Here is a 72089-nt window from a genome sequence, read left to right on the forward strand (position 1 = left end):
CTTAGGCGATACGGGGTCGCAGCTAAGTTCCCGAGTGTGGAGCGTGTCTGTACTCGGAGTAGTTTTAACTTAGGCGATACAGAGTCGCAGCTAAGCCTCCGCGTGTGGAGCATGTCCGCACTCGAAATTGTTTTTAACTTAGGCGATACGGAGTCGCAGCTAAGCCCTCGAGTGTGGAGCATGTCCGCACTCGGAGTTGTTTTTAACTTAGGCGATACGGAGTCGCAGCTAAGTCCCCAAGTGTGGAGCGTGTCCGCACTCGGAGTTGTTTTTAATTTAGGCGATACGGAGTCGCAGCTAAGTCCCCGAGTGTGGAGCATGTCCACACTCGGAGTTGTTTTTAACTTAGGCGATACGGAGTCGCAGCTAAGCCCCCGAGTGTGGAGCATGTCCGCACTCGGAGTTGTTTTTAACTTAGGCGATATGGAGTCGCAGCTAAGTCCCCGAGTGTGGAGCATGTCCGCATTCGGAGTTGCATTTTAACTTAGGCGATACGGTGTCGCAGTTAAGCTCCCGAGTGTGGAGCATGTCCGCACTCAGAGTTGTTTTTAACTTAGGCGATAGGGAGTCGCAGCTAAGCCCCCGAGTGTGGAGCATGTCCGCACTCGGAGTTGCTTTTAACTTAGGCGATACGGAGTCCCAGCTAAGCCCCCGAGTGTGGAGCATGTCCGCACTCGGAGTTATTTTTAACTTAGGCGATACGGAGTCGCAGCTAAGTCCCCGAGTGTGGAGCATGTCCGCACACGGAGTTTCTTTTTAACTTAGGTGATACGGAGTCGCAGCTAAGCTGAGCGGTGGCGCGTAGGGCAGCCGAATGATGAAGACGTGCCACATGGAGTGGCGATGCGCATGGCATCCGAGTGAGGTAGACGATTCTGGCTGAGTGGCAACACGCGGGGCGGCCAAGTGATGTATGTCGAGGAGGCATCCGACCCACCGACGATACGCGGGGCGGCCGTGTCCACTACGTCATTGAAAGGGCTTCCGAACACGTGAAAACGCATGAATGATCGTTGCGGCGATTGAGCCTGAGCAGCGACGAGGATGGCACACGGATGCGTCGAGTAACCTGTGTATGAAAAATAGCACAAGCCAGCATAAAAAATTATCAAAGTAATATGATCTTTTCTAAAATAGTTTGTGTAAATTGCACCCATAGACACCCGCTGGGTGTGCCACGTGATTGCTGGTTCGAAACCAGCAAGAGGCTAAAAGAGTGAAGGATCCGGCTGAACTCGTTTGAGTACTGGACCCAAACGAAGCGGAATTGAAGTGTTCCCACATAAAAATAAACAACCAAGTGCAGAGGTACAGTCGGTGGCGTGGCCTCCGAGTGAACGTCATGTGCGACTTCCTCGACACTCGGTAATTGAGAAATGATTATTTAATAGAATGTAGTCTGTGAAAAAATGACTTAGCTGCCTAACGACGCGCGGGGCGGTCGAGCGAAGTAGACACGTCCGGCTGAGCATGGCATGCAGGGTGGCCGAGTGATGACGACGCGTCCGACTGAGGGGCGGCGCACGGGGCGGCCCTGTGTTGACGACGTATCCGACTGAGGGACGGCGCGCGGGGCGGCCCAGTGTTGAAGACCCGTCCGACTGAGGGGCGGCGCACGGGGCGGCCCAGTGTTGACGACGTGTCCGACTGAGGGACGGCGCGCGGGGCGACCGATTGATGACGACGCGTCCGACTGAGCGACGGCCCGTAGAGCAGCCGAGTGATGACGACGCGTCCGATCGAGTGATGACGCCCGGGGCAGCTGATTGATTCCGTCGTGTACGATTGTATGGCGACGCGCGGGGCGGCCGAATGATGAAGACTCATCCTACGGACTGGCGACATGCGGGACGGCCGAATGATGAAGACGCATCCTGCTGAGGGGCGGCGCACGGGGCGGCCCAGTGTTGAAGACCCGTCCGACTGAGCGACGACGCACGGGGTGGTCGAGTGTTGACGACGTGTCCGACTGAGGGACGGCGTGCGGGGCGACCGATTGATGACGACGCGTCCGACTGAGCGACGGCCCGTGGAGCAGCCGAGTGATGACGACGCGTCCGATTGAGTGATGATGCCCGGGGCAGCCAATTGATTCCGTCGTGTCCGATTGTATGGCGACGCGCGGGGCGGCCGAATGATGAAGACTCATCCTACGGAGTGGCGACATGCGGGACGGCCGAATGATGAATACGCATCCTGCGGAGTGGCGATGCGTGCGGCGGTCGATTGATGTAGACGCATTCTGTAGAGTGGCGACACGCGGGGCAGCCGACTCGCTGCATGTTAGTAGTAACCATAGCTACGAATATTTTTTAATGGACTAAGTGTCCTGTATAGTTGCTAATTTGCAATGAATAAAAACCACCAATGAATATGCATGCATGCATGCATGCATGCACGATTTGCCGTTGATGGAAACAGTGTGGCAGCTTTTTTGGCCGCACTAATTAGGAAACCGATGTCATAAATCCTCACCTGATGAGCCGGTTAATGAGGCCATTACCTTATGCAAACCGTCAGCCCATCCCATGAAGGACTATGAAGACCACGTTCTTCTGTTTCCGTTTTTCCTGCATGCAGTTAATCTAATCAAGGAACAGGCCCACGTAACGCAAGCACTTACGAAGCATTGGATGGCCATCGGTTGCAGCCTTGCAAGTCGAGGCTGATTCGTAGGTCGTCGTTGCTGTGCGCCTTGGTCACAGAGACCTCGCCGGTGGACGGCGTTGAAGGAAGAAGTGTTGCGCGCCCGCACCGCACGGAGCCCGCACTTCCACCGCATAGGTCGCCCTCGAGTGGCCGATAACACAAGGCTCGTGTCGACGACGAGGTGAACGGTGGCGGCGGTCGTGCGTGGGGGCTCAACGTGGTTGGAGACGACGATGAGGCGAAAGGCACTGGCGACCGTGCGCGACGACGATGAGACAAACGGCACCGACGGTCGTGCGCGACGACGATGAGGAGGACGACACCGGTGGCCACGCGTGGTGACGATGAGGCGGAAGGCTCCTACGGCCACCCATGGCGACGATGAGGCGGACGGCGCCGTTGGCCGCGCATGGGGGATGCACGACGACATCGCAGATGAAGTGCAGTGTGCAGCGTCGAGGTCGGAGACGACGGTGAGGCAGACGACACCGACGGCCGCGTGCGGAGGAGCAGTCGGTTTCCTGAAGGTCTGTGGTGCTCCTTGTATGTGCTTGGATAGATGTCTGTTTTCCTTCTGCTTGCGATGCTTTGCTCGTCTTGGAGATGAACAATACAGACAAATGTGTTAAACCATGAAGATGAAACTGAATAGAGGGCACCAGCGGAATCGATCCGCCGCTGGTGGCTGAAGAAATAACCATATGCATCATGGCTCGATAGACGCCATGCCCCACGGTGGGCGCCAACTGTCGTGGTAACGATTCCGACAATAGAAAGGGGGTAGGATAACGGAGCATGATCTATCAAGATGCACATGGGTGACACGGTGGTTTTAGCGAGTTCGGGCCTCTCACAGTGGAGATAACAACCCTACGTCTCGTGCTCCGGAGAGGCTTTGTTTTATCTCTCATGGACATGAGTTACATGGTATAGAGAGAGCCAGAGCTCCAGGGAAGGAATGAGCCCGCAGGGGGAGAAGAAGAAGAAAATGTCCCTAGCTATGTGGAGGGGGTGGCTTATATAGAGTGCGCCACCTCCTCACCTCTTATGTTACAAGATGGGGCATTGATGCCATAATGTCAGCCCACTACGGATGTCTTGCCGACTGTTGGTATTTGCATGACCGAGTGAGTCATTTGGCCGAGTGGTTGACTGTCATCCGAGTGGATGGAATGTACTTGTGTGAATGGATCCGTACCGATTGGATTAGATGTTGTCACGGTCCACTAGGAATTTCCCTTGTAGTCCTTAAACTAATAATGAGGTGCCCTTGGGTAGGACGTATTGGTCAGACTTATGACCCTACCCTAGGGCTATATCCCCGTCAGAAGAAAAACCTCGAAATGATTTTTTCCCGAACGGAAGAAGTCCAGGGGGCTTTTGGGCCAAGCCAGGTGGGCTCCAGGGAGCCCACAAGCCCCCACTCCGCCACCAGGGGGAGGCGGCGGTGGGCAGGCTTGTGGCCTCCCTGGCCGCCCACTGACCTAGGTCTTTGGCCTATAAATTCCCAAATATTCCGCAAAAAATCAGGGGAGCCTCGAAAATACTTTTTCGCCGCCGCAAGCTTCCGTTTCCGCGAGATCTCATCTGGAGACCCTTCTCGGCACCCTGCCGAAGGGGCTTTGGAGTTGGAGGGCTTCTTCATCATCATCATCTCCCCTCCAATGACTCGTGAGTAGTTCACTTTAGACCTACGGGTCCGTAGTTAGTAGCTAGATGGCTTCTTCTCTCTCTTGGATCTTCAATACAAAGTTCTCCATGATCTTCATGGAGATCTATCCGATGTAATCTTCTTTGGCGGTGTTTTTGTCGAGATCCGATGAATTGTGGACTTGTGATCAGATTATCTATGATATATATTTGAGTCTTTGCTGATTTCTTATATGCATGATTTGATATCCTTGTAAGTCTCTCTGAGCCTTGGGTTTTGTTTGGCCAACTAGATCTATGATTCTTGCAATGGGAGTAGTACTTGGTTTTGGGTTCTGCCATGTGGTGACCTTTCCTAGTGATAGTAGGGGCAGCAAGGCACACATCAAGCAGTTGCCATCAAGGGTAAAAAGATGGGGGTTTTATCATTGGTTTGAGATTATCCCTCTACATCATGTCATCTTGCTTAAGGCGTTACTGTGTTCTTATGGACTTAATACACTAGATGCATGCTGGATAGCGGTCTACGTGTGGAGTAATAGTAGTAGATGCAGAAAGTATCGGTCTACTTGTTTCAGACGTGATGCCTATAGAAATAATCATTGCATAGATATCGTCACGACTCTGCACAGTTCTATCAATTGCTCGACAGTAATTTGTTCACCCACCGTCTACTTTCTTTCATGAGAGAAGCCACTAGTAAACACTATGGCCCCCGGGTCTATTCACGTCCATCATTTACAAATCCGCTTTTACTTTGCTTTGTTACTTTGTTGCTTTCAATTCTCACTTGGCAAACAATCTATAAGGGATTGACAACCCCTTCATAGAGTTGGGTGCAAGCTTTTGTGTTTGTGCAGGATTTTGAGATACTCCTCCGCCGGATTGATACCTTGGTTCTCAAACTGAGGGAAATACTTACCTCTGCTGTGCTACATCATCCTCTCTGCTTCGAGGGAACACAAACGCAGAATGATTCCTGGTGTCGTCAACGTGCCCATTTCTGGCGCCACTGGAAGGTCTTTTGTGCAGTATCATAACGGACATCAGAGCCATACTGTTGACTCCTACGGAGCTATCATGAATTTGGTAGGCTCACCCCCGCTCATGGTTAATGGAACTACCTTGACCTTGGAACACGTGATGCAAAGGCTTGACGCTATTGAAAACAAAATTGCCACAGTTGAACTTATTGAGGGTTTGGATAGAAAGATCCACAATCAAATTACTTGGTACGGATCCAAAGTGGGAAATGTTTTGAAAAATTTAAGGGAGAAGGAACCTATAGTTAATGATTCCTCTAGAATTGGCAAACTAGAAGATGTCATAACCCACTTGGGTTCTGCTTTTGCCGCTGTGCAAAATACTCCAAATCTCACTCTCAAAAAGACCGTCAAGTCTGTTTTTGTTCCTAAAGCTAGTGGTGAGTCATGCAATAAAGATGAAGATCTTAAGATGATAAATGATCACGCTACTTATGGTTTGAGCACCAAGGATCACTATACGTGATTCCATCACCTTATACCTAGCTAAGGGCGTTAAACAATAGCGCTTGTTGGGAGGCAACCCAACGAATCTATCATTTTTCTTTATGTTTTGTGTTTTCCACACTTTCATAATTCTGTTATGATTGTGTTTTTTGTGTTTCTTTTTGCGTTTGTGCCAAGCAAAACCGTTATGATTAGTCTTGGGGATGATCCTTTGGTCATGCTGGAAAAGACAGAAACTTTCTGCTCACAAAAAAAATTCATTTTTTTGTAAGAGCTATTGAGTTGATTCTTTTTGCTGCTGATTGCTACGCAAATTCTTCAGACTGTCGTAATTGTTCAGAATTTCGGAAGTAACATAAGTATACGAAGTATACATATTGCTACAGACTGGTCTGCTGTTAACAGATTCTATTTTTGTTGAGTTGGTTGCATATTTTGATGAAACTATGGATAGTATCGGGGGGTATTAGCCATGAAAATTGAAAATACAGTAACCCAACATCAACATAAGTAGAATTTAAGTTTGCTACAGTACCTAAGGAAGTGGTGGTTTGCTTTCTTATACTAATGTTATCACGAGTTTCTGTTTAAGTTTCGTGTTGTTAAGTTTTCAAGTTTTGGGTGAAGTTCTTATGGACAAAAAGATAAAGGATGGCAAGAGATCAAGCTTGGGAATGCCCAAGGCACCCCAAGTTGATTCAAGGATGCCGTAAAATCCTAAGCTTGGGGATGCCCCGGGAAGGCATCCCCTCTTTCGTCTTCAATCCATCGGTAAAGTTACTTGGGGCTATATTTTTATTCACCACATGTTATGTGTTTTGCTTGGAGCGTCTTGTATCGTAGGTGTCTTTTATTTTTGTTGTGTCACAATCATCCTTGCTACACACCTAGAGAGAGAGAGACATGCACTCACCGTGATTTTGTCGAGCTTCACTTATATCCTTTGGTTAGACAATTCAGCTCACATGTGCTTCACTTATATCTTTTGAGCTAGTTGATTTTGCTCTATGTGCTTCACTTATATCTTTTAGAGCACGGCGGTGCATGGCTTGGTAGTTGATCTATGCTATGAAAGTAGTCTCAAAAGGGGTAGTTATCCAAAGGGATACGAAAACTTCCACCTTCATGTGCATTGAATAGTTAGAGAAGTTTGATTCATTTCAACTAGTTTTGAGTTGTAGTTATGGTAATATTGAAGTTATATTAGTAAGGTGTTGTGGATCTAGAAATACTTGTGTTGAAGTTAGTGATTCTCGTAGCACTCACGTATGGTGAACCGCTATGTGAGAAAGTCTGAGCATGATTAGTCTATTGATTGTCATCCTTTGTGTGGCAGTCGGGATCGCGCGATGGTTTATACCTACCAACCCTTCCCCTAGGAGTATGTGTTGAATGCTTTGTTTCAATTACTACTAAAACTTTTGCAACAAGTATATGAGTTCTTCATGACTAATGTTGAGTCCATGGTTTGGATGCACTTTCACCTTCCATCATCACTATCTTCTTTAGTGTCGTGCAATTTTCGCCGGTGCACAAAACCCACCATTAGCCTCCCTCAAAACAGCCACCATACTTACATACTATGGCTTTTTCAAGGCCATTCCGAGATATATTGCCATGCAACTACCACCATGACATGTGCCACCACTTATACATTGCCATTGCATGATCGTAAGATAGCTAGCATGATGTTTCCATTTATGTCTATGCCATGCTAGATCATTGTCACGGTACACTACCGAAGGCAATCCACATAGAGTCATCATTGCTCTAACTTTTGAGTTGTAAGTGTGATGATCATCATTGTTGGAGCATTGTCCCATGTGAGGAAATAAAAGAGGCCAAATATGCCCACCGAAATAAAAAATAAAAAATAAAGAGGCCAAAGAGCCCACAAAAAAATGAGAGAAAAAGAGAGAAGGTACAATGCTACCACCTTTCCACACTTGTGCATATTAAGCACCATGATCTTCATGATTGAGAGTCTCTCGTTTTGTCACCACCATATAGCTAGTGGAAAATTTTCATTATATAACTTGGCTTGTATATTCCAATGGTAGGCTTCCTCAAAATTGCCTTAGGTCTTCGTGAGCAAGCAATTTGGATGCACACCCATTAGTTTTCTGTAAGAGCTTTCACATACTATTAGCTCTAGTGCATCATTTGTATGGCAATCCCTACTCATTCACATTGATATCTATTGATGAGCATCTCCATAGCTCATTGATATGCCTAGTCAATGTGACCATCTTCTCCTTGTTTGTCTTGCAACCTCCACCACACTCCACACCACTTATAGTGCTAAAACCATGGCTCACGCTCATGTATTGCGTGAGAGTTGAAAAAGTTTGAGAAAGTAAAGGTGTGAAAACAATTACTTGGCCAATACCAGGGTTGTGCATGATTTAAATTCGATGTGCAATGATGATAGAGCATAGCCGGACTATATGATTTTGTAGGGATAACTTTCTTTTGGCCTTGTTATTTTGAAAGTTCATGATTACCTTGCTAGTTTGCTTGAATTATTATTGTCTCCACGTCAACAGAAAACTATTGTTTTGAATCTAATGGATCTGAACATTCACGTCACATAAGAGGAGTTACAAAGGACATCTATGTTAGGCAGCATGAAAGCATCAAAAATTCATTCTTTATCACTTCCCTACTCGAGGACGAGCAGGAGTTAAGCTTGGGGATTCTTGATACGTCTCAAATGTATCTATAATTTTTGATGGTTTCACGCTGTTATCTTGTCAACTTTGGATGTTTTGTTTACCTTTTATATCTTTTTTGGGACTAACTTATTAATTCAGTCCCAAGTGCCAGTTCCTGTTTTTTCTGTGTTTTTGACTCTTTTCCGATTTAATTTTGGAACGGAGTTCAAACGGAATAAAATCCCCGAAATAAATTTTTCCAGAACGGAAGAAGATCGGGAGGCTTGAGGGCCAAGGCAGTGGGCCCTAAGGGGGCCCACAAGCCCTGTTGCCGCGACCAGGGGGAGGCCGCGGCAACCAAGCTTGTGGCCCCCGTGGCGCTCCCCTGCCCTAGGTCTTTGGCCTATAAATTCCCTAAAAGTCCAGAAAAAATGAGGGCATACATGAAAACACTTTTCTGCTGCCGCAAGCTTCCGTTTCCGCGAGATCTCATCTGGAGACCCTTCCCGGTGCCCTGCCGGAGGGGACTTTGGAGTTGGAGGGCTTCTACATCAACATCATCGCCTCTCCAATGACTCGTGAGTAGTCCACTTCACACCTACGGGTCCGTAGTTAGTAGCTAGATGGCTTCTTCTCTCTCTTGGATCTTCAATACAAAGTTCTCCATGATCTTCGTGGAGATCTATCCGATGTAATCCTCTTTGGCGGTGTGTTTGTCGAGATCCGATGAATTGTGGATTTGTGATCAGATTATCTATGAATTATATTTGAGTCTTTGCTGATTTCTTATATGCATGATTTGATATCCTTGTAAGTCTCTCCGAGACTTGGGTTTTGTTTGGCCAACTAGATCTATGATTCTTGCAATGGGAGAAGTGCTTCGTTTTGGGTTCATACCGTGTGGTGACCTTTCCCAGTGACAGAAGGGGCAGCAAGGCACGCATCGTGTTCTTGCCATCAAGGGTAACAAGATGGGCTTTTATCATAGATATGAGATTGTCCATCTACATCATGTCATCTTGCTTAAGGCGTTACTTTGTTCTTTTGGACTTAATACACTAGATGCATGCTGGATAGCGGTCGACGTGCGGAGTAATAGTAGTAGATGCAGAAAGTATCGATCTACTTGTTTTGGACGTGATGCCTATAGATATAATAATTGCCTTAGATAACATCGCGACTTTGCACGGTTCTATCAATTGCTCGACGGTAATTCGTTCACCCACCGTCTACTTGCTTTCATGAGAGAAGCCACTAGTGAACACTACGGCCCCCGGGTCTATTCGTAACTATCGTTTCCACTTTCACTTTTACTTTGCTTGTTTACTTTGTTGCTTTCAGTTCTCACTTTGCAAACAATCTATAAGGGATTGACAACCCCTTCATAGCGTTGGGTGCAAGCTCTTTGTGTTTGCGCAGGTACTTGTGACTTGACAAGATCTTCCATTGGTTCGATACGTTGGTTCTCAAGACTGAGGAAAATACTTACCGCCGCTGTGCTACATCACCCTTTCCTCTTCAAGGGAACACCAATACAAGGCTCCATGGCCGCGGGGAGATTCTTTGCATATTTGCCAAGGAAGTCCCTAAAGGCGTAGCCGTAGCAGCACGATTCCTGGCGCCGTACCAGGGAAGGTCTGTTGTCGCAGTAGCACCTTCTACCTCAGTGCACCCAATGCCAGTTTCTGTGTGGTGATGTCTTTTTTACAGGGGATTTTACCCAAATTTCCGGAGCCCCAAAAATCCAGAGAAAAATATATAAAAATCAGCGTAACGAAAGCTTCTAGATCACCGAAGATGGACCAGAGGGGAGCCAGGGGCTGCCCAAGCGACCACCCGGCGCGGCCTGGCCCCTAGCCGCGCCCACAGGCCGCCTGGGTGGGACCCACCTCTTCTGATGCCCTCCTTTGGCCTATATTTACTCCTCCGAGAGGAAACCCTTCCATCACATCCAGAATCGTGAATTTCTCCATCGTTTCGCCGCCTCCATGCTTCCGAGATCGGGAGCGTCAGGAGACCTCTTCCCGGCACCCTGCCTGAGGGAGGATTGACCTCCGGGAGCTTCTCCACCGCCATGGATTCTTCTCGGATGTGTCGTGAGTAGTCCTCCTTGGACCATAAGTCCATGACCAGTAGCTATGTGATGTCTTCTCTCCAATCTTGTGCTTCCATGATTAGCCCTTGTGAGTTGCCCTACATGATCAAGGCATCTATGTAATTTTCCTGCTATTGCTATGCTCGATTTGTTGGGATCCGATGGATTGTGAGATTATGTTCAGATTGTTATGAGTTATATATTTGATTATCCTTTTATATTTTGTTCTTTAGTGATTCATATATGTTCTCTGTTGCTTTGTATTATTTTGGCCGAGTAGTAGATTGTAACTCCAAGAGGGAGCGTTATGCATGATTGTGGGTTCATGCCCCCTGATGTCTAGCTTGAGTGATAGAAACATGAGACTAGGGGATGTTTTGTTGCCCCCAGGGAGAAAACAACGGTGCTTGTGACCACGGTTGCAAGTATTATTTACCTTACGCATAGTTCGTTAATGCAGTTGTCCGTTGCTTTGAGTTTACACTTTGGGTGGGGCTCGCAACTTAATACCAGTGAGATGTTCGGATAGATATCTCAAGGTGGATGATTAGTAAGTAGATGATGATGAATAAATGGTGTACTTGTCTTGGCGTACTTCCCGTTACTTTTGAGCCTCTAACTTTCAAGTAGCATAATTAGCATTGCGGTGCGTTCATAATTCTGTCAATTGCACAGTTGTAATTTGTTTACCCAAGCATAGTTGTTTATCGTCTTTTGGGAGAGAGACATCACTAGTGAACATCATGTAACTCTGGTCCATATCACCACCATTGCTTACACCTCCATCATTTACTGCTTTCATTTACTTTTCCGTTGCAATCAATATCACTTTTCCCGCTCGTGTTTTGATCCTTTGCAAACTACAAGGCCGGAGAGATTGACAACCTCTCTGTACTCATTGGGAGCAAAGTTATTTGTGTGTGTAGGTCCACGTCTTCTGCTTGCGCCAGGGCAGGGGACACCTACTTGTTGATCCTCGGAATCCTCCTGGTTTGATAAACCTTACAATCTCCGTGTAAGGGAAAACTTGTTGTTGACTACATCTCCACCTTCCACTTGTGGTAACCAACAAGGAGCGATAAGTATATTCATCAACTCTTCATCACTTATACGCCCCCATATGATCCATAGCATCATAAAAAAAAGCAAACTATGCAGGCAAAACAGAATCTGTTTAAAACAGAACAGTCTGTAGCAATCTATAAAGATCCCATACTTCTGTAACTCTAAAAAAATTCAAAAATTAGGACAACATGGACAATTTGTACATAAATACTGTGTAAAATTTCAAGAATTTAGCATGCTCCAGCAGAGAATTAAAAATTCTGCACCGGGGACGAAAGTTTTTGTTTTTGCACAACATCAATCATACTCATCAAATAAGTTATCTCAAAGGCTTTACTTGGCACATACACTAATTAAAACATAAAAACATAATCATTAAATAGGAAATAATCATCTAAACACGAAATAATAGAAACTAAAAAGAAAAAATTAAGATAACTATTGGGTTGCCTCCCAACAAGTGTTATTGTTTCATGCCCCTAGCTAGGCATAATGCATAGTTTCAAGTTTTGTCATCTTTGACACTCAACCCATAAGTGGCTCTCATGGATGATTCAAAAGGTGGTTAATTATATTTCTAGGTAAGTGTTCCATCTATTTCTTTAATGGGAATTGGAACCTTATGTCTCCGTCCTTCATGTCAATAATTGCACCTATAGTTCGTAAGAATGGCATTCCAAGTATTATGGGACAAGAAGGATTGCAATCAATATCAAGCACAATGAAATATACAGGCACATAATTTTTATTTGCAATAATAAGCACATCATTAATTCTACCTAAAAGTTTCTTGATGGTAGAATCCGCAAGATGCAAGTTTAGGGAACACGCTTCAATATTGGTGAGACCAAGCACATCACATAAAGTTCTTGGTGTGGTTGAAACACTAGCACCAAGATCACACAAAGCATTGCATTCATATTTATTTATCTTTATTTTTATAGTAGGTTCCCACTCATCATGCAATTTTCTAGGAATAGAAATTTCAAGTTTAAGTTTCTCATCATAAGCTTTCATCATAGCTTCTACTATATGTTTGGTAAAAGCTTTGTTTTGTTCATAAGCATTGGGTGAGCTAATAATGGATTGCAGCAAGGAAATACATTCTACTATGTAGCATTTATCATAATTAAAGTCCTTATAATCCAAGATTGTGGGCACATCACTAGCTAAAGTTTTGACATCTCCAAACCCGCTTTTTCAATTTTAGCATCAAAATTATCACCCTCCAAGCAAACATGACACTACTCAACTAGAGTTGAGTTATCTCCAGTCCCTTTATCATTTATATTCAGAGAGGTAAACAAGGATTCAATACGAGAAACACCAATCATTTTAATATCTTCATCATTATTCGCAATAGGGAAAGATTCTGGTTTAGCGGCCATCCTATTTACTAGAGTAGTTTGCTTGTCAGAATTTTTTCCTAGTAATTCTTGAGTGTGAGAAAATTGTGATTGGAGATTAGATACTTCCTTATTTAATTCATCAACTTGCTTACTAATAGCATTTAGCAAAGTTGAATTTCTTTAATTTCAGAATTAAAGAATTTATTGTGCTCATATTGTGAAGTCATAAAAGTTTTCATAGAATTTTCTATTTCGACCATCCTTTGGTAGTAAGAGATATAGTAGAACCTATCTTGAGACATGGTGACCGAGCAAGCAAAGTAACGAGCAAGACAAGTAAACTAGCAAGCGATGAAGTAAACTAGCAACAAGCAAAGGTAAATATTTCTGTATTTTTAATTTTTATGTGAAAAAAATAAATATAACAACAAATAAAAAGAAGAACAAGTGAATGAAAATTTGTGAGAAGCTACTTGATAGTTGGTGATGGTATTCCCGACAACAGCGCCAGAAATCCTTCCTGATGACTGTAATCTATGTTGGGTTTTCCGTGAAGAGGAACGGGTTATCGCAGCACAATGAGGGTAAGTATTCCCCTCAGTTATGAAACCAAGGTCTATAGAATAGGAATACCAGTCCTCAACTGTCTTCAGCGACTGCACACAAAGAAACAAACAACTTGCACCCAACACGAGCAAGAGGGTTGTCAAGCAAGAGGGTTGTCAATCATCAACTGTCAATCTACTTGATAGGTGTGTAGATAATTGTTGATAATTGTAAATTGCAAAATAAAATAAAACACAAATAATGGCAGCAAGGTAATAGTAGTGTTTGTAAGTATATAAGTGAATAGACCCGGGGCCCGTAGTGTTCCCTAGTGGCATCTCTCATGGCAAAGGCATATGGTGGGTAAACATATTACTGTTGGGCAGTTGATAGAACAGCAAATAATTATGCGATTTTCATGCCAATGATCATGTGTATATAGGCATCACGTCCATTACCAAATAGGCCGACTCCTGCCTGCACCTATTACTATTACTCCACTTCTAGAGCGCTTCTATGCTTGCCTCTCTATGTATTAAGTAAAAAACCGAGTAACGCTTGGAGAATAATGACATGATGTAGACAAAGTAAACTCAATTAATATGAATAAACCCCATCATTTTATCCTTAGTAGCAGAAACACAAAGACGCATCTTGTCCCCTTCTGTCACTGGGATATAGAAATTCGCCAGGTTTAACCTACTACAACACACCACTCCCACTAAAGAAATATTAATCTATTTGGACACACTATCTCAATAGATCGGAGAGCATTACGAAGCTATGATGATCATGCAACTAAGAAAAATAATAATCAAAGGTGTCTTAAATAATTTTCATGAATAATCTGAACATAAACCCACAATTCAATGGATCCCAACAAACACACCATACATAGTGATTACGGATAGATCAAAGCGAAGATGTGATGAACATGGTATTGAATATCATAAGAGAGAGAGAGATTGCCATCTAGGTACTTCCCACGGACCCATAGGTCTGTGGTGAACTACTCACACATCATGGTGAGAGCAGCAAGGTTGATGTAGAGGCCCTCTGTGATTGATATCCACTCCGGCAGATCGCCTGAACGGAGGTTTAGATGGCCTCCCGTTGGAACAAAGACTTGCGGCAAGGGAAAAAGTGTTTCAGGAGTGCTCTTAGGGTTTTCGGAATATTTGTGAATTATAGGCCAGAGAGGGACGTCGGTAGGCATCTAGGGTGGCCACAAGCCAAAGGGGGCGCGGCCTAGGTCTTGGTCGTGCCCTGTTGGCTGGTACCTCCCTTGTGTGGCGTCTCATCCACTTCTGATGCTTGCAGGTCTTCAGATGGTCCATAAAAAATCATATTAAAGCTTTGTGGCATTTGGACTTTGTTTGGTAGGGTAAACCTGCAAAGCAAAAAACACGCAGAAAATAGGAACTGACACTGGGACTGGGTCAATAGGTTAGTGCTCAAAAATATTATAAATCGGTATACAAATGCCCAAAAAGTATCCTAGATTGATAATATATCAGCATGGAACAATCAAAAACTATAGATACATTGGAGACGTATCATTTATTATCTTGCAAACCTATCTATTACACCTACTAAGTACTTCTAGTTTTATTCCTATTTCAGGTAAAGCAAACGTTAAGTGTGCTTAGAGTTGTATCGGTGGTCGATAGAACATGAGGGAATATTTGTTCTACCTTTTATGGTCATGCACCCAATGTGATGGGTTTATTCTTATTGAATCTCGATAGTGATGACACACATGTTCATAACATTGATGCCAAAAGATGTAGAGTTGATAATGGTAGTATCACTTTCTTGTGGAACTGTCGCTTAGGTCATATTGGTGTAAAACGCATGAATAAACTCCATGTTGATGGACTTCTAGAGTCATTTGATTTTGAATCACTTGACACATGTGAACCATGCCTCATGAGCAAGATGACTAAGACTCCGTTTTCCAGAACAATAGAGCGGGCAAGTGACTTATTGGAGGTCATACATACTGATGTGTGCGGTCCGATGAGCATTGAGACACGCATTGATTATCATTATTTTCTCACCTTCATCGATGACTTAAGTAGATATGGGTATATTTACTTAATGAAATACAAGTCTAAAACGTTTGAAAAGTTCAAGCAATTTCAGAGTGAAGTTGAGAATCATCAGAACAAGAATATTAAATTCCTACAATCTGATCGAGGAGGAGAATATCTGAATTATGAGTTTGGCAATCACCTAAGACAATGTGGAATTGTTTCGCAGTTGACGCCACCTGGAACACCACAACGTAATGGTGTGTCCGAACGTCGCAATCAAACCTTATTGGATATGGTGCATTCTATGATGTCTCTTGCCGATTTGCCACTATCGTTTTGGGGTTATATGTTAGAGACAGTTCATTCACTTTAAATAGGGCACCATCTAAATCCATTGAGACGATGACGTATGAACTGTGGTTTGGCAAGAAACAAAAGTTGTCATTTCTTAAAGTTTGGGGATGCGATGCTTATGTCAAAAAGCTTCGACCAGAAAAGGTCAAACCCAAAGTGGAGAAATGTGTCTTCATAGGATAATCGAAAGAGATGGTTGGGTATACCTTCTATCTCAGCTCCGAAGGCAAAGTCTTTGTCGCTAAAAATGGAACATTTCTCGAGAAAGGGTTTCTCTAGGAAAGAATTGAGTGGGAGGAAGATAGAACTTAATGAGGTTGTTGAACCTTTACTTCAACCAGAGAGTGGTGCAACATAGAAAGATGTTTCTGTGGAGCCTACATCAGTTGAAGAGGAAGCTAATGATGATGATCATGGAACTTCAGATCAAGTTACTATTAAACCTCGTAGGTCGACGAGGGCACGCACTGCTCCTGAGTGGTACGATAACCCTATCTTAACGGTCATGTTGTTGGACAACGGTGAACCTACGACCTATGGAGAAGCGATGGTGGGCCTGGATTCCAACAAATGGTTAGAGGCCATGAAATCTGAGATAGGATCCATGTATGAAAACAAAGTATGGACTTTGGAAGTCTTACCTGAAGGGCGAAAGGCCATTCAGAATAAATGGATCTTTAAGAAGAAGACGGACGCGGACGGTAATGTCACTGTCTATAAAGCTTGACTTATGGCAAAAGGTTTTTCACAAGTTCAAGGATTTGACTACAATGTGAATTTCTCACTGTAGCGATGCTTAAGTACATCAGAATCATGTTAGGAATAGGTGCATTTTTGTATTTTGAAATTTGGTAGATGGATGTCAAAACAGCGTTGCTTAACGTTTTCCTTAAGGAAGAGTTGTATAAGATGCAACCAGAAGGTTTTGTCGATCCAGAGAATGTTGTCAAAGTATGCAAGCTCTAGCGATCCATTTATGGACTTGTGCAAGCATCTCGGAGTTGGAATCAGCGCTTTGATGAGGTGATTAAACCGTTTGGGTTTATACAAATTTATGGAGAAGATTGTATTTACAAGAAAATAAGTGGAAGCTCTATAGCATTTCTAATATTATATGCGGATGGCATATTACTGATTGGAAACAATATAGAATTTTTGGGAAGTGTAAAGGAATATTTGAACAAGAGTTTTTCAATGAAGGACCTAGGAGAAGCTGCTTTCATATTAGGCATCAAGATCTATAGAGATAGATCGAGACACTTAATAGGACTTTCACAAAGCACATACCTTGAAAAAGTTTTGAAGAAGTTCAAAATAGATCAGTCCAAGAAAGGGTTCTTGTCTGTATTGCAAGGTGTGAAGTTGAATAAGACTCAATGCCCAGAGACTGCAAAAGATAGAGAAAAGATGGTTTTTATCCCCTATGCTTCTCCCATAGGCTTTAATATGTATGCAATGTTGTGCAAAAGACCAGATGTCAGCCTTGCCATAAGTATGGCCGGAAGGTTTCAAAGTGATCCAGGAGTGGAACATTGGATGGCGATCAAGAATATCCTTAAGTACCTGAAAAGGACTAGGGAAATATTTCTCGTTTATGTCGGTGATCAAGAGCTCGTCGTAAAGTGTTACATCGATGCAAGCTTTGACACTGATCTGGATGACTCTAAGTCTCAAACTGGATACGTATATATTCTCAATGGGGGAGCGGTAAGCTGGTGCAGTTCCAAACAAAGCGTGGTAGCTGATTCTACATGCGAAGCAGAGTACATAGTTGCCTCGGAGGCGACTAAGGAAGGTGTCTCGATGAAGGAGTTCATGACTGATCTTGGAGTTGTGCCCAGTGCACTAGACCCAATGACTCTGTTCTATGACAACATTGGTGCCATTGTTGTGGCCAAGGAACCAAGGTTTCACAACAGGACTAGACACATAAAGCGATTCTTCGGCTCCATCCTTGATTACATCAAGGAGGAGGACATAAATATTTGTAAAGTGCACACGGATCTGAATGTTGCAGACCCATTGACTAAGCCTCTTCCACGAGCTAAACTTGGTCAACACCGGAATTGTATGGGTGTTAGATACATTACAATGTAAATCACATAGTGGTGTGAGCTAAATTATTGACTCTAGTGCAAGTGGGAGACTGTTGGAAATATTCCCTAGAGGCAATAATAAAGTGGTTATTATCATATTTCCTTGTTCATGATAATCGTTTATTATCCATGCTAGACCTGTATTGATTGGAAACTCAAATACATGTGTGGGTACATAGACAATGTTGTGTCCCTAGTAGGACTCTAATGGACGAGCTTGTTGATCAAAGATGGTCAAGGTTTCCTGGCAATAGACATGAGTTGTCATTTGATAACGGGATCAGATCATTAGGAGAATGATGTGATGGATAAGACCGAAACTATGAACATAGCATATGATCATGTCAGATCATTGCTATTGTTTTTTGCATGTCAAGTATTTGTTCCTATGACCATGAGATGATGCAACTCACTCACATTGGAGGAGTACCTTGTGTGTATCAAACATTGCAACGTAACTGGGTGACTATAAAGATGCTCTATAGATATTTCCGAGGGTTTCTGTTGAGTTGGCATGGATCAAGAGTGGGATTTGTTACTCCGTGTAACGGAGAGATATCCCAGGGCCCACTCGGTAATAAAACATCATAATGAGCTTGCAAGCCATGTGACTAAAGAGTTAGCCATGAGATCTTGTATTATGGAACGAGTAAAGAGACTTGACGATAACGAGATTGAACTATGTATGGAGATACCGACGATCAAAACTTGGGCAAGTAACATACCGATAAACAAAGGGAACTACATACGGGATTAATTGAATCCTTGACACTGAGGTTCGATCGAAAAAGATCTTCGTAGAATATGTAGGAACCAATATGGACATCCAGGCCACGTTGTTGGTTATTGATTGTAGAGGTGTCTCGGTCATGTCTACGTAGTTCTCGAACCCGTAGAGTCTACACACTTAATGTTTGGTGATGATATAAGCATAGTCGAGTTATTATGTTGGTGACCAAAGGTTGTTCAGAATCCCAGATGAGATTTGGACATGACGAGGAACTCCGGAATGGTCCGGAGGTGAAGATTGATATATAGGATGAAGGGCATCGGAGTCCAGAAGTGTTCCGGGGCATATCGGGAAATCGACGGACTTCCGAAAGGAATTTCGAGGGGGGGGGCAAGTGTTGGGGCCTCATGGGCCGAGGAGAGGTGGCACACCAGCTCACAAGGGGTTGGGCGCTGACCAAACCCGAGCGCACCTAGGTTAGGGGAGGGCCTCACCCCCTAGGGTCGATGTAGGATTGAAAGTATGTCTAAGGGGGGATTAGGCTACTTGACAAGATAATTTTTTTGCCTTTTCCCAATTTTAGTTGAGAGGCAGCTTTGGCAGTTATAGCAAGTCAAGTACACCCTACACATATAGTTCTAAGAGTGTAACAGCGGCATGTAAAACATGAAAGTGTAAAGTAAAGGAGTGAGGTAGGGATATCAAACGCATGAGGTTGACACGACGATTTTTGGCATGGTTCCAATAGGTGGAGCTATCGTACATCCATGTTAAGGGAGACTTCAACCCACGAGGGTAACGGATGCGAGAGTCCACGGAGGGCTCCACCCACAAGGGGTCAATGAAGAAGCGACCTCTCTATTCCACCACGGCTTCCGCCGACGAAGGACTAGCCTTACTCACGAAGTAGGTGATATCCTTTCTTTTACAACATCTTGGTTCAACTCCACAACACGAAGAAGGAGGCTCCCAAGCGACACCTAACCAATCTAGGAGGCACCACCCTCCAAAAGGTAATAGATGTGGTATTATCAATGAAGTCCTTGCTCTTGTTCTTCTAAAGATATTCTCCTCAACACAAAATCACTCTCTCACAGAATAGGCATGGGTAGGAGAGATTGATTTGGTGGAAAGCTGTTTGGGGAGGCTAGAGATCAAGTTTCAAATGACTGGATTGGAATATCTTGGTCTCAACACATGAGTAGGTGGTTCTCTCTCAGAAAATGGATCTGGCAATGAAGTGTGTGTTCTCAGTGCTTCTCCCACGAGTGAGAGGTGGGTGAAGGGGTATATATAGGCAGCACACAAAATCCAACTGTTACATCTAAAGTGGCAAACTCGGTGACACCAAAGTCATAAACTCGGTGGTACCGATTCACACAAAGGCAATAACTTTGAATCTCGGTGGGACCGATATACACAACTCGGTGGCACCGAAAAGGTGGCTAACGGTTAGATGGTCAAACTTGGTGGCACCGATACTTAAACTCGCAAATTCCGATCTTGTGTACCGAGGCAATAGAAAGTTGGTCACCCTGAACTCAGTAGCACCGATATGGATTCGGTTGCTTCGATTTGGTAGGAATGGCTAGGGTTTCTGTCTGCGGTCAAACTCGATGGGTCCGAAATATCAAAGATTGTGACACCGAATTTGAGTATGTAGAATTGGACAGAATGGTTATGTGGGAAAAATGACTGAGTATTTTGGTGGCTAACTTTGAGCACTTGAGCAATCAGTTCATTTTACTACCTCACCCCCTTTTAATAGTATTGGCTTTCCTATGGACTCAAAAGTGATTTCTCACAAATATAAAATGAAGAGTCTTCTAGCTTGAAGCTTGAGCCAATCTTATTCCTTTCTTGCATCAAGGGGCATCTCCACATTAACCTTTAGCAAAAGCATCTTTTGAACTTTTTTGAAATATACTTGGAAAAACATATTAGTCCAATGATGCATGTGTTGTGATCAATTATCAAAACCACCCAAGGGAGAAATTGTGCTTTCAATCTCCCCCTTTTTGGTAATTGATGACAACATATAGATCAAAGCTTCGACAAAAGATATAATCAATGATTAGCATCGACACTGTGATAGCCTGGATTATTAGGGATGATAGACTACTCATATCAATAAGGAATTCCTTCTTTTCCGGAAGCCCATTCGAACAGAACTCCCAGGTTAAGCGTGCTTGGCTTGGAGTAGTTCTAGGATGGGTGACCGACCGGGAAGTTGATCTCGGGTGCGCATGAGTGAGGACAAAGTGTGCAGAAAAGACTAGTATTGATATGTGGGGCCAGTCTAGATCCCGCCAGGAGTAACGACCGCCGTCGGGTGTCCGGGGCGTTACAGACACTTTGAGAAACATGTGAAAAGCAATAGCTCCCCCTAAATTTGTGCATTATTTAAATTTTGCGTTTGAATGCAAATGCACAATCGATTAGGATCATGGGTCACTCTTCCGTGTCACATACATCTTGGTGGTGCGCATACAAGATAAGAATGAATAGTAAGCACATGATACCAACAAGATAAGTGAATGGTCATCACATAGATAGCTAAAAGATAATAACGTAGCATTGATACGTCTCCATCGTATCTACTTTTCCAAACTCTTTTGCCCTTGTTTTGGACTCTAATTTGCATGATTTGATTGGAACTAACATGGACTGACGTTGTCTTCAGTAGAATGGCCTTGGTGTTGTTTTTGTGCAGAAATGAAAGTTCTCGGAATGTCCGGAAAATTTACGGAGAATATTTCTGGAAAATATGAAAAATACCTGCGCAAAGATCCACCGGAGGGGATGGGCCAGTGGGCCACAAGCCCTCTAGCCGCCCCCCTGGTGGCGGCTACCAAGCTTGTGGGGCCCACGTGGCTCTGCCGCCCCCAAACTTAGCTCTATAAATTCACTTTCGTCCCAGAAAAAATCAAGAGAGAATATTTCATCACGGTTGCGATACGGAGGCGCCGTCACATCCTATTCTTCTTCTGGAGGGCAGATATGGAGTCAATTTTGGGCTCCGGAGAGGGGAAATTGTCACCATCGTCATCATCAACCTTCTTCCCTCTCCAATTCCATGAAGCTCTTCATCGTTCGTGAGTAATCTATTCGTAGGCTCGCTGGGCGGTGCTGAGTAGGATGAGATCTATCATGTAATCGAGCTAGTTTTGACGGGGATTGATCCCCAGTATCCACTATGTTCTGAGATAAATGTTGCTACTACTTTGCCATGCTTAATGCTAGTCACTAGGGCCCGAGTGCCATGATTCCAGATCTGAAATTATTATGTTGTCACCAGTATGTGTGTTTTAGATCCGATCTTGCAAATTGTAGTTACCTACTATGTGTTGTGATCCGACAACCCCGGAGTGACAATAACTGGAACCACTCCCGGTGATGACCATAGTTTGAGGAGTTCATGTGTTCACCTAGTGCTAATGTGTTGTTCCGGTTCTTTATTAAAAGGATATCCTTAATATCCCGTAGTATCCTTTTGGACCCCGCTGCCACGGGAGGGATGGACAATAGATGTCATGCAAGTTCTTTTCCCTAAGCACGTATGACGACACACGGAATGCATACCTACATAACATTGACGAATGGGAGCTAGCCATATATCTCTCCGTGTTATAACTGTTGCATGATGAATGTCATCCAAACAAATCACCGAGCCATTGCCTACGAGTTTGTCCCACTGCTGTTGTTACTACTGTTACTTGCTGCTGCTGTTACTTGCTTTGCTCTACTGCTACTTGCCACTGCTGTTACTTGCTACTGTTGCTTCTTGCTACTGCTGTCACTATTGTTGTTCCTTTCCACTGCTGTTACTCGTTACACTGTTGTTGCCTGCTACAATACTTTTTCTCGCGCCGTTGACGGGAAAGAATATTTTCCGTCCACGGTCAACTTCTGGCGCCATTGATACAACCATTAGGAATAGTCTCCCGTCAACAGATCATTTCTGGCACCATTGTTATCTTGCTACTTTGTTGCTGATACTTTGCTTGGAGATACTAATCTTTCAAGTGTGGTTGAATCTGACACACTCAGCTGCTAATACTTGAGAATATTCTTCCACTTCCGGTCGGGCGAACCAACAAATTTGGGTTGAATACTCTACCCTCGAAAACTGCCGCGAACCCACGCGCTGGTGGGCCATTGCAAGACAATTGCTAATTGTTGAGCAACTGGGAGTAGTTCTGGCTCCGTTGTCGTGGAGGCATCAAGTCAGGAACACGTCAACAACATTTTTCTAGTGTCGTTGCCGGGGACTGCTAGCAGCATTTTTCTGGCGCCGTTGCCGGGGACTGCTAGCAGCATTTTTTCTGGCACCGTTGCCGGGGGGGTTGCTATATTCTCCGAGTCACTTGGGATTTATATCTGCTGATCACTATGAAGAATCTGAAAGATCCAAAAACCAAAGTTTTGCCCTCAACTATGAGGGGAGGTAAGGAACTGCCATCTAGCTCTGCACTTGATTCACCTTCAGTTATGAGTAAGTTTGCGACACCACCTCCTGCTAGAAATCTTGATATGTCGCCTGTGCTTGATGATGCTTATGATGATATGCCTGATACTGCTAGAGATGCTATGCCTGATACTGCTAGAGAAGCTATGCTTGATACTGCCTTGCCTGATGATGCTAGAGATGCTATTTTGCCTGATGATGCTATGCTTGATACTGCTTTGCCTGATATGCCACTAGGGGTATGCCTTGATGCTCATATTGCTAGAGTTACTGCCAATGCTTGTGATGCTTCCGAACCTGCCGATACTATTGAGATAGAACCTGCTTTTGCTCCTGCTAGATCTAGCTCTCCTAGATATGAATTGCCTGATATACCTGAGGGTTACGTTATGGAGGGAGAGATAGCTGAGGATTTTCTTGCGTGTAAGGATGCCTATGACGCTGAGAAATTACTTCTCAAGTGGAAGGAAAAATATCTGAAAGCTAGGATGAAATACGACCCAAAGTTTGCCACTTCACCTATCTTTATCACCGATAAGGATTATGAATTCTCTGTCGATCCTGAGATAATCTCTCTAGTCGAATCTGATCCTTTCCACGGTTATGAGTTTTAGACGGTCGTAGTCCATCTTACCAAACTACACAATATAGCCACCCTTTTCACTAGTGAGGAGAAGATCCGCTACTACTATATCCTTAAGTTGTTTCCTTTCTCTCTAAAGGATGACGCTAAAGCCTGGTTCACTTCTCTTGCTCCTAGATGTGTGAGTAGTCCCCAGGATATGGTCTATTACTTCTGTGAGAAACATTTCCCTCCCCATAAGAAGCAAGCTGCCTTGCAGGAAATATACAACTTTGCTCAACTCAAAGAAGAGAGTCTCCCACAAGCTTGGGGGGGGGCCTCATCCAGCTACAGAATGCTTTGCCTGATCACCCTCTTAAGAAGAACGAGATACTTGATATCTTCTATAACGGACTTACCGATGCTTCTAGAGACCACCTACATAGTTGTGCCGGTTGTGTTTTTAGGGAACGAACTATAGAACAAGCTGAGATTCTACTGAATAACATCTTGATCAACGATAATGCTTGGATTATTCCCGAACCACCTCCTAAGCCAACTCCTAAGAAAAGAGGTATTCTATTCCTTAGTCCCGAAGATATGCAAGAAGCCAAGAAATCTAAGCATGAGAAAGGCATTAGAGCTGAAGATGTCAAAAATCTACCACCTATCGAAGAGATCCATGGTCTCGATAACCTGATACAAGTAATAGAAGTGAATTCTCTGCATAGGTTTGATGAGAGTGATATTCCTTTTGACAAACCTGCTAGCCTATGCTTTGATGAATTTGACAACTTTGTTGCCAAACAACAGAGTTTCAATGATTATGTTAGCAGACATTTGGAACAAAGTACTCGTATGCTTAGTCATTTAAGTGCTTGTGTAGACAGAAATGTCAATGATCTGAAGCTTCTGAGTAAACATGCCTCTATGATTACTACTCAGGTAGAACAAGTACTTAAAGCTCAGAATGACTTGTTCAATGAATTAAATGACAACTCTGTCAGAGTCATTACTAGAGGAGGCAAAATGACTCAGGAACCTTTGTATCCTGAAGGCCATCCTAAGAGAATTGATCAAGCTTCTCAAGGAATTAATGCTCATGCACCCAGTCATCCTAAGAAGAAGAAGGATGATAGAAACCTACATGTCAGTTCACCAAATATTGTCACGCTTGAAGAAACAAATGATATTTCTACGTCTGATGCAGAAACACAATCTGGTGATGAACATGAACCTGGTGACAATATGGACAGCGATGTTCATAATGAGGCTCAACCTAGCAATGATAAGGATGTGGATATTGAACCTATGGTTAATCCTGATAACCCACAACCTAAGAGATACGATAAGAATGACTTCGTTGCTGGGAAGCATGGTAAAGAAAGGGAGCCATGGGTTTAGAGACCCATGCCCTTTCCTCCTAAGCCATCCAAGAAAAAGGATGATGAGGATTTTGAGCGCTTTGTTGAGATGATAAGACCCGTCTTTCTACAGATGCGGTTAATTGATATGCTCAAAATGTCTCTGTATGCCAAGTACATGAAAGATATTGTGACTAATAAACGGAAGATACCAGATCTTGAGATCTCCACCATGCTTGCCAGTTACACTTTCAAAGGTGGAACTCCTAAAAAACTTGGTGATCCGGGAGTACCCACTATACCTTGCTCCATTAAAGGAAACTACATAAGAACTGCCTTATGTGACCTTGGAGCCGGTGTTAGTGTTATGCCGCTCTCTCTTTATCGTAGACTTGAACTGGATAAGTTGACACCCGCTGAAATTTCTCTGCAAATGGCCGACAAATCAACTGCTTTCCCTATCGGAATTTGCGAGGATGTGCCTGTTGTGGTTGCTAACACCACCATCTTAACAGACTTTGTTATCTTGGATATTCCCGAGGACGATGTCATGGCTGTCATCCTCGGAAGACCCTTTTTAAACACTGCAGGGGCTGTTATTGATTGCAACAAAGGCAACGTCACTTTCCATGCCAACGGTAATGAGCATACAGTGCACTTTCCAAAGAAACGATATCAAGTACATTGCATCAATGCTATCGAAAAAACTTCATCGATTCTTATTGGGAGCTTTGAATGCCCTATTCCTTGTGTCAAGATGAAGTATGATTTGCTTGTTGGGGAGATACATATCCCCATTGAGGTGACTTAGTGGCTATTCGACAATTCTCCGTTTGCTCTTGCAATTCGAAAAGGTTTTGTCATGAGGATTTGATCAACCTCATTGACGGATTTCTTTCGATGATCATGAAATGGATGAATCAAAGAGTCACATACCTCTGTTTTAAGCTTTCACTTTCTGTTGCTTAGAAGAAAAATGATAGATTTAGTTTAGTTTTTCCTGTTTTCTGTTTTAGCGTCCCGGAGAAAAATACCCCGAAAATAAAAGTTCTCCGATGGTCCTGAAAATCAAGTATGATTTTTTCTAGAATATTTGAAAAATACTGGGACTGAGAGCTGGCCTGGGGGCCACACCAGTGGGCCACAAGCCTTGTAGCCACCCCCCCCCCCCCCCGGTGGCGGCTACCAAGCTTGTGGAGCCCACAGGGACCCCCTCCACTCATTCCAGCTCCCATCCTCTTCTTCTACCTCCAGAAAAAATCGTTTCGCAGCTCAAACCCGTGTTCTTGCTCATTTGGCTGTGATTTTCGATCTCCTTGCTCAAAGCACCATTCTCCGAACCGTTTTGGGGAAATTACTCCTTGGTAAGTGACTCCTCCATTGGTCCAATTAGTTTTTGCTCTAGTGCTTTATCCTTCGCGTATTCTTGCTACCTTGGTGACCCTGTTCTTGAGCTTGAAATGTTGATTTTAGCTGATCCCAAGTAGTTTTAGCGTGTGATACGGTCTCTAGGCACCAGTAAGAGTAGTTGCTACGAGTTGGGTTAACCCTTACTCACTTTTCTTTCGAAGTCTCTAAAAAATTTAGAATTTTTCAGAGCTATAAAAAGGAAAAGATGAGGAGGTTCTTGAGAGGCTCTTCAAGCCGTAACCCCAAGGAGGATGAGAAGAACCACCCCAAGTACGTGGTTCCTCGAGTCACAGAAGTTCGAGCGTGCGAGTGGCCAAGTGATGAATTTTTGCGCGCCGCTGGGCTTTATGAAGACTTTTATTACTTGGTGGAGAACGCAGTTCTTACCGTGTTCATTGAAGATAAGTGCTCACAATACCTCCTCCTCACCAATATTTTCGTTTAAAGCTTCAACTTTTATCCGAGGAAGAATCCTCCCATGGTTGAGTTCATGTTATATGACATTCCCAAGTGCATGACACTACAGGATTTTTGCAATGTATGAAAATTACCTTATGTTGGGGATATTCATGACCCTCGTCCACGGGACTTGGAAGATTTCATAGGTACTATTGCTGTTGGAGAGGAGAGAGGAGTGTCTCGCGCTAGAATTGCTAGCATACATTTTCCTGTGCTTCGGTACTTCTCTTTATTTGTGGGAAAATGTTTGATTGGCCGTGGGGAGGCTGGATCACTTAGTTCTCCAGACCTTGCGGCTTTCCGCGAAGGCCTTTATAACGATAAGACTTATAGCCTAGGTGCTATAGTAGCTTAGCGGTTGAACACAAACCGTTCCAAGGGTGTCGTCTATGGAGGTATCTATGCTACCCGTCTTGCCAGACACTTTGAGATACCCGTTAGACTGGGGGAGGAAGGAGAGATGCTTCTTCCTGAGAAATATTTGGATTATGACAGCATGGTTCGCCATGATTTTCTGGATAGAGATGCTAGTAGACGGTGATTTATAACCTGGTATTTAGTCCGGGTACTCGAGAGACTATTACTTTGCCTGCTCGTTCTTTGTTTGATCTTCATGCAGGCAGGTACACTATTATGCCCTCGGACATCTACGCATATTGGGGCTTGGCCCAACCACAGGTGCCCGTGCCCGAGCCGCTAGTCGAGTACCAGACGCCAATTTATTAGTGGGAGCTAGAGGAGCTCACACAGCAGTGGCATCCACAGTCCGCTCCCAAGTATCCCGGAGCTGGTTATTTCCCGCCTTGGGAGTAGACCAACCTAGGCCAAAAGCCTAAGCTTGGGGGAGTACGTGTTCTCACCGACCTTACATTCATGCTTATGCTTTCACTTTGTTAGTCAGTGTTTACACTTTGCTACTGTATTATCCATGTTGGTTTATCTTCGTTTTCTTGTTTTCTTGTTTTGTGTCCTTTTGAGAAAACCCAAAAAGATTTTCCTTTCTTCTTTTGCTTGTTGGGAGTTTTCCCGTGTTAATAGTTTTCTTTTTCTTTGGGTCGAGGTAGAAGATATTGGTTACAATGTTTAGTGGCTCTTGCATGCATACCTATTTAGCTTTCAAAGAGCCATATTACTTTGTCTTCTCCTTTGTGTTTGCCTGCAGATTCAGCTTAGTCCAATACACGAGCACCCTTGCTATTGTTCACATCGTTCGATCATGCAAGTGAAAGGCAATAATGATGATATATGATGAAGTGACTGAGACTGGAAAAGCTGGTATGAACTCTATCGATTTTGTTTTTGTAAATATGACTAGTTTGTCGTCCCAGATTCAGCTTTGTTGTGAGAAAACCATGTTTGCAATGACAACTTAGAGATCATAGTTTCTGATGCCATGCTTAATTAGCTGAGAGCTTATAATGGTTTGTCTTGAATGCCAACATATATTTTGAGATGACTATGAGGTAGTATGATAGGATGGTATTCTCCTTTGAATGATTCAAGTGGCTTGACTTGGCGCATGTTCATGCATGTAGTTGAAACAAAATCAACATAGCCTCTATGATGTTCGTGTTCATGGTGATTTATATCCTATTCATGCTTGCACTCAATGTTAGTCAAACTCATTGCATCTTGATGACTGTGGTCGCTCTCTAGTTGGTCGCTTCCCAGTCTTTTGCTAGACTTCACTTGTACTAAGCGGAATACTGCTTGTGCATCCAATTCCATAAACCCAAAAGTTTTTCCATGAGAGTCCACCATACCTACCTATCTGCGGTATCTACCTGCCGTTCCAAGTAAATTTGCATGTGCCATTCTCTAAACCTTCAACAAATAATCTTTTTTGCATGCCCGAACCGCTCATGTGGTGACAGGGGGCTATTGATATCTTCCATGTTAGGCGTGTTATCCTCGACATGTGTTTATTCACTATCATTCACGAGAAAGGGGCCGGTAATTGGAATGCCCAGTTCCACACTTAAATCGAAAACATAACTGTGAAACAAGACCCCCCCCCCCGGATTGATGTTAGTATGGACGGTACCCGAGGATTCGGCTCGTCGTGGAATGTGATTGATTGGTGGTGGGGGAGTTAAAACTTTACTTTTCTGTTTGGGAACCGCCTATAGAATGAGTAGCATGGAAGATATTGAGAACTCTTGGTCATTGCATTGAAAACGAAAGCATGCCGCCCAAAATTATTATCTCTGTTTTCAAAGCTTGAGCTCTGGCACCTCTGCAAATCAATGCTTCCCTCTGCGAAGGGCCTGTCTATTTATTTTCCTGTTGAGTCATCATCTTCTTATATAAGCACCAATTAGAGAGCACCTATGTCATTTTTATGCTTTGCTTTTGATTGATATTGCGTATGACTATGACTAGATCTTTGTTGCCATGAACTACAATGTTTAGTCAGCCCTTGATCTTTGAAAGTGCTCTGCATTTATGTTTTGCGGTCTCAGAAAGAGCTAGCGAGATACCACCTATTCATATTGCTTCATGCTTGTTTTGATTGAAGTGTTGGTATCTGAAACTCATTATTATTTGCTCGCTAGCTGATTATGCCATTGATATTAGTTTACTGTGAGACCTTTGTGTGACTTGCTTATGTGGTTAACTTGTGATCTTGCTGAAATTCTCGTTATGAGTTAGACATAGTTGCAACAACAAGATCAAACAGAGTTTGTCAAAGTTTTTCTTTCTCTTTCAGTTTGTCAACTGAGTTGCTTGAGGACAAGCAAGGTTTTAAGCTTGGGGGAGTTGATACGTCTCCATCGTATCTACTTTTCCAAACTCTTTTGCCCTTGTTTTGGACTCTAATTTGCAGGATTTGATTGGAACTAACCTGGACTCATGCTGTTTTCAGAAGAACTGCCTTGGTGTTGTTTTGTGCAGAAATGATAGTTCTCGAAACATCCTGAAAATTTACGAAGAATATTTCTGGAAAATATGAAAAATACCTGCGCAAAGATCCACTAGAGGGGATGGGCCAGTGGGCCACAAGCCCTGTAGCCCCCCTGGTGGCGGCTACCAAGCTTGTGGGGCCCACGTGGCTCTGCCGCCCCCAAACTCAGCTCTATAAATTCACTTTCGTCCCAGAAAAAATCAAGAGAGAAGATTTCATCGCGTTTCCGATACGGAGGCGCCGCCACATCCTGTTCTTCATCTGGAGGGCAGATCTGGAGTCCGTTTTGGGCTCCGGAGAGGGGAAATCGTCGCCATCGTCATCATCAACCTTCTTCCCTCTCCAATTCCATGAAGCTCTTCATCGTTCGTGAGTAATCTATTCATAGGCTCGCTGGGCGGTGATGAGTAGGATGAGATCTATCATGCAATCGAGTTAGTTTTGACGGGGATTGATCCCTAGTATCCACTATGTTCTGAGATTGATGTTGCTACTACTTTGCCATGCTTAAAGCTTGTCACTAGGGCCCGAGTGCCATGATTCCAGATCTGAAATTATTATGTTGTCACCAATATATGTGTGTTTTAGATTCGATCTTGCAAGTTGTAGTTACCTACTATGTGTTATGATTCGGCAACCCCGGAGTGACAATAACCGGAACCACTCCCGGTGATGACCATAGTTTGAGGAGTTCATGTATTCACCAAGTGCTAATGCGTTGTTCCGGTTCTTTACTAAAAGGAGAACCTTAATATCCCGTAGTATCCTTTTGGACCCCGCAGCCATGGGAGGGATGGACAATAGATGTCATGCAAGTTCTTTTCCCTAAGCACGTATGACGACACACAGAATGCATGCCTACATAACATTGACGAACGGGAGCTAGCCATATATCTCTCCATGTTATAACTGTTGCATGATGAATGTCATCCAAACAAATCCCCGACCCATTGCCTACGAGTTTGTCCCACTGCTGATGTTACTACTGTTACTTGCTGCTACTATTACTTGCCTTGCTCCGCTGCTACTTGCCACTGCTATTACTTGCTACTGTTGCTACTTGCTACTGTTGTCACTACTGTTGTTCCTTGCCACTGTTGTTACTCATTACACTTCTGATACCTACTACAATACTTTTTCTCGCGCCGTTGACGGGAAAGAATATTTTCCGTCCACGGTCAACTTCTGGCGCCATTGATACAACCGTTAGGAATAGTCTGCCGTCAACAGATCGTTTCTGGCACCGTTGTTATCATACTACTTTGCTGCTGATACTTTGCTTGCAGATACTAATCTTTTAGGTGTGGTTGAATCTGACACATTCAGCTGCTAATACTTGAGAATATTCTTCCACTTCCTGTCGGGCGAACCAACAAATTTGGGTTGAATAATCTACCCTCAAAAACTGCCGCGAACCCACGCGCTGGTGGGCCATTGCAAGACAATTGCTAATTGTTGAGCAACAGGGAGTAGTTCTGGCTCCGTTGCCGTGGAGGCATCAAGTCAGGAACACGTCAATAACATTTTTCTAGTGCCGTTGTCGGGGACTGCTAGCAAGCATCAACCAAGCAAAGCGTATGATCAAACAGAGATAACGGGATAAATTCATCCAAAAGACCAAAGTTTTAAAACCAAGTGAGAGCAAATAAAGTCAAAAGATCTCTCTCTCTCTCTCAGTCTATGATCTATACATTTCTCCCCCTTCGGCAACAAGTTACCAAAAAGTTCAAAAAGTATAGAGCTACTCGTCTCTCTGGACAGTTGATGATGGAGTCAACAGAAGAGCGTTCACGAAGGCATCTGTTGAGTGTCCTTGACCTGGAGGAGTGGATATTGGAGGTGCTTGAGCTGGAGCTGGTGCTGAAGGCGTTGATGCTTGAGCTGATGAAGTTTGTCTTGTCTCCTGAGTAGGAACATCACCTGATCTAGGTTGGGTGCTTAACCATGTGATAGTGAGAGGAGGTGACTATTCATCATCGTCATCATCATCATTTGAGCGCGGTATCTCCACTGATTCAACTTCATGTTGAAGTTGTTTTACTATAGTGGTCAACTCTGTTACCTTCACATAAATGTCATGAAATTTTGTTTCCACGACTCTCTCAAGGCTTTTCTCACTTTGAAGCATCTCCTGGATGTTCTTCTACATACCTTGGACAGAGCTAACAAGAAATATCATTTGCTTAGCTTAAGTTCTGAGCTGTGGAACTGGTGGTGGCTCATTTCTAGCAGCCTCAGCTTCTGCTGCCTCTGTTGCCATTCTTGGTGCAGCTGAGCTGGGATCATTTTCATCCATCACCACAACATTGTCTTCAAATTTTGGCTGAAGGGATAGATGGGGATGACCGAGGAGATATGCATGCTTGCCTAGCTTGGCATTGATCCGCATCTGAATGTAAGGGGCATATCCACAAGATCATTTTTGATCAGGAGCAATCCTCCGGATAGTCTCTACTATCAAGTCCATCACTCTGAATCTGGTGTGAGAGTCCAAATGGTGCAGAAGATTGATGGAGTATCCTCGAATCATCCTATCATCACCTGATTTAGGAATCAAGGTGTATCTCAGAATGGTGTTAGTTGTGGGTATCCCTGCTTACAAGAAATATATTGAGTCATCTTGTGACTAGCCAAATACTTGTGAGGAATTGGCTTGTACATATTTGCCATGGTGTTTTTGCTCATCTTTGCTTCAGAATACACATCCACATCACTCTCTTTCTGCTTGGGGGCACCAATGATAGTGGCCCACTCATCAATCGTAGACTCGTACTTGTGACCATCAGCCGTCCAGACCAAAGAAACATCTCCATAGAAATGAACACTTGAGTAGAATTGCATGATCAACTCATCATTCAATGGGGACATCTCTTTTCCAACAAAATCTTCAATGTCCACTAGCCTGAAATTTTCTTGCACATGGGGAAAGAAATTTTCATTTTCTAAGATGTAAGCCGAGTCAACATATCTCATATCACTGACAGCTGGAGTCTTGTCATACAAGACAGTCTCAAAAAAATCTTGTTGTTCCTTGGTGTTAAACCTTGGATCAACAACAGTTCTTCTCCTTATGGCATATGGATCTGCAGCTCTCCATTTCCTCAAACCTGCATCTTTCATCTTCCTCATATCTTCTGCTACTAGGTGAGCAGCATTTTGTACTTGCAGATTTGGTCGGAGCTTTCTAAGAATAGGTGCATTCTCATTTGCTTCCTCTTCTGTAGCAAAGGCACTGGAAGCAGGGCCTTTATCCATGGCAACTGCAGGAATATCCTTTGTAGTCTTCCTATGAGCTACAACCTTCTCCACCTGGGATGGAGGCTTAGGAGAAGATTTCCTCGGCATGGCATTAGCCATGAGCTTCTTCTTCTTAGAAGGAACTGGGATCTCATCTTCACCAGCATTATCTTCACGGTCCTCATACATAGAAGTCTGCCTCCCCATAACATGAACTACTCTCTTCCTGGCTCTCTTCACACAAGACTTCTTGGCAAGTTTTTATGTGGAGAGTGTTATGCTCTGCTTTGCAAACTCAGGGGCTCTCACATCAGCAGGTATTGCGTCTCTTTCCTAACTGTCTTCTTAGGAGCCTTGAGAGGAGCTGAAGTTTCCTGTGGCACAAAGTCTGAGTCTTCTTCATCTCAGTTCAGTTTCTTCCTCTGCCTGGTGGCTGCCTTGGGCAAGCCAAAGGAGTTGTAAGATCTAGGGTCAGAGTCAGTCTTCTCAGGACTAGTGCTAGGGTTCATCTCAACACTTTTCTCTCTGAAATCATTCTGACTATCTTCTGATCCAGACATCTTGGCAGATAAGCAGAAGCTCAGCAGCAAACCAGAAAACCTGTGAAGTAGATATAGGAAAGGCAAAAGGGTTGAGCATCACAAAACAAAGAAGGATTTTTCAAAAAATTGAATCTGAAACTTGGGGTATGATCTTCTGCAGGATGTAAATTGGTGACACCGAGTTGGCACATTCAGAGTCACCGAGAAGGCTTACTCGCTTAATAGAAACTTGGCAGTCTATTGCGGTGGGACCGAAAAGAGCTGCTCGGTCTCACCGAGTTGCTTCTCATGAAGCCTAAAAGGGAAATCAGTAGAATCGATTTTGCAAACTCGGTCTCACCGAGTTGCATGATGCGACATATGAGATCACAAATATAATATTTCTCTATGCTACGAGATACTCTGGTGGAAGGGAAGGGTTTGCACATGGTGTCTTGTATATAAACTTTCCAAATGTGTATGAGTTGGATAGGGGAACGCAAAAGGAGATGGGATCCGTACCCTAGCTTGGTGACGGTCCGGCTACGGCGGCAATGGTGGCAAAGATTCCGTCGACGGCGGCGACTCCCAGCGGCGGAGGCGCTCAGGGAGACAAAGGCGATGACGAGGGGTCCTCGGGGCATCTTAGGGCTTTGAGGCAAAGGGTTTTGACGATCTGTATTCAAAGAACCCGTCCGCTGGAATATATACCCATTCGCTGTCTGTGTCACCGAGATGACAAAATCGGTGTCACCAAGTTCCTCTACTGTCAGTTGACAGGGTAACTCGGTGTAACCGAGTTTGTGATTTCGGTGGTACCGAGATTGAAACACCAAATCAGCTTTGGAAATTCGGCGGAACTGAGTTTGTCGAGTTGGTCTCACCGAGATTTTCAAAGAGGTTTTGGAAGGCAACCTTTGACGATATGGAACTCCGAGTGCATCTTCACACAGAGGGATCGGCAAGTGCTTGTTCAAGTTTTGTGATGAAGCATGAATAGAACTTGAGATGAGATAGCATCAATAGCTAGAGAAGGATCCTAGGCATTCTTGTCCATCCAATTGGAAAAAGATAATTCAAGAGCAAAATAACAACAATTGGATGTCCTCAAATGAGCAAACACATGCAGGCCAACATGCTCACACAATAAGAATGATAGATAAAATATGGTGAACATGCGCAAACATCCTAGCACCTATCAAGCACTTGGGCGATGACAAAGTCATCTATATATGAGTATATTGACTTAGGAGCCAAGTAATAATACTTGATCTAGGTCATACTCATCATTAAGCACAAGTGGGGTTACCACTTTAACATAAGCATTAATATGTTCATATCCTTAGGAGATGCTTATATTCTAGATTTAGAGTGAAGCTCCCCCTTGATATGACATTGCTACTTCTCAAACAACAGCGCCGGAAATTGACACGTTGACGGAGATTGGGCTTGCATTTGTTTCTCCCTTGAAGAGGAAAGGGTGATGCAGCACAGGAGCAGTAAGTATTTCCCTCAGTTTGAGAACCAAGGTATCGATCCAGAAGGAGGGTCTCCTCAAGTCCAGAGTACCTGCGCAACCACAAACAAGCTTGCACCCAACGCTTCAAAGGGGTTGTCAATCCCTTCAAGATTGTTTGCAAAGTGAGATCTGAAGGCGGAAAGTGCAACGAAGTAAAAAGGTGTAAGGCTGAAAATATGGTGTGGAGTAAACCCTGGGGGCCATAGTGTTCACTAGAGGCTTCTCTCAAAATAGCAAGTAATACGGTAGGTGAACAAATTACTGTCGAGCAATTGATAGAACCGCGCAAAGTCATGACGATATCTAAGGGAATGATCTAGCATATAGGCATCACGTCCGAGACAAATAGACCGATACTTTCTACATCTACTACTATTACTCCACACATCGACCGCTATCCAGCATGCATCAAGTGTATTGAGCTCATGACGAACAGAGTAACGCTTTAAGCAAGATGACATGATGTAGAGGGATAATCTCAAACCAATGATGAAAACCCCATCTTTTTACCCTTGATGGCAACAACACGATACGTGCCTCGCTACCCCTTTGTCACTGGGTGAGGTCACCGCACGGCATGAACCCAAAACCAGGCACTTCTCCCATTGCAAGAATCATAGATCTAGTTGGCAAAACAAAACCCACAACTCGAAGAGAATTACAAGGATATGAAATCATGCATAAGAGAGATCAGAAGAAACTCAAATAAGATTCATAGATAATCTGATCATAAATCCCCAATTCATCGGATCTCCACAAACACACCGCAAAAGAAGATTACATTGGATAGATCTCCATGAAGATCATGGAGAACTTTGTATTGAAGATCCAAGAGAGAGAGAAGAAGCCATCTAGTTACTAGCTATGGACTCATAGGTCTATGGTGAACTATTCACGCATCATCGGAGAAGTCATGGTGTTGATGAAGAAGCCCTCCGTGTCCAAATCCCCCTCCGGCAGGGCAACAGGACGTGCCCCAGATGGGATCTTGCGGAGACAGAAGCTTGCGGTGGCGGAAAAGTGATTGCGATCGTCCTTTGATTTTTTGGGGAATATTTGGGAATTTATAGGCGGAAGATCTAGGTCAGGGGACCTCCAGGGGGCCCACAAGCCTGCATGGCGCGGCCTCCCTGGCCGGCGGGTGGGGGCTTGTGGGGCCCATGGGGCTCTTCTGGCTTGGCCCCCAAGCTCTCCGATCTTCTTTCATTCGAGAAAAAATCTTTTCGGGGATTTTCTTCCGTTTGGACTCCGTTTCGAAATTTCCTCTGAAAGGGGTCAAAAACATGGAAAAAAAAGAACTGGCACTTGGCACTGAATTAATAAGTTAGTCCCAGAAAATAAATAAAAGGCGTGCAAAACATCCAAAGTTTGACAAGATAATAGAATGAAACCATAAAAAATTATAGATATGTTGGAGACGTATCAAGCATCCCCAAGCTTAACTCCTGCTCGTCCTCGAGTGGGGAAGTGAAAAAGAATGATTTTTTCATGTGGAATGCTACCTAACATAGTTGTCCTTTGCAACTTCTTTCACGTGGCATGAATATTCAGATCCGTACGATTCAAAACAATAGTTTGCTATTGACATGAAAACAATAATACTTCAAGCAAACTAGCAAAGTAATCATGAACTTTCGAAATAACAAGGCCAAAGAAAGTTATCCCTACAAAATCATATAGTCTGGCTATGCTCCATCATCCTCACACAACTAATGTAAATCATGCACAACCCCGGAATTGGCCAAGTAATTGTTTTCGCACTCTTACTTTCTCAAACTTTTTATAACTATCACGCAATACATGAGCGCGAGCCATGGATATAGCACTATAGGTGGAATAGAGTGTGGTGGTTGTGAGATAAAAAGGAGGAGATGGTCACATTGACTCGGCGTATCAATAGGCTATGGAGATGCCCATTAATAGATATCAATGTGAATGAGTAGGGATTGCCATACAAGAGATGCACTAGAGCTATAAGTATATGAAAGCTCAAGAGGAAAACTAGTGGGTGTGCATCCAACTTGCTTGCTCACGAAGACCTAGGGCAATTTTGAGGAAGCCCATCATTGGAATATACAAGCCAAGTTATAAAACGAAGATTCCCACTAGCATATGGTAGTGACAAGGAAAGAAGCTCTCAATCATGAAGAACATGGTGCTAACATGAAGCACAAGTGTGGAAAAAGATAGTACCATTGTCCCTTCTCTCTTTTCTCTCATTTCTTTTTTTTATTTGGGCTTTTGACCTCTTTTTTTTCTTTTCTCTTTTTTTGGGCTCTTTGGCTCTTTTTTTCCTCACATGGGACAATGCTCTAACAATGATGATCATCACACTTTTTAGTTACTCAAATCTCAAAGATCACAATGATGATGACTCCATAGGAAATGCCTCCGGCAGTGTACTGGGATGTGCAACGATCTAGTATGATCATCCAATGGCAATATGAGAGTGACGGCACAAGTCATGAGACGGAACGGTGGTAGTTGCATGGCAATATATCTCGGAATGGCTATGAAAATGCCATAGTAGGTAGGTATGGTGGTTGTTTTGAGGAAGGAATTTGGTGGGTCTGTGCACCGGCGAGAATTGCGCGGCGCTAGAGAGGCTAGCAATGGTGGAAGGTGAAAGTGCATCTATACCATGGACTCAACATTAGTCATAAAGAACTCACATACTTGTTGCAAAAGTTTTTATTAGTAATCAAAACAAAGTGCTAAACGCATACTCCGAGGGGAAGGGTTGGTAGGTGTAAACCATCGTGCGATCCCGACCTCAACACAAAGGATGACAATCAATAGATCAATTATGCTCTGACTTCCTAACATAGCAGTTCACCATACGTGCATGCTACGGGAATCACTAACTCCAACACAAGTATCTCTAGATTCACAACACCCTACTAACATAACTTTTAATATTACCGAATCCACATCTCAAAAATAATTGAGAGGAATCAAAACTTCACTTTATACTCAATGCACATGAAGATGGAGGTTTTTGCATCCTCTTTGGGTACCTAGCACATGGGACTACTTTCATAGCATAAGCCAACTACCAAATCACGCACCGCCGTCCTCTAAAGATATAAGTGAAGCACAAGAGCAAAAGTATCTAGCTCAAAAGATATCAGTGAAGCACAATGAGCAAAAGTATCTAGCTCAAAACATATAAGTGAAGCACAATGAGCATTCTAGCAAAATCATGATGAGTGCATGTCTCTCTCTCTCAAAAAGGTGTGCAGCATGGATGATTGTGACACAACAAAAAGAAAAGACTCCTATGATACAAGATGCTCCAAGCAAAACACATATCATGTGGTGAATAAAAATATAGCTCCAAGTAATGTTACCGATGGATTGAAGACGAAAGAGGGGATGCCTTCCCGGGGCATCCCCAAGCTTAGGCTTTTTTGGTGTCCTTGAATTTGGCTTGCGGGGACTTGGGAATACCCAAGCTTGAGCTCTTTCCACTCCTTATCTCTTTGTCAATGAGAACGTCACCCAAAACTTGAAAACTTCACAACACAAAACTTAAACACAAACTTGTGATAACGTTAGTACAAGAAAACAAACTACCACTTCTTTTGGTACTGTAGCAAACTTGAATTCCATCCATATTGATGATGGGCTATTGTATTCTCACTCTCCCATGGCTAGTACCCCCCCCCCCCCGATACTAACCATAGCTTCATCAAAACAAGCAACCAACTCAAGAAAAACAGAATTTGTCGAAAACAGACCAGTTTGTAGCAATCTGTATACTTCGTATATTTCTGGTACCTCAAAAAATCTGAAAAATTACGATGGTCTGGGGAAAAAGCATATCAATCAGGAGCTAAAAGAATCAACTCAAAATCTCTTTCTGAATAAAATGAAAAATCATCTCGTGAGCAAAAAGTTTCTGTCTTTTTCAAACACGATCAAACAACCATTACCAAGACTAATCATAAAGGTTTTGCTTGACTCAAACACAAAAAACACAATCACAACAGAATTGTGAAAGTGTGGACGCAACAAAACAGAAAGAAAAAGATAAATTCATTGGGTTGCCTCCCAACAAGCGCTATTGTTTAACGCCCTTAGCTAGCATAGAAGCGATAGAATCACGTATCGTCGTCTTTGGCGCTCAAACCATAAGTAGCGTGATCACTTATCATCTTGAGGTTTTCATATTTCTTGCTAGATGATTCACCACTACTTTTAGGAACAAAGACATGCTTGGTGATTTTATTGTGGGCAAAATTGGGAGTATTCTGCATAGCGGCAAAAGCGGAACCCAAGTTGGTTATAACATCCTCTAGTTTGCCAATCCTAGCGGAATCATGACCCAGCTTTTCGCCAACTGTGGGTTCCTTCTCCTTTAAATTTTTCAAAACCATTCCCACCTTGGATCCGTACTGAGTTATTTGATTGTGGATCTTTTTATCCAAATTCTCAATGAGTTCAATGTAGCGACTTTATTTTCAATAGCGTCCAGTCTACGCATCACATGTTCCAGAATTAAGGTAGTTCCATTAACCATGAGTGGGGGTGAGCTACCAAATTTATCACAGCTCCGTAAGAATCAACGGTGTGGCTACCCAAGAAATTTCCACCTACGATGGTGTCAAGAATATACCTATTCCAAGGATAAATACCCACATAAAAACTGCGAAGCAAGACGGTAGTGGATTGCTTATGAGTAGATCTACTCTGAGCATTACAAATCCTATACCAAGCGTCCTTTAAGTTTTCTCCCTCAATTTGTTTGAAATTGAGAACTTCGCTCTCGGGAGTATCATTCGAAGTGGTGGACCTAGCCATCAGGATAGACTATCCCACACAGACGAGAAAAAAGCAAGAGAGATAAAAAGGTCGAACGAAAAGGGCGAACGAAAAGGCGAACAAAAAAGGCAAATTGGTGAAGTGGGGGAGAGGAAAACGAGAGGCAACTGGCAAACAAAGTAAATGCAAGAGATGAGTTTGTGACACTTAATTGGATGAGTTCTTGACTTGATCTTCCTCCCCGGCAATGGCGCCATAAATTCTTCTGCTACTTCTCAAACAACAGCGCCAGAAATTGACAGGTTGACGGAGATTGGGCTTGCGTTGGTTTTTCCCTTGAAGAGGAAAGGGTGATGCAGCACAGGAGTAGTAAGTATTTCCCTCAGTTTGAGAACCAAGGTATCGATCCAGAAGGAGGGTCTCATCAAGTCCAGAGTACCTACGCAAACACAAACAAGCTTGCACCCAACGCTTCAAAGGGGTTGTCAATCCCTTCAAGATTGTTTGCAAAGTGAGATCTGAAGGCGGAAAGTGCAACGAAGTAAAAAGGTGTAAGGCTGAAAATATGGTGTGGAGTAGACCCTGGGGGCCATAGTGTTCACTAAAGGCTTCTCTCAAAATAGCAAGTAATACGCTGGGTGAACAAATTACTGTCGAGCAATTGATAGAACCGCGCAAAGTCATGACGATACCTAAGGCAATGATCTAGCATATAGGCATCACGTCCGAGACAAGTAGACCGATACTTTCTGCATCTACTACTATTACTCCACACATCGACCGCTATCCAGCATGCATCTAGTGTATTGAGTTCATGATGAACAGAGTAACGCTTTAAGCAAGATGACATGATGTAGAGGGATAATCTCAAACCAATGATGAAACCCCCATCTTTTTACCCTTGATGGAAACAACACGATACGTGCCTCGCTACCCCTTCTGTCACTGGGTGAGGTCACCGCACGGTATGGACCCAAAACCAAGCACCTCTCCCATTGCAAGAATCATAGATCTAATTGGACAAACAAAACCCACAACTCGAAGAGAATTACAAGGAAATGAAATCATGCATAAGAGAGATCAGAAGAAACTCAAATAAGATTCATAGATAATCTGATCATAAATCCACAATTCATCGGATCTCGACAAACACACCGCAAAAGAAGATTACATCGGATAGATATCCATGAAGATCATGGAGAACTTTGTATTGAAGATCCAAGAGAGAGAAGAAGCCATCTAGTTACTAGCTATGGACCTGTAGGTCTATGGTGAACTACTCACGCATCATCGGAGAGGTCATGGTGTTGATGAAGAAGCCCTCCGTGTCCAAATCCCCCTCCGGTAGGGCACCAGGACATGCCCTAGATGGGATCTTGCGGAGACAGAAGCTTGTGGCAGCGGAAAAGTGATTGCGATCGTCCTCTGATTTTTTTGGGAATATTTGGGAATTTATAGGCGCAAGATCTAGGTCAGGGGACCTCTAGGGGGCCCACAAGCCTGCATGGTGCCCCCACCCCCTGGCCGCGGGGTGGGGGCTTGTGGGGCCCCTGGGGCTCTTCTGGCTTGGCCCCCAAGCTCTCCAATCTTCTTCCGTTCGAGAAAAAAATCGGGGATTTTCTTCCGTTTGGACTCCGTTTTGGAATCTCCTCTGAAAGGGGTCATAAACATGGAAAATACAGGAACTCGCACGTGGCACAGAATTAATAAGTTAGTCCCAGAAACTAAATAAAAGGCATGCAAAACATCCAAAGTTTGACAAGATAATAGCATGAAACCATCAAAAATTATAAATACGTTGGAGACGTATCAATGAAGAAGCCCTCCGTATCCGAATCTTCCCTCCGGCACGGCACGGGAACGTGCCGCAGATGGGATCTTGCGGAGAGAGAAGCTTGCGGCGGCGGAAAAGTACTTTCGATGAACTCCTGATTTTTTCTGGGATTTTAGGGAATATATAGGCGAAAAACCTAGGGCAGAGGAGGTCCAGGGGGGCCCACAAGCTAGGAGGCCTGGCCTCCCCCCTAGCCGGGGCTAGGGGGCTTGTGGGGTCCCTGGGGACCCCCTGCCTTGGTTCTCAAGTCTCCCGATCTTCTTCTGTTTCGGAAAATATCTTTTCGCGGATTTTATTCCGTTTGGACTCCGTTTCAAATCTTCCTCTGAAAAGGGTCAAAAACACGGAAAAAACAGGAACTAGCACTTGGCACTGAGTTAATAAGTTAGTCCCAAAAAATATATAAAAGGCATACAAAACATCCAAAGTTTGACAAGATAATAGCATGAAACCATCAAAAATTATAGATACGTTGGAGACGTATCAGACATCCCCCCTAAGAGGGATAAACTAACCTTAGATTTTGTCGTAGAAGACTTCAAGTAGGTGAAGTAGTGGTGGATTCTCAATGTTGATCAAGATCATCTTGAGTTGGGAGCAATCCTAGTTGTTTTCTTACTCTTCTCACCTACATGGGTTAGTCCCAAGGAAAAAGGAACACATTAATTACCTTGTTCCTTGCTTACCTTTTAGGGAATGTACGACTCCTTGAGCTAATGCATATGGTTGAGGTTGTTTGCATATAGTTCTTGCCAAAATGAATAAGAGTGGATTTCATTGGCGGAGTCACCCCTCAAGAACTTTCTAGTTCTTTCTCTTGGGGATCCACATCAACTTGATGGGAATCCTTGGAGTTGTCGTAGCACTAGATGAGGTAGAGCTAGTAGTGTCCTTGGGAATCCACTTGACCTTGACTTGGGGTTCTTCTTCAAATAGGTCAATGTCATCTTGAATCTTTCCCTTGCCCTTGTGAACTTGTGGTAGAAGGCAATCTTGTGAGCTTGTTCCTTCGGGAGGAGTAGGATCATACTTCTCCTCTTGTGGAACAAACTTAGGAATGGGATATGGACCTTCTTCCCAATCACCTCCGTTGACGTTGAAGTATCCAACACCTTGTTTCTTCCGATGTCCTCCTTGCTTGCGCACAAATTCCTCAATTGTTTACTTCCGGCAAGACTCTTGAAGACACATCTCTCTATAATCCCTTTCAATAAATCGTTTTCTTGCTCAAGTGTAACTTGGCTAAGAGAATCATTAGTGGAATCAAGAGAGCTACTACCAACAACATTATTGGATTTAGCTTTAGCATTGTTGTTACTAGATGAAGAAACTTTCTTGCCTTTGTTACTAGTGTGTCTAGGTTTAACTTGTGGAACAAAGTTAGACAAGAGTAATCATTTGGCTAGATAAGAAGAACTCTTCTTTCGAAGATCACCATTGATGGCTTTTAGGAACTCATGCTCTTGCTCCAAACCGAGCTTCTCGAAGCGTAGCTTCTCATGGGTTCTTGCAAGCTCTCTATGATGTTCTAGAGTAGTCTCATGAGCTAACTTAAGAGTTTTAAATTCTTGAGTTAGTTATTCAATTTCTTTCTTAACATCATCACTCGATTTCCCTTAACTAGCATGATAATTAGCAAGTTCATTTGCATTGCAATCACTAGTTTTATCAAAGAGCAAGTCATCTTCTCCTAACAAGTCATCCTCATCACTATTAAAATCAAGATACTCGGGGTGTGATACCTTGGGGCCTCTAGCCATGAAGCAGTTTCCGAACCCCTCATTTGGTGAATCAAATAGGTCGTAGGAGTTGGAGGAAACAAGTGCAATGCGGCCAACACCTTCATCTTGACTATAGTCGGAGTTGGAGTGATAGCTTCTCTCAGAATGGTTGTCAAACTCGGAGCCAGAAACCCATTCACCAACATGAGCTTGATGTTTTCTTCTTGAGCTGCTCTTGGTGTATTTGTCCTTCTTCTCCGATTCCTTGCCTCTCCGTGAGTATCTTCGTTCATAACAATCTTCTCTACCCCTTCTCTCTCTCTCTGCGAGGTGACTCGTCTCTTGAGATTCGTCTTCGAGGTGACTCTTCTCTTCGTTTGTAGGGAGCCGAGCACTCCTTGGAGTAGTGTCCGGGCTTCCCACAATTGTAGCAGTTTCGGTCATGACTGGACGAACGCTTCTCATCATGTCTTGAGCTTGAGCTTCTCTCTTTGCCTCTACTCTTGTAGAACTTGTTGAATTTTCTGACCATGAGGCTTATCTCTTCATCAGTGACAAGATTGTCCTTTGACGTAGCGGGAGCATCACATGAAGCTTTGTAAGCACCGCTTGACTTGTTGTGCAACTCATCTTTGTCCTTGAGATCTCATGAGTAACAATCCTACCAATGACTTCAGTTGGCTTGAGATCTTTGTAGTTTGGCATCATTTGGATCAATGTGCTCACCGTGTCATACTTTCCATCAAGAGCTCTAAGTATCTTCTTGGAGACGAATTTGTTGGTCATCTCTTCGCTTCCTAAGCTGGCAATCTCATTGGTGATGAGAGCCAGCCTAGAGTACATTTTAGTGACACCTTCACCATCCTTCATCTTTAACTTGGCAAGCTAACTTTGAAGCACTTCCAACTTAGATTCTCTCACAGGATCAGTACCTTCATGCATATCGATCAACGCATCCCAAATTTCTTTTGCATTCTCAAGGCGGCTGATTTTGTTGGATTCTTCGGGGCATGGACAGTTGAAGATAATGTCGCAGGCTTGAGCATTGAGTTGCAACATCTTCAGTTCATCAACTATCGCCCCGAATATTTTAGATAAACCTCTTAAGAAGTTGGAGGGCCTCACGATCCAGTTCATGCCCTTTGATACGTCTCCAACGTATCTATAATTTTTTATGGTTCCATGATATTATCTTGTCAAACTTTGGATGTTTTGTATGCCTTTTTTATCTCTTTGGGACTAACTTATTAACTCAGTGCCAAGTGCCAGTTCCTGTTTTTTCCGTGTTTTTGACCCTTTTCAGAGGAGAATATTAAATAGAGTCCAAACGGAATAAAACTTCTGAAAAGATTTTTTCTGGAACAGAAGATACGCAGGGGACATGAGAACCAAGGCACAGGCCACCACGGGAGGCCACAAGCCCCCTAGGCGCGGCCAGGGGGCGTGCCTAGCAGGCTTGTGGCCCCCCTATGGCTCGTCTGCCCTACCTGTTCCGCCTATAAATTCCTGAAAAATCCAAAACTACGGGAGAGATCCACGAAAATACTTTTCCACCGCCGCAAGCTTCTGTCTCCGCAAGATCCCATCTAGGGCACGTCCTGGTGCCCTGCCGGAGGGGGGATTCGGATACGGAGGGCTCCTTCATCAACACCATGGCCTCTCCGACGATGCGTGAGTAGTTCACCATAGACCTTCGGGTCCATAGCTAGTAGCTAGATGGCTTCTTATCTCTCTTGGATCTTCAATACAAAGTTCTCCATGATCTTCATGGAGATCTATCCGATGTAATCTTCTTTTGCGGTGTGTTTGTCGAGATCCGATGAATTATGGATTTATGATCAGATTATCTATGAATCTTATTTGAGTTTCTTGTGATCTCTAGTGAACACTATGGCCCCCGGGTCTACTTCAAATCATATTTTTAGCCTTACACTTTTACTTCGTTGCACTTTCCGCCTTCAGATCTCACTTTGCAATCAAGCTTGAAGGGATTAACAACCCCTTTATAGCGTTGGGTGCAAGCTCGTTTGTGTTTGCGCAGGTACTCTGGACAATTGGCTTGATTCTCCTACTGGATTGATACCTTGGTTCTCAAAACTGAGGGAAATACTTACTGCTACTGTGTTGCATCACCCTCTCCTCTTTAAGGGAAAAACCAACGCAAGCCCAAGAGGTAGCAAGAAGGATTTTTGGCGTCGTTGCCGGGGAGGATCAAGTCAAGAATAGTCTCCCGTCAACGTGTCAATTTCTGGTACCAGGGATTATTCTAGGTGAAGCTCATCCAAGTAAGTGTTGCAAACTCATCTCTTGCATTTACTTTTTTTGCCTCTCGTTTTCCTCTCCCCCACTTCTGAAAAACAAAAAATTACAAAAATATTTTCCTTTTTCGTTCGCCCTTTTCTCTCGCTTGCTTTATGTTCGCTTGTGTGCTTGTTTGCTTGCTGAAGTCACCATGACTGAAAACACCAAACTTTGTGACTTCTCGAATACTAATAATAATGATTTTATTAGTACTCTGATTGATCCTGCCACTAGTGCGGAATCATACGAAATCAATGCTGCTTTGCTGAATCTTGTTATGAAAGAGCAATTCTCCGGCCTTCCTAGTGAAGATGCCACATCCCATCTTATTACCTTCATTAAGCTTTGCGATATGAAAAAGAAGAAAGATGTTGATAATGATGTGATTAAATTGAAGCTTTTTCCGTTCTCGTTGCGAGATCGAGCAAAAACTTGGTTTTCACCTTTGCCCAAAAATAGTATTGATTCTTGGAACAAGTGCAAAGATGCTTATATATCCAAGTATTTTTCCGCCGGCTAAGATTATCTCTCTCCGTAATGATATCATGAATTTTAAGCAACTTGATCATGAACATGTTGCACAATCTTGGGAGAGAATGAAATTGATGATTAGAAATTGTCCCGCTCATGGCTTAAGTCTTTGGATGATTATACAAATCTTCTACGCTGGTTTGAATTCGCTTCTAGAAATATCTTGGACTCCGCCTCGGGTGGAACGTTCATGGAAATCACATTAGGAGAAGCCACAAAACTCCTAGACAATATCATGACAAACTACTCTCAGTGGCACACTAAAAGGTCACCTACTAGTACAAAGGTACACGCTATAGAAGAAATTAACTCGTTGAGTGCTAAGATGGATGAGTTAATGAAATTGGTTGCTAGTAAAGGTGCTCCTTTAGATCCTAATGATATGCCCTTGTCTTCCTTGATTGAGAGTAGCAATGTGACCTTGGACGTTAAATTTTTTTGGTAGGAATAATTTTGGCAACAACAATGCTTTTAGAGGAAACTATGTTCCTAGGCCTTTTCCTAGTAATCCCTCTAATAACTTTGGCAACTCCTACAACAATACTCATGGAAATTACAATAAATTACCCTCTGATCTAGAGAGTAATATCAAAGAGTTTATCAACTCGCAAAATATTATCAATGCGTCCATAGAGGAAAAACTACTCAAAATTGATGATTTTGCTAGTACCGTTGATAGAATGTCTATTGATATTGATGCTTTGAAAGTTAGATGTGCTCCTCCCAAGATCAATATGGATGAAACTTTGAAAGCTATGCGTGTTTCCATGAATGAGAGCAAAGAAAGAACCGCCCAAATTCATGCTAGACATGAATGGCTTAAAAAGGCGTGTTCTCGTGATAAGAATCACGAAGATCGTGCTTGGTGTGACTCCCATTGAATCCTTGTTTTCTAGTGTCAAACCTAATGATGATGGGGCTCGATATGAATCCACTTTGGTTGAAAAATGCCCCAATGATTCGGAGTCCATCAATCTTGATGCTAAAAGCATTGAAAGTGGAGTAGAAGATATCAAAACTTTGAGTAGTAATGAAACTACTACTTTGGATTTCAAGGAATTCAATTATGATAGTTTCTGTTTAATTGAATGTATTTACTTGATGCAATCCATGCTAAACTCTCCACACGCTTATAGCCAAAACAAGGCCTTTACCGATCATATCGTCGATGTTATGATAAAATCTCTTGAAGAGAAACTTGAGTTGGAAGTTTCTATTCCTAGAAAGCTTCATGATGAGTGGGAACCTACTATCAAAATCAAAATCAAAAACTATGAATGCAATGCTTTGTGTGATTTGGGTTCTAGTGTTTCCGCGATTCCAAAGTCTTTATGTGATGTTCTAGGCTTTAATGAGATTGAGGAGTGCTCTCTTAATTTGCATCTTGCGGATTCTACTGTCAATAAACCCATGGGAAGGATCAATGATGTTCTTATTATTGCAAATAGGAACTATGTACCCGTGGATTTCATTGTGCTTGATATTGATTGCAATTCTACATGCCCTATCATTCTTAGTAGACCTTTCCTAAGGACTATTGGTGCTATCATCGATATGAAGGAAGGGAATATTAGATTTCAATTTCCTTTAAAGAAGGGCATGGAGCATTTTCCTAGAAAGAAAATAAGATTGCCTTATGAATCCATGATGAGGGCTACTTATGGTTTGAGTACCAAAGACGACGATACGTGATTCCATCACCTTATGCCTAGCTAAGGGCGTTAAACAATAGCGCTTTTGGGAGGCAACCCAATGAATTTATATTTTTCTTTCTGTTTTGTTGCGTCCACACCATCATAATTCTGTTATGATTGTGTCTTTTGTGTTTCTTTTTCTGTTTGAGCCAAGCAAAACCTTTATGACTAGTTTGGTGTTGGTTGTTTGATCCTGTTGGAAAAAGACAGAAACTTTTCGCTCACGAAATTATTTTTCATTTTTATCCAGAAAGAGTTTTTGAGTTGATTCTTTTTGCTGCTGGTTGATATGCCTTTTAACCAGTCTGTCGTAATTGTTCAGAATTTTTGAGGTAGCAGAAGTATACGAAGTATACAGATTTCTACAGACTGGTCTGTTTTTGACAGATTCTATTTTTGTTGTGTTGGTTGCTTGTTTTGATGAAACTATGGATAGTATCGGGGGGTACTAGCCATGGAAAAGTGAGAATACAGTAATCTAACACCAATGTAAATAGAAATCAAGTTTCCTACAGTACCTCAAGAGGTGGTAGTTTGTTTTCTTGTGCTAATGATATCACGAATTTCTGCTTAAGTTTTGTGTTGTGAAGTTTTCAAGTTTTGGGTGATGTTCTCATGGACAAAGGGATAAAAAGTGGATAGAGCTCAAGCTTGGGGATGCCCAAGGAATCCCAAGCCAAATTCAAGGACACCAAAAAGCCTAAGCTTGGGGATACCCCGGGAAGGCATCCCCTCTTTCGTCTTCAATCCATCGGTAACATTACTTGGAGCTATATTTTTATTCACAACATGATATGTGTTTTGCTTGGAGCGTCTTGTATCGTACGAGTCTTTTCTTTTTGTTGTGTCACAATCATCCTTGCTGCACACCTTTTGAGAGAGACATGCACTCATCGTAAATTTGCTAGAATACTCGTTGAGCTTCGCTTATATCTTTTGAGTTAGGCAATTTATCTCACATGTGTTTCACTTATATATTTTGAGCTAGATAATTTTGCTCTATGTGTTCACTTAGATCTTTTAGAGCACGGCGATGCATAACTTGGTAGTTGGCTTGTGCTATGAAAGTAGTCCCAAAGGTGATAGGTACCCAAAGAGGATACAATAAAACTTTCATCTTCATGTGCATTGATTAGAAAGAGAAGTTTGATTCCTCTCAATTAGTTTTGAGACGTGGATTTGGTAATATTAAGAGTTATGTTAGTAGGGTGTTGTGAATCTAGAAATACTTGTGTTGAAGTTAGTGATTCCCGTAACATGCACGTATGGTGAACCGCTATGTTAGGAAGTCGGAGCACAATTGATTTATTGATTGTCATCCTTTGTGTTGCGGTCGGGATCGCGCGATGGTTAACACCTACCAACCCTTCCCCTAGGAGTATGCGTTTAGCACTTTGTTTCGATTACTAATAAAAACTTTCACAATAAGTATGTGATTTATTCATGATTAATGTGAGTCCATGGTATAGATGCACTTTCACCTTCCACCATTGCTAGCCTCTCTAGTGTCGCGCAATTTTCGTCGGTGCACAAACCCACCATATGCCTTCCTCAAAACAGCCACCATACCTACCTACTATGGCATTTTCATAGCCATTCCGAGATATATTTCCATGCAACTCCCACCATTCCGTCTCATGACTTGTGCCGTCACACTCATATTGCCATTGCATGATCGTAAGATAGCTAGTGAGATGTTTCAACGTCATACGCGAAGCTAGATCGTTGCACATCCCGGTACACTGCCGGAGGCATTTCCTATAGAGTCATCATCACTCTAAGCTTTGAGTTGGGAGTAAATAAAAGTGTGATGATCATCATTATTAGAGCATTGTCCCATGTGAGTAAATAAAAAAAAGGAAGAGGCCAAAGTTGCCCACACACAAAAAAAGAGATATGGAAAGAGGCCAAAGAGCCCAAACAAAAAAAGGGAGAGAAAAAGAGAGAAGGGACAATGCTACTATCTCTTTCCACACTTGTGCTTCATAATTAGCACCATGTTCTTCATGATTGAGTGATACGTCTCCAACGTATCTATAATTTTTTATGGTTCCATGCTATTATCTTGTCAAACTTTGGATGTTTTGTATGCCTTTTATATCTTTTTTGGGACTAACTTATTAACTCAGTGCCAAGTTCCAGTTCCTATTTTTCCGTGTTTTTGACCCTTCTCAGAGGAGGATTTTAAACGGAGTCCAAACGGAATAAACTTCCGAGAAGATTTTTTCCAAAACAGAAGACGATCGGGAGACTTGAGAACCAAGGCAGAGGGTCACCAGGGACCCCACAAGCCCTCATGGCGCGGACAGGGGGCACGCCTCCCAGGCTTGTGGGCTCCCTGGGCCTCCCCTGCCCTAGGTCTTTCGCCTATATATTCCCTAAGATCCCAGAGAAAAATTAAGAGATCAATGAAAATACTTTTCCGCCGTCGCAAGCTTTTGTCTCCGCAAGATCCCATCTGGGGCACGTTCTGGTTCCCTGCCGGAGGGGGATTCGGATACGGAGGGCTTCTTCATCAACACCATGGCCTCTCCGATGATGGGTGAGTAGTTCACCATAGACCTTAGGGTCCATAGCGAGTAGCTAGATGGCTTCTTCTCTCTCTTGGATCTTCGATACAAAGTTCTCCACGATCTTCATGGAGATCTATCCGATGTAATCTTCTTTTGCGGTGTCTTTGTCGAGATCCGATGAATTGTGGATTTATGATCAGATTATCTATGAATCTTATTTGAGTTTCTTCTGATCTCTCTTATGCATGATTTCATATCCTTGTAATTCTCTTCGATTTGTGGGTTTTGTTTGGCCAACTTGATCTATGATTCTTGCAATGGGAGAAGTGCTTGGTTTTGGGTTCATACCGTGCGGTGACCTCACCCAGTGACAGAAGGGGTAGCAAGACACATATCGTATTGTTGCCATCAAGGGTAAAAAGATGGGGTTTTCATCATTGGTTTGAGTTTATCTCTCTATATCATGTCATCTTCCTTGCCCAGTCGCTGACGTACTTCTCGTATGCCATGCACCGAGTGTTCATCAACTTCAGCTGGCCCATTCGTTCGGTTCTTTGACTATTCAATTTTTCAATTTCGGCTAGCAATGCCTTGTTGGTCTCCAGGGACTCCTCCAAAGACTTCTCTCGGTCAGCAAGAGCCCCCTTCACACCAGCTAGGTCATTCACAGCCGCCTCCAAGTCCGCAACGAGTTGAATCTTCTCAGCCTTCAGAGCATTGTACGCGGATCCCATTTCGCAAGTCTTCTGCCAAATAAGAGCACAGGGAAGATCGGACACATTCAACAAGGGAAAAGTAGCGACACATATGACAAAACAATCAAAGTTCTTCAGACCCCTGCCGATGCAAGCAATCGACAGCGGTCTCGGGGACTACACCCAGTGGGTTCACTAAGAGTGACCCCACTGGCATGAAGCTCGAACAGGTCAGCCCTATTGAGCTCCATGACAAACAGTCAAATCTACGATAATGCTATTACCCGACCTGAGTAACACTACTCTCGGGAACTACATCCAGTAGGTGCACTCCGAGTGCCCCCACTGGTAATATTCGGGTAGATCAGCTCTGATCTGCTCAAACCACGGGATATACATATAAAGACAACTATCGATGCAAGCACTCGACAGAAGTCTCAGGGACTACACCCACTGGGTTCACTCAGAGTGAACCCACTGCAAAATAATCCTACTGTATCCGAGTATATCACTTAAACCCCCAGTGGGTAACAAGAGGAAAGTAAACACTTACTAGCGCACTTACTCGGATATCGTCCTGGAGTTCCAAGCTTTTCTTGTACAAAGACGCGATGGAGTCATACGCTCCCTTGGCGTCACCCACCATCAGCTCCACCTGCACCATGGCGTCCCAAGCTCCGCTCCAGACGGTTCCGCCGCGAGGGGCACCGTCTCAGTCGGTGGCATCGTCTCGGTCGGCGGCACGTTCATCGTGGGAGCAGCAGCAGATGGGACAACCTCAAGGACAGGCGCAAAAGCTAGCCTTGACCCCCTTTGATCGTCGTCCTCCAGATGAATCACCTCCGAAGGAAGCCCGATTGAACAACATGAAATTACAGAAAAAAGGGCAAGATTAAAGACAGCACTCGCGAAACAATAATACAAACTCTCAGAGTCGTGACAGCGTACCTTGCTGGGATATGGCAGCGTTATCCGTGTCCATGGGATCATCGTCTTGGCGCGGCAGAGAGGTGGCGGAGGTAGCAGCCCTGTTGAGTGAAATCCACTCGACGGATAAGCACGAGTTCAATCAGATACTGAAAGAAGATGCGAGAACAAGTCACTTACGCTCAGGCGACTGGAACAGTGATCCTCATCCGAGGCAAAGCTTTCCGAGGCTTGGGTCGACTAGGTTAGGCCAACTTGGACGGTTGGTCAGTGGGCTCAGCAGCAGCGTCCCTGGTCCTCTTCACACTCCGAGCACTCGGAGCCACGGGAGAGGCTGGCGGAGCACTCGGGGCCGCTGGAGGAGCCGGCGGAGCCGCGGGTTCGTGACGGCGCTTAGTTCGATGCTCTGATGCTGGAGGTGGCGAGCTCTGCTCCCCAACCTCCTCCTCCTCCTCTTCGATCTCGTCCTCCGTCTCCCCACAGTCGGAGACGTACTCGGCGCTATCCATGCTGCCCTCCTGGCTGCCCTCCTCTTCCTCACATGGATTCCCGTTCGAGACGGCAGAATACCAGTTGGTCCACTCCTGCACAAAACACAGTCGGCAACGTCAGACGTCAGGCGGCGGTACAGGAAAAGCGATAAATCTAAGAAGATTGAAAGCACTCGACAAGATGTGCCCACCTCATTCAGAGGAGGATTATCGGCGCGGAAGGGGTTCACCCGCCGAGCTCCTCGGGGGTTGTCGCATGCGCCTGTGATGCCGCGGACCCACGCTGTCACAGTCTCCCCGGTCACGCATTCTGGATGAGTCCGAGTGGAATCCTCAGGCCCCGCGTAGTGCCACATGGCGTGGTGTCGGGCTTGCAGCGGCTGGATGCGCCGACCTACGAAAGTCTCCAGCAAATCCGTATCGGTGACTCCCTTGCAGACGACAGCTATCAGCGCGTCGACCAGAGGTTGGATCTAGATCTTTTCCACCTTTGTGAGCGCAAGCTGCCTGGGAGGGGCCGGACGGTCTAGGCTAAAAGGTGGCAACCCAGTCGCAGCATTCGGACAAGCGATGTCCTGGCAATAGAACCAGGTCGACTGCCAGTTCCTAACTGACTCGGACAACTGGAGAGGGGGGTAGCTACTCTTTGTTTTCTTCTAGAAGCCTAAGCCCCCGCAGAGCTGGAGGAGATGGGTTTTATCGTCCGACTGGCTAAGCTTTTTGACGGTTTGGGACCTAGCGGAGAAGATGTACTTAAAGAGCCCCCAGTGGGGGGACATCCAATAAAGCACTCGCAAAGGGTGACGAATGCGGCAAGGTGGGCTATCACGTTCGGAGGAAAATGATGGAGCTGCGCCCTGAAGTGATTCATAATACCTCGGAAGAAGGGGTGGGGAGGCAAGGAGAAGCCCCTGAACACATGGCTGAGCAGCAGGACGCGCTCCCCCTCCTTCGGCGCCGGCTCCGTCTCGCCCTCCATCAGCCTCCACGACTTGTTGGCGATCATGCCATGCTCCACCAGCTCCAGCAAGTCGTCCGCCATCACCGTAGAGGGGAGGAAATCCCCCTGGATCCAACCCGCCGGCAGCTCCCGCTGTCGCCGCTGAGCAGGGGCCGTCCCCTTCTTCTTCTTCTTCTGCGACTCGAGTTTGCTGGTCTGCCCCTTCGTCATGGCGAAGGAAATAGATGTGCAGAGGAGGAGAGGAAGGAGGAGGCTTGGGGCGCGCAAGGAGTTGCGGGAGGAGCGAGGTTAATGCGAGGAAGAAGAGCAGCGCAACAAGAAATCCCCGCCAGGGAGGCTTAAATAAGCTTCCGACTGAGTCACTAACAGGTGGCCCCGAAATCTTATCCCCCCGACCTGCTGCTGCGATGTTAGTGGAGAAGATAAAGGCGCGGTAATCGAGGCGGCAGAAACTACTCGATGGCAATGTCGTCATCCCCACTAAGCGCGCGGCAACCGAAATTTGAGGATCCCAGAAAATCCGCCGCTGTCAGTTTGACCGGTCACATCGAAAGATTCCGCGGAAGCACTCGGTCCCTGACGGTTCGTTTCACTGGTATATTCACTCAGATCACTGGTTGAAAGGATAAAATGGATCGAGGCAAACAACACCAAAGTCACATCCATACCAGTCGGATCCATACTCCAGGCATCACTTCATCGTTCCAACCCCGATCCATTCGGGGACTAATGATGGGGTTATAGTCCGAGGGTAGGGTCATAGGCATGCCCTATAGGTCCTACCCAAGGACTACCCTTCATAGAGGACAAGGCCCTTAGACAGTTCCGACTGAACTAAGGACTCCCCCCATCATCCAGTCGGTGACGAACACTCGGAGCATATTTAACGTACCGACTGGATTCCACTTTGTACATCGTAACCTCCCAGGAGGGCAATGGTCATACGTTTTCATACACCATTATTAACATTTAAGGCATACGTTACCTGTAACGTAGGCATTTATTCGCCACTATTCCACCCCTGTCCACCGGGCCATTATGAAGGGCAGCGCACTCTATATAAGCCGCCCTTCCCCACTGGTGCAAGGGTTGGCATTTACTGTAATCCTATATTCCACTCGACACTAAGCTCCCAAGGGCACTGATACGTAGGGCTTTTACCTCCACCGTAGAGGGGCCTGAACTCATACATCCTCGCCGTAGCTAAGGCTGTGCCCATCCTTTCGTACCCTACACATCTACGTCAGACTTATACCCACGACAGTTGGCGCCCACCATGGGGCAGGCGTCTAAGCGACTTCCGGCGAGTTTGCAACTTCATCTTTTCATCATGTCGTCCGGCGGAGATTTGTGCATGGGTCATGAGATCCTCTTCGGCGCACTCTCCTTCATCGTCAACGATTCGGCATGGCTTCGGGATGCGCCTCTCGACATCGAGGCGCTCCCAGTCGCGGGGCTACGCACTTCCGTGCCGGTGCCCGCGGCGTCCTTCTTCTCCAGCAATCGGCCCCGATGTCGATCTTCGCCCCCGTCACGCGCCGCAACAACCGGTCCTGCCATCCGCGGCTCCAGCGTTGGGTGCAACACGCCCAGGCGCGACAGAACGCGTCCTCTCAAGTGGCGGTCCTTGAGTCGGTTGTGGTCGCGCCGCCGTCCATGTGCTTGGACTCAGTTCCGACTGACTTACCTTCTGAGTACTTGGGTCGCGGGCCTGCAGCCGAAGTTCTCATGGCTGATTCCCGTGAAAGTCCCCTCCGAACTGGTCGGAACGAGCATGGGGTCGGCGAATCATCCGGCGCTCGTCGTCAACACCGCCGTTCTGCCAGTCAGCGCACTCGCCAAAGCAACGTCGAGGTGTTCCGCACACCCGTCCTCAACCTGGTTGCCGCTGCCAAGATAGTCGATTCCCTTCAACCGACAGATTCAGAGGCTAGTAGAGGGATCGAGCAGATCCACGCCCTATTGCATACGGCGCAGCAGCAGAATTCGGCGGTCTCCCAGTCGCACAACAGGATCCACAACAGTTCTGTTCACACGAACACGCATCGGTCGGTTTTCAGCCCCGACTCTCATCAGTGACGCAGAGGGGGAAGCCGTTACATAATCCCGAAGATCGTCACCGTTCATGCGCCCCTCCACGGGGTGGGCCTTACGGGCCCTGGCATCACGATGATCGGTGTTCGATCGGTGACGCGTATGATCCAAGGCCCGACGCAAGAGGGTACATCACCCAGAGGAAGGTCAAGAGGAGTCGAGCCCACCATGATGGTCACGATAGAGACCGTCCGAGTGGAAGCAGGACCATCGTCTCTGGTCCCGAGTGCTTCAGTCGGGCCATCCGTTCAGCTGACATCCCTCCCAACTTCCGGTTGGCGATGGGAATCAGCAAGCTCACAGGAGAGTCCAACCCAGAAACGTGGCTGGGCGACTACCGAGTGGCAGTCCAGATCGGGGGTGGGGATGACCAGGTCGCCATGAAACATCTCCCCCTGATGCTCGACAGCTCGGCACGAGCGTGGCTGAACTAGTTGGCTCCGTCAAGCATCTACAGATGGGCAGATCTGTCCCGAGTCTTCATCAGGACCTTCGAGGGCACGTGCAAACACCCTGCTGCTCTCGTCGAGCTCTAGCACTGTGTCCAGAAGCAGAATGAGCCCCTGCGCGATTTCATCCAGCGCTGGACGACCCTCTACCACATGGTGGAGAACGTCATAGAGCACCAAGCAGTCTGCGCCTTCAAGGAAGGCGTGCGGTACACAGATCTGTACCTGAAGTTCGGTCGGACAGGCGACATCTCCATGAGCAAGATGATGGAGATAGCCGCACGCTATGCAAATGGCGAAGAAGAGGATCGCATACGCAGCGGCAAGCATAAGGCAGTCGCCGATGGAGATGGGAACAGCAATTGGAAGCAGAAGCAGAAAGCTCTGTCCACTCCGCACGCAGAGGCAGCAGCCGTTACAAATGCCAAATTCAAGGGCAAGGGGAAAGCTCAGTACACCTCCAAGAAGAAATAGTTCGGGAATTCCATCCTGGATCAGCCATGTCCAATCCACACGAAGATCGACGAAGAAGGCAACGCCATATTCCCGAAGCACACCACTCGACAATATCGCCTCCTGATCCAAGGGTTCGGCGAAGGGCAGCCGAGTGAAAAGGACAACGAGCAGGATGATGAGGACAAGGAGGATCCGTTCCCCCAAGTCCATGCAACATTGATGACTTTTGCTGACGTGGAAAGCAAGAGTCGACTGAAACTGGTGAACAGGGAGGTGAACATGGCAACCCCAACCAACCCCACGTTCCTCAAATGGTCTCAGACTGCGATCACCTTTGATCAGTCGGACCATCCAGCACACGTGCCCACCCCAGGGAGGCAAGCTCTGGTCGTCGACTCGGTGGTGGAAGGAGTCCGACTGCACAAAGTCCTCATGGACGGCGGCAACGCCTTGAACATCATGTATGCCGACACTCTCAAGGGGATGGGCATTGCGATGTCCAAACTTAGCGAGAGCAGCATGCAGTTCCACGGAGCCGTCCCAGGACGGAAGGCCAAGTCACTCGGCCAGATCGCGTTGGACGTCGTTTTCGGCTCCGACAAGAACTTCCGCAAGGAAAAGATGACATTCGAGGTGGTGGACTTCCAGAGTGCATACCATGCGATTCTGGGTCGTCTAGCATATGCGCGTTTCATGGCCCGTCCATGTTACGTGTATTTGAAGCTGAAGATGTCGGGTCCCAAAGGTGTAATCACGGTCACAGGCAATCGGCAGCGGGCCGAGGAGTGTCTGCAGCAGGGGTCAAGGATTGCCGATCAGCAGATGGCTATCCTCGAGCTAGATGAGTACAAGAAGACAGCCGACCCGGCTGACTTGATGCGTTCGAAGAAGCCAGCTTCGGAGTCCGCATTCCAGTCGGCGGGAGACACGAAGAAAGTCAGCATCCACCCGACGGACGACGCCGCTGCCCTGATGAACATCTCCACCACCCTTGATCCAAAATAGAAGTCGAGCTCATCCAATTCCTCCGTGAGAACTGGGACATCTTTGCATGGAAGCTCGCTGACATGCCAGGTGTACCCAGGGAGTTGGCTGAGCACCGACTGCATGTGGATCCTGCTGCTCGGCCCGTCCGAGAGTGCCTGCGTCGGTCCGCCGCGCACAAAAGGAAGGCAATCGGAGAGGAGGTGGCTAAACTTTTGGCAGCCAACTTCATTCGCGAGGTACACCACTCCGAGTGGCTCGCCAATGTTGTCATGGTGCCCAAGAAGGACAAGTCTCTCCGTATGTGCATCGACTTCAAGCATCTCAATAAGGTCTGCCTGAAAGATCATTTCCCGCTCCCCCGCATTGATCAAATTGTTGATTCGACTGCGGGTTGCGAGCGTTTATCATTCCTTGATGCCTATTCGGGCTATCATCAGATCCGTCTGTATGGTCCAGATGAATTAAAAATAGCCTTCATCACCCCATTCGGGTGTTTCTACTACATCACTATGCCATTCGGATTGAAGAATGCAGGAGCAACTTTTATGCGCATGATCCAAAAATGCCTCCTTGACCAGATCGGTCGAAATGTGGAGGCATATATGGACAATATCGTAGTCAAGTCACGCAAAGGTTCCGACCTGCTGACTGACTTGGCAGAAACATTCGCCAACCTACGTAGGTATGATATCAAGCTCAACCCAGCCAAGTGTTCATTCGGCATTCCCAGCGGGAAGTTACTCGGTTTCTTCGTTTCCGAACGAGGGATCGATGGCAACCCCGAAAAAATCGGGACCATCGTACGAATGGAACGGCCGGTCAGAATACATGATTTTCAAAGGCTCACAGGTTGCCTAGCGGCTTTGAGAAGGTTTATCGCTCGACTCGGCGAGAAGGCGTTACCTCTGTACCGACTCATGAAGAAATGAGATACTTTCGAGTGGACAGACGAAGCCCAAATTGCATTCGATGACCTCAAAGCCCTGCTTTCCACCCAGTCGGTTCTTACTGCCCCGCTCAGTAAAGAACCCCTTCTTCTGTACATCGCGGCTACAAATCAAGTCGTCAGCACTGTTCTCACAATCGAACGCGAAGAAGAAGGCAAAGCGTACAAGGTTCAGCGGCCAGTGTATTATGTCTCCGAAGTCCTCACTCCTTCCAAGCAGAGGTATCCCCATTATCAAAAGCTTATTTATGGGATCTACATGACTGCAAAGAAGGTGGCTCATTATTTCCAAGACCACTCGGTGTCTGTCATTTCTCATGCTCCGTTGTCGGAAATACTCCACAATCGGGACGCATCAGGCCGAGTGGCGAAGTGAGCAATGGAGATGTTATACTGCGACATCAAGTTCGAAGCCAAGAAGGCTATAAAGTCTCAAGCTCTGGCTGACTTCATAGCAGAATGGGTAGAACAACAGCAACCGACTCACATCTACTCGGCTCATTGGACCATGTTCTTCGATGGGTCCAAGATGTTGAATGGCTCCGGCGCTGGTGTAGTGATCATATCGCCAAAAGGTGATAAACTCAGGTATGTGTTGCAGATACATTTCAATTCTTCCAACAATGAGGCAGAGTATGAAGCTCTCCTTTATGGATTGCGCATGGCCATCACACTCGGCGTCCGTCGCCTGATGGTCTATGGTGATTCAGATCTGGTAGTTAATCAAGTGATGAAGGAGTGGGATGTAAGGAACCCCACCATGACTGCATTCTGCAACGTAGTAAGGAAGCTAGAGAAGAAGTTTGAAGGTCTGGAACTTCACCAGTTCCGCGACTGAAAAACCAAGCAGCTGATGAATTGGCAAAACTTGGATCCACTCAGAGACCAGTCCCGGGTGATGTCTGCCTCGAGCACCTACATCTCCCCTGAGTAAAAGAATATCCTTTTACAGAGGAACCAGTACAACCGAAGAGCTCAACAGATCCGACTAAAGTCGAGGTCCCTGCTGTGGTTGATTTGATCATGGAGATTCTTGCTCTCATCCCCGAATGGACTGTACCGTTCATTGCGTACATCCTGAGGCAAGAGTTACCAGAAGAAGAAGTCCAAGCTAGGCAGATCGCCCGCAGATCGAAGTCCTTCACCGTCATCGATGGCCAGTTATACAAGGAAAGTGTTTCACGCGTCCTTCAGCGGTGCATCTCCCCTGAGGAGGGACAATTAATCTTCGAAGAAATCCACTCGGGAACCTGCGGCCATCATGCCTCCTCAAGGGCAATCGTCGCCAAAGCATTCAGAGCTGGTTTATTTTGGTTGCAGGCGAATGAAATGGCAAAGGACATGGTCGACCGTTGTGAAGGCTGTCAGTTCTATTCGAACAAGTCCCACAAGCCAACGTCTGCGCTAAAGACAATTCCTCTCGTCTGGCCATTCGCCGTGTGGGGATTAGATACAGTCGGACCATTCAGAACAGGCCAAGGGGGATTCACTCATCTGTTGGTAGCAGTCGACAAGTTTACCAAGTGGATTGAAGCCAAGCCCATCAAGAAGCTTGACGCCCTTACGGCCATCAAATTTGTCAGAGACATCATCGCCAGATTCGGGGTTCCGCACAGCATAATCACCGACAATGGCACAAACTTTGACTCAGACAGATTCAAAGGCTTTTGCACAGGCCAAGGTATCCGAGTGGATTTTGCATCTGTGGCGCACCCTCAAACAAACGGGCAAGCAGAGCGGACGAATGGACTTATTCTTCAAGGGTTGAAGCCTCGACTCCTGCGACAAGTTGGACATGCCGCCGGCGCATGGGTCACTGAGCTGCCTTCGGTGCTATGGGGCCTCCGCACAACTCCGAATAAATCTACAGGGCAATCCATGTTCTTCCTCGTTTATGGAGCAGAGGCGGTCCTTCCGAGTGACTTGCTTCACAGCTCTCCACGAGTCGAACTCTTCTCTGAAGCCGAAGCAGAGCAAGCTAGGCAAGATGGAGTGGATCTTCTTGAAGAAGAGCGTGAGATGGCACTGACTCGCTCAACAATTTATCAACAAGATCTACAGCGATTTCACGCGCGACACGTCAGGAGTCGCACATTCCAAGCAGGCGACCTGGTGCTCCGGGTGGATCAGAGAGACCACACAAGTTGGCTCCCGCCTGGGAAGGACCCTTCATCATCTCTAAGGTGCTGAACAATGGAGTGTATCGACTTTACAACCTCGACAGGGAAACGAACGAGCCGCGAGCATGGAACGGAGATCTCCTGAAGCGCTTCTGCACATGACCGCCGACGGGGGCAATGTAAAGAACAAGTATCATTGAAGTAATACAAAGCAGATTGATTTCTTGCAGGTTCAAAATTCTTCCGCGTTTGCAGACTCCGGTCTAAAAAATTCGCTCCGAGTGCACACTAAAAGTCGCACTCGGGGACTTAGCTACGACCCAGAGTCGCCTAAGTAAAAAACTCTCTCTCCGAGTGTGCACTAAAAGTCGCACTCGGGGACTTAGCTGCGACCCAGAGTCGCCTAAGTACAAACTCTCTCCGAGTGTGCACTAAAAGTCGCACTCGGGGACTTAGCTGCAACCCAGAGTCGCCTAAGTACAAACTCGCTCTGAGTGCGCACTAAAAGCCGCACTCGAGGACTTAGCTGCGACCCAGAATCGCCTAAGTACAAACTCGCTCCGAGTGCGCACTAAAAGCCGCACTCGGGGACTTAGCTGCGATCCAGAATCGCCTAAGTACAAACTCGCTCTGAGTGCGCACTAAAAGCCGCACTCAGGGACTTAGCTGCGAACCAGAGTCGCCTAAGCACAAACTTGCTCCGAGTGTGCACTAAAAGCCGCACTCGGGGACTTAGCTGCGACCCAGAATCGCCTAAGTACTAACTCGCTCCGAGTGCGCACTAAAAGCCGCACTCGGGGACTTAGCTGCGATCCAGAATCGCCTAAGTAAAAAATCTTCCTTCTTGTGTATACTAGAGATCCACTCAGAGGCTTAGCAGACCCTCATTGAGGCTCATGTGGATGTGAAGACAACTGACAACTACATGAGTAACAACTCACTCCGAGTGTGCACGAAAAGTCGCACTCGGGGACTTAGCTGCGACTCAGAGTCGCCTAAGTAAAAAGCTTCCTCCGAGTGTATACTCGAGATCCACTCAAATGCTTAGCAGACCCTCATTGAGGCTCATGTGGATGTGAAGACAACTGACGACTACATGACTAACAACTCATTCCGAGTGTGCACGAAAAGTTGCACTCGGGGACTTAGCTGTGACTCAGAGTCGCCTAAGTAAAAAGCTTCCTCCGAGTGTGACCTAGAGATCCACTCGGAGGCTTAGCAGACCCTCATTGAGGCTCATGTGGATGTGAAGACAACTGACAACCACATGAGTAACAACTCATTCCGAGTGTGCACGAAAAGTCGCACTCGGGGACTTAGCTGCGACTCAGAGTCGCCTAAGTAAAAAGCTTCCTCCGAGTGTATACTAGAGATCCACTCGGAGGCTTAGCAGACCCTCATTGAGGCTCATGTGGATGTGAAGACAACTGACAACTACATGGGTAGCAACTCATTCCGAGTGTGCACTAAAAGTCGCACTCGGAGACTTAGCCGCGACCCAGAGTTGCCTAAGTAAAAGTTTGCTCCGAGTGCGCACTCGGAGACTTGGCAGACCCTCATTGAGGCTCATGTGTATGTGAAGACAACTGACAACTACATGCTCCGCATGTTTGCCATTGGCTTCACCAAGAAACGCCAAACAAAAACCACGAGCCAAAATCGTGTCAAAAAAAACTTAGCAAAAGAAGAGCAAAATTTTCAATTTGAATTCAAAGCTGGAACCACGAATGTGACGGCCAACAGCAGTGTCCAAAGTTTGATACAGATAACACTCGGCATTCCGAGGTAAAAGTGCGTTCACCATAAAGTTTTTCAAGCGTCACCAGGACTGGCAGGCTCAACAAAGGTGTTAAGGTCGATCCCGTCTGCGATGCTAGTGGCTGTGTCGAGGAAGGTCTCCATGAAACCTTCGAATCGAAGCTTCTTGGTGTTGGCGACCTGCAACGCCTTCAGCTTTTCTTTGCGAGCTTCCTTGCAGTGCACTCGTACAAGAGATAGCGCCACGTCCGCACCACAACGAGCGGCAGACTTCTTCCATGCATGCACTCTGCTCGGGATGTCCTCCAGCCGAGTCATCAACCCATCTATTTCTTGTCGGGAATCGTCTTCGGGCCACAGCTCCTTGTCGATCCGGCCGATGACTTCTCTCAGGCGGCCAACAAAAGGTCCCACTCTGCCAAGGCGAATATGCGCTCGGAGCAAGTCCCGGTTGGCTTCGTTGCTGAGTGGAACGTTTGGAACAACCGACCGTTCAATGTCGGTTGCTTCAGCCTCAGCGTCCCGACAGATGTCTGCAAAGAAAAGACAAGCAGAAAGTAAGCGCAGAATGAACTCCAAAGTCAAGAAGCACTCGGCAAAAACTTACCACCAAGCAGTGCAACCATCTTCCTTGCCCAGTCGCTGACGTACTTCTCCTGTGCCATGCACCGAGTGTTCATCAACTTCAGCTAGCCCATCCATTTGGTTCTTTGAATCTTCAATTTTTCAATTTCGGCTAGCAATGCCTTGTTGGTCTCCAGGGACTCCTCCAAAGACTTCTCTCGGTCAGCAAGAGCCCCCTTCACACCAGCCAGGTCATTCACAGCCGCCTCCAAGTCCGCAGCGAGTTGAATCTTCTCAGCCTTCAGAGCATTGTACGCGGATCCCATTTTGCAAGTCTTCTGCCAAATAAGAGCACACGGAAGATCAGACACATTCAACAAGGAAAAAGTAGCGACACATATGACAAAACAATCAAAGTTCTTCAGACCCCTGCCGATGCAAGCAATCGACAGTGGTCTCGGGGACTACACCCAGTGGGTTCACTAAGTGACCCCACTGGCATGAAGCTCGAACCCCTATTGAGCTCCATGACAAATAGTCAAATCTACGAGAATGCTATTACCCGACCTGAGTAACACTACTCTCGGGAACTACATCCAATAGGTGCACTCCGAGTGCCCCCACTGGTAATATTCGGGCAGATCAGCTCTGATCTGCTCAGACCACGGGAAATACATATAAAGATGTCACACCCTGTTTTTCACCACAAGTATTTTATGTTGCAAAAATTACAGCTTGTTAAACCATTTTCAAATAATGTTGTGAGTGCAATGTGAACCCTTGTTTGAGTGTATGCTTGTCTGTTTGATGACTCAAACCTATGAAAACTTATTATTTTGCTCTCTTCAAAAACCCTTTTTCCTTTATATTAAGATCACCTTCATCATGTTGGGATACACTACTAGCTCATGAAGCCAAGTGGCACTTCCAACCAAAGTTAGTGATCTAATCCAAATATTATTTTCATTCATTAAAAACATTAATTGGTGATTTAAAATATTATTTTCCTATTTTATATCCATGTCTGTTTCTAAGGCCAGTAATGATATTCCCACAAGGAAAATTGCTTTCCTGCCTTAGAAAATTCTGAGTAAATTCATGGAAGCTCGGAAGGACATATATTTTCCATATATAAGATTTTAAACCATATTTTATATTAATATTATTTGAGTAAAACCCTAAAAACCATTTCTGTCTGTTTTAGCTTTTTGAGATGTTTCCAAAGGAAATTATCTCAGTAAAATCGCATAAAATTACACGAGCCCTCCCAAGCCATATTAGGTGCTCACCTAAAATATCACCTTGATCCAAGGTGGGGAAGTGCACCTAATGAGCCCAAAACCCTCTCTGTCCAGAGTAGAGTTGGAACAACTCTACATTGCAAAGTTTCTCCAATGGAGCTGAAACTTTGCAGAAGTGTTTGACACTCCAAATGAGGACTCCACACCAAAGATGGGATTTGTGAGACTCTGTTTGGCCACACTCCCTTTGTAAAGGACAGTACTGGTCATTTTGAGACATTTTCAAGTTTACAAAGTCAAACTTGTTCAATGGAGCTCAGATTTGGTCGAACCCCATGTTTTTACCCCAAGACCAAACCTGTTAAGTTTCATTTCCAGTGGTGGGGTGGAAGCACCCCAAGTCACTGTCGAACACCTACTCAAAGGAAGGTAAAAACCCTCCTAGCCATTGTTTTACCCAATGTAGGCCCCAAACTTGGTGGGTTAGAGCACCAGAACACCCTGAGCACCCAGTCAATCAGCCCCTCCCCAACTCCAAGCACAAGTGACAAGAACTCCAATTTAAGCCGCAGGGCAGTACTGGCAACACTAGTGTTCCTTGCTCCCTTGACCAGCTCGAGCTCCCACTAAGCCACAGCGGCTAGGCACACTCCCAGCAACACTCAGGACATGATGGACACGTCCCAAGTGCCCCAGAGCGAGCCAGCATGCCGTGGCATGCCAAAACTGCGCTCTGGGCGCGCTGCAGAGAGCCGCCAGCAAGGGGACGACGCTTCGGCCGGTCCCAACCTCCCCAGTTATGTCCAAACGCTCCCCCGACAACCATTCAGTGCAAAGCTACCCCAGGGACCCTCTCCCCCTCGCGCAAGAGCTCAGGCGACGCGTGCCCGTGCGCGCCCGACGCGACCGAGCATGCACGGTCGCTGCGGCTCGACCCCACTCGCTTTCCCTCTACTGCCGTTGCACCAGGAGGTCCTAAACAACGTCCCGAACCCGTGGTTTCGCGGCCAGCAACTCACTGTGCTCGCACGCGCGCCACGGTGAGTCACCGGCGCGCCCGAGTCGGGTCATCGTTGTTGGCCTATAAATAGGTCCCCCCGGCACCCCAGCACCCTCCAAGCAGCTTCAGCACAACCAGTAGACACTCCCTAGCCACCTAATCGAGCTCGCAGAGCCCCGGTGCTCGAGATTGACCGAGGCCCCTCCGCCTCGGAGCTTCGATCGATCTCCGGCTACACGTCGGCTCCTGCGCTGCCCGACCTCCCATTACACTCCCCTTGACACCAGGAACATTTCCCCTAATTTCCCCGAGCGAATCCGTGCCCCTAGCCCCTAGTTCAACACCAACCCGAAACCCTTCCGCCACGGGCACCTCGTCGCCGGCGACCCAGACCACCTTCGGTGACGTCCCGACCACGAGCAGGTAGGCGGAGGCACGAGGGACCCGTTCCCGTTCCTAGATTGGCCTGAGGACAACGGCAGCCTCGCCGGCGTCCATCTCCACCTCTCTGGCTGGAGGTAGGAGAAGGACCCGATAGGTGGAGCCCACCTGTCGGTGTCCTGGGGCAGCCAGCGCGTGCAGCCGCTGACGCTGACCCCACGGGCCCGCAGGTCAGGTTTGAACCTCGCCCGCGCGCGCCTGGTGGCCAGGCCTGCTGGCTGGGCCGGCTGGATCTGTTCCCCTGGCCTTTTCCTTTTATTTTAATCCAGTAACTTAAATGATTTTTATAAAAAGATTCATCCAGTAGAAAAATATAATTCTTCCACCAGTAATTTTCTAAAAATGAGTAGTATTTGATTCTGTAATAGTTGACATTTATCAAAAACAGAAACTATTTTGATATAATAAAATGATATTAAAAAGCACTTGTTTACTTCTGTTTGCTTTTAAATAAATATGCTTAGCTAATAAAACTATAGGAAACATTTTCCAAAATAATAAACTGAATTTATTCAAGCCTTGCAACATTTTTAAAAGCACTTTGTGATCTGTTTTAGTGAGAGCTAGTATTTATTTATTCCTTTCTCGACGGTAGAGTTACCGAGTGATGGAAGATCCGGAGCGGAAGACCTCGAAGACCCCAGATACCTAGCTGACCAAGGCAAGCAGCCTTTTGCGATGACTTAAGTATATAAAATGCTGCATGCTAGTATAGCAAGTATTTTTCCGTTGCATGTGATCAGGGTGCCGGTTCATCATTGTGGTGATGGTACCGGAGGCTTCTTCGAAGCACTTGCATGTTGATAATGATATTCACATGGCTCCTCGGAGCACAAACATGATAAGCTGACCCTACTGTCTACGAGGATCATGCTACTGTCATGTTGACTAGTCAAGTAAAAATCATTGCATTGAGCTTGACCCTACCCCGTGAGGGTCATGTTATACCATGTTGACAAGTAATGATAGAGCATATTATCACAAGCATGATGATGAGTTAAACAAAGAATTTATGAAAACCCCGTCGGGTGCCACTAATGCCCGAGGGTGATGAGGAGTTGGTGATCACTTTTGGTGAAGTGATGCACCGGTGATTTTGGTGTGAGTATGGTTTCGGAAATGGGATTAGATTTATGATGTGTCGACCGTCCCAACCTTACCAGTACGACCACGATACCCCTTTATGGGATGGGGCTTTGTTGATTACTCTGGCCGGTGCTAGCAAAGAGCCACATTACTAGTGGCGGGAGTGATCGGTGTCACTCTCGTGATGGGGTCTTGCCAGGTAGGACGACTATGCCATTATTATGAGTTCCAGGCACACCGTTGGTCCCTGCATGGTTGATACGGTCCAGAGTCGGTGCTCGTAAGACGTACAACATGTGGGCTGGGTACCAATCGAGTGGACCTCTTTGTCTAGTATCGTCAGGGGAAAGATGATGATCGGGTACTTACCTCGGGTATACGTGATATACCGCGAGTCGTGTATGACACGGAAGTTTCCCGTTTCTCGTGGGTCCAGCGTACTACCTCTGCAGAGTGTAAACTATTCGAATAGCCGTGTCCACGGTCAAGGACAGTTGGGTGGTGCTGCTTAAACTACGTCCAGTGTTTCCGCATAAACCAAAAGTGTGTGTGTGTGGTGTTAAAATGGTGTTGTTATGATAACCGCAATAATATGATCAAGTTCGATGACTTGGCATATAGGGTAAACCCGGATGGTTTAGCCCTCATTAAAACCTTGAGGTTATGACAAGTCCGATGACTTGGCATATAGGGTGAACCCGGTGTGTTCAACCCTTGTCAGATATGTCGATATCTGTAACCTGTTCTTCAAAAGTAATTCTTTAACTTGTTGCATATACCTGATCATGCCACCACATTGCATTCCACTAAAGATACATGTTACTGTTATTCCTCACCATATTCATATCATGGGTTGTTTGCGAGTACATTCAAACTACTCATTGGCTTGCCACTGGTTATGTTATTGACCAGACATGGAAGGACCGGAGTTTGGTGACGAGTACGCCGTCGGAGAAGAACCTGCGATCTAGGACGATTCCAAGTCAGAATGCCTGTCGGTGTAGGCTTGATGGCATGGGCACCGCTTAGCCCTTACGAGTTTCCGCTACTCGATGTATCCGTTTAATTGGCTTTAGGCCTTGCTCTTGAACCCGACCTTCTGGTCATTTGATGTAATAATTTTGGTACTTGGATGTAAGACTCTATTATTCAGTATATGTGTTCAGTGAACATTGATCCTTGGGGTCACTGGGCACGGCGAACTCGACTTGCTAGTCGGGGTCCCCACAAAAGACAACTGTCGGTGCAAGCACTCGACAGAAGTCTCGGGGACTACACCCACTGGGTTCACTCAAAGTGAACCCACTGCAAAATAATCCTACTGTATCCGTGTATATCACTTAAACCCCCAGTGGGTAACAAGAGGAAAGAAAACACTTACTAGCGCACTTACTCGGATATCGTCCTGGAGTTCCAAACTTTTCTTGTACAAAGACGCGATGGAGTCATACGCTCCCTTGGCGTCACCCACCATCAGCTCCACCTGCACCATGGCGTCCTTGGCAGCCCCCACCTGGTCTTCTCGGAGGTATCGGGCGTCATATTGAACGGTTGACGGACCCGGCACGACAGAAGACTCCTTGGGCATCCCAAGCTCCGCTCTAGTCGGTTCTGCCGCGAGGGGCACCGTCTCAGTCGGCGGCATCGTCTCGGTCGGCGGCACGTTCATCGTGGGAGCATCAGCAGATGGGACAACCTCAAGGACAGGCGCCAAAGTTGGCCCTGACCCCTTTGGTCGTCGTCCTCCAGATGAATCACCTCCGAAGGAAGCCCGACTGAACAACATGAAATTACAGAAAAAGGTCAAGATTAAAGAAAGCACTCGCAAAACAATAATACAAACTCTCAGAGTCGTGACAGCGTACCTTGCTGGGATGTGGCAGCGTTATCCGTGTCCATGGGATCATCGTCTTGGCGCGGCAGAGAGGTGGTGGAGGTAGCAGCCCTGTTGAGTGAAATCCACTCGACGGATAAGCACGAGTTCAATCAGATACTGAAAGAAGATGCAAGAACAAGTCACTTATGCTGAGGCGACTGGAACAGTGATCCTCATCCGAGGCAAAGCTTTCCAAGGCTTGGGTCCACTAGGTTAGGCCACCTTGGACGGCTGGTCCGTGGGCTCAGCAGCAGTGTCCCTAGTCCTCTTCACACTCCGAGCACTCGAAGGCACGGGAGAGGCTGGCGGAGCACTCGGGGCCGCTGGAGGAGCCGGCGGAGCCGCGGGTTCGTGACGGCGCTTAGTTCGATGCTCTGGTGGTGGAGGTGGCGAGCTCTGCTCGCCAACCTCCTCCTCCTCCTCTTTGATCTCCTCCTCCGTCTCCCCACTGTCGGAGACGTACTCGGTGCTATCCACGCTGCCCTCCTGGCTGCCCTCCTCTTCCTCAGGTGGATTCCCGTTCGAGACGGCAAAATACCAGTTGGTCCACTCCTGCACAAAACACAGTCTGCAACGTGAGACGTCAGGCGGCGGTACAAGAAAAGCGATAAATCTAATAAGATTGAAAGCACTCGATAAGATGTGCCCACCTCATTCGGAGGAGGATTATCGGCGCGGAAGGGCTTCACCCGCCGGGCTCCTCGGGGGTTGTCGCATGCGCTTGTGATGCCGCGGACCCACGCTGTCACAGTCTCCCCGGTCACGCATTCTGGATGAGTCCGAGTGGAATCCTCAGGCCCCGCGTAGTGCCACATGGCGTGGTGTCGGGCTTGCAGCGGCTGGATGCGCCGACCTAGGAAAGTCTCCAGTAAATCTGTGCCGGTGACTCCCTTGCGGACGACGGCTATCAGCGCGTCGACCAGAGGTTGGATCTGGATCTTTTCCACCTTTGTGAGCGCAAGCTGCCTCGGAGGGGCGGACGGTCTAGGCTAAAAGGTGGCAACCCAGTCACAGCATTCGAACACGCGATGTCCTGGCAATAGAACCAGGTTGACTGCCAGTTCCTAACTGACTCGGACAACTGGAGAGGGGGTAGCTACTCTTTGTTTTCTTCTAGAAGCCTAAGCCCCCGCAGAGCTGGAGGAGATGGGTTTTATCGTCCGACTGGCTAAGCTTTTTGACGGTTTGGGACCTAGCGGAGAATATGTACTTAAAGAGCCCCCAGTGGGGGGGACATCCAATAAAGCACTCGCAAAGGGTGACGAATGCGGCAAGGTGGGCTATCGCGTTCGGAGGAAAATGATGGAGCTGCACCCCGAAGTGATTCATAATACCTTGGAAGAAGGGGTGGGGAGGCAAGGAGAAGCCCCTGAACACATGGCTGAGCAGCAGGACGCGCTCCCCCTCCTTCGGCGCCGACTCCGTCTCGCCCTCCGGCAACCTCCATGACTTGTTGGCGATCATGCCGTGCTCCACCAGCTCCAGCAAGTCGTCCGCCGTCACCGTAGAGGGGAGGAAATCCCCCTGGATCCAACCCACCGAAAGCTCCCGCTGTCGCCGCTGAGCAGGGGCCGTCCCCTTCTTCTTCTTCTTCTGCGACTCGAGTTTGCTGGTCTGCCCCTTCGTCATGGCGAAGGAAATAGATGTGCAGAGGAGGAGAGGAAGGAGGAGGCTTGGGGCGCGCAAGGAGTTGCGGGAGGAGCGAGGTTAATGCGAGGAAGAAGAGCAGCGCAACAAGAAATCCCCGCCGGGGAGGCTTAAATAAGCTTCCGACCAAGTCACTAACAGGTGGCCCCGAAATCTTATCCCCCCGACCGGGTGCTGCGATGTTAGTGGAGAAGATAAAGGCGCGGTAATCGAGGCGGCAGAAACTACTCGATGGCAATGTCGTCATCCCCACTCAGCGCGCGGCAACCGAAATTTGAGCATCCCAGAAAATCCGCCGCTGTCAGTTTGATCGGTCACATCGAAAGATTCCGCGGAAGCACTCGGTCCCTGACGGTTCGTTTCACTGGTATATTCACTCAGATCAGTGGTTGAAAGGATAAAATGGATCGAGGCAAACAACACCAAAGTCACATCCATACTAGTCGGATCCGTACTCCACGCATCACTTCGTCGTTCCAACCCCGATCCATTCGGGGACTAATGATGGGGTTATAGTCCGAGGGTAGGGTCATAGGCCTGCCCTATAGGTCCTACCCAAGGACTACCCTTCATAGAGGACAAGGCCCTTAGACAGTTCCGACTGAACTAAGGACTCCCCCCATCATCCAGTCGGTGACGAACACTCGGAGCATATTTAACGTACCGACTAGATTCCACTCTGTACATCGTAACCTCCCAGGAGGGCAACGGTCATACGTTTTCATACACCATTATTAACATTTAGGGCATACGTTACCTATAACGTAGGCATTTATTCGCCACTATTCCACCCCTGTCCATCAGGCCATTATGAAGGGCAGCGCACTCTATATAAGCCGCCCTTCCCCACTGGTGCAAGGGTTGGCATTCACTGTAATCCTATATTCCACTCGACACTAAGCTCCCAAGGGCACTAAGACGTAGGGCTTTTACCTCCACCGTAGAGGGGCCTGAACTCATACATCCTCGCCGTAGCTAAGGCTCTGCCCATCCTTTTGTACCCTACACATCTACTGTCAGACTTATACCCACGACAGTGGCTATGCTCCATCATCATCACACAACTAATGTAAATCATGCACAACCCCGGTATTGGCCAAGTAATTGTTTTCGCACTCTTACTTTCTCAAACCTTTTATAACTGTCACGCAATACATGAGCGTGAGCCATGGATATAGCACTACGGGTGGAATAGAGTGTGGTGGTGGTTGTGAGACAAAAAGGACGAGATGGTCACATTGACTCGGCGTATCAAAGGGCTATGGAGATGCCCATTAATAGATATCAATGTGAATGAGTAGGGATTGCCATACAACGGATGCACTAGAGCTATAAGTATGTGAAAGCTCAAAAGGAGAACTAGTGGGTGTGCATCCAACTTGCTTGCTCACGAAGACCTAGGGCAATTTGAGGAAGCCCATCATTGGAATATACAAACCAAGTTATATAATGACGATTCCCACTAGCATATGGTGGTGACGAGGCAAGAAGCTCTCAATCATGAAGAACATGGTGCTATTATGAAGCACAAGTGTGGAAAAAGATAGTAGCATTGTCCCTTCTCTCTTTTTCTCCCTTTTTTTATTAGGGCTCTTGGCCTCTTTTTTTCTTTTCTCTTTTTTTTTTATTTTTGGGCTCTTTTGGCCTCTTTTTTTTATTTCCTCACATGGGACAATGCTCTAATAATGATGATCATCACACTTTTATTTACTCAAAGATCAAAGCTCAAAATGATGATGACTCTATAGGAAATGCCTCCGGCGGTGTACCGGGATGTGCAACGACCTAGCTTGGCGTATGACGTTGAAACATCTCGCTAGCTATCTTACGATC

This window comes from Hordeum vulgare, chromosome 4H (genome assembly GCF_904849725.1).
Source record: "Hordeum vulgare subsp. vulgare chromosome 4H, MorexV3_pseudomolecules_assembly, whole genome shotgun sequence".
NCBI lineage: Eukaryota > Viridiplantae > Streptophyta > Magnoliopsida > Poales > Poaceae > Hordeum > Hordeum vulgare.